Consider the following 72089-nt stretch of genomic DNA (forward strand, 5'->3'; position numbering starts at 1 on the left):
TGTTAGAGTGAGAGTTATATATAGTGTTAGGGTTAGGATTAGGGGTAGGTTTATAGTCAAAGTTAGGGTGAGGGTTAATATTGGGGTTAGGGTTACAAAAAGAGTCAAAGTTAAGAGTTAGGGTTAGAATTAGGGGTAGGGTTAGAATCAGGGATAAAGTTAGAGTTGGATTAGGGTTAGAGTTAGAGTTAGAGTTAGATTTAGGGTAAGAATTAGGGTTAGGATTAGAATTACCATTAGAGTTAGAGCTAGGGTTAGAATTAGGGTTAGGGTAAGATTTAGAGTTAGACTTATAGTTAGGGTTAGAGTTAGGAACAAAGTTATAGTTAGGGTTAGAATTAGGTTAGGGTTAGAGCTAAAATTGGGGTTAGGGTTAGAATTAGGGTTAGAGTTAGGGTTATATTGGTTCAGGTTAATATTAGGGGTAGAATTAGAGTTATAATTAGGGTTAGAGTTAGAATTAGGGTTAGGGTTAGAATTAGGGTTACAAATATAATTAGAGTTATAGATTGAGTTAGAGCTAGAGTTAGGGTAACGGTAATAATTAGGGTTAGGGCTAGAATTAGGGTTACAAATAAAGTTAGGGTTAGATTTAGAGGTAGGATTTGAGCTAGATTTAGAGATAGAATTAGAATTAGAACAAGAGTTGGAGTTAGAGGTAGGGTTAGAATTAGGGCTAGGATTATGAAGAGCATAAGGGTTATGGTTAGAGTTAGGGTTAGCATTGAGGTTAGGGTTATAATTAGTGTTAGTTTTAGTGTTAGTGTTAGTGTTAGTGTTAGTGTTAGTGTTATAATTGGGGCTATAATTGAGGCTAGGGTTAGGGTTAGGGTTAGGGTTAAGGTTAGAATTAGAGTTATAGTTAGGGATCAAGTTAGAGTTAAAGTTGGAGATAGAGTTGGGGTTGGGGTTAGGGTTAGAGTTAGGGATCATCATGGAGAAATAATTTTCATAAAATTGACTCTTATATATTCTTTCACACTTTTAACATCATCTAAATTGTTGTGTTGGGACTTATAACTTCCCTTTCATGAATTAATTTTTTTACTATATGAGTCATTTGTATAACATATATCCCAAATTTGACCATAGTTGTACTCCAACACTACACCTAAATCTCATACTTCCCTTAACCCTGTGCCTTATTTTAGTGTAACATTTAACCACTTATTAACCCTAACCATAACACTGAGTGTCATATAAATGAAATTGTAAACCTTGGATCCTAACTATAACTCTTACTCTATATATGATTGTACTAATCATTTAGTGAATTATATACCTTAGCCTAACCCTATATGTACAAGTATCTAGAAATAATATTTCTTTTTATAAGTGATAATATGTATATACACACACCCACAGAGAGAGAGAGAGAGAGAGAGAGCATATATGTAGACAAGAAGGAGCTCATATTATGTTTCTTATAGAGGCATGTTTTATGTAGAGAGAGAGAGAGAGAGAGAGTATATGTAGACAAGGAGCTCATATTATGTTTCTTATAGAGGCATGTTTTATGTAGGATTATAAAGGGTTAAGGTTAGGGTTAAGGGGAGAATTAAAGTTAGAGATAGAGATAGAGTTAGAGTTAGGGTTAGGGTTAAACTTATATATATATATATATTAAAATTATTATTATATCTTTCATATTCGCGGCAACTACTACTAGCTTTTATATATATATATATATATAAAATGCCGAGAGTCATCCTTCTCGAGGCACCTATTTTAATTCAAATCGTATCCAACACAAAAAAAATCATTACGATCTAAATTAAAATAGGTGCCTCGAGAAGGATGAATCTCGACATTTTATATATATATATATATATATATATATATATATATATATATATATATATATATATATATATATAAGAGCTAGTTTATAATAGTGTTTTTCATATGTATAATTGATAAGTGTTACCATTTTTAAATTATTATTTTTTATTTAAACAATTTATATATTAATTTAAATACATTTAAAACTTATATATATATATATATAAGCTAGTTTATAATAGTTTTTTTAATATGTATAATTGATAAGTGTTACCATTTTTAAATTATTATTTATTATTATTATTATTTATTTAAACAATTTATATATTAATTTAAATACATTTAAAACTTATATATATATATATATATATATATATATATATATATATATATATATATATATATATATATATATATATAAAATTAATAATTATATTTTATATCAAAAAACATACTAAAGAAATAACCACAAAATGGAAGTAATTCGATTCTAAAAGATATATAAATTATTATTAAGTTTTTATAAACTATGTATTAAAATTAAATAGTTATATTTAATTTTTTATTTATTAGATCATATTTATTCATCAACATCAAATTTATATGTATTACATCTATTTATAATTTACAAATGTACATATTAAATTATATAGATATTATTTCATAATTAAAAATTACTTAATTTTATGAAAATTTTGGAAATACAAAACATTAAATATTAAACCTTCTCTAATTGTGTAAATTTAAACAATTAGTTTTACTTATAAAATATTTTTATATTTCAATATATTTCATTTTTTCTTACAGAAATGTGAATTTTAATATAAAAATTAAATTCTTAATTTCATTAATTAAAATATAATATATTTTAATTCTTTATTATAACCATGATTTTATTTTGATTATTTATATTATTAAAAAAAAAAAATTATATTTAATATTCTCTCTCACACACACAACTTATGTTGGTATCACTCTATCTTACTATTTTATCTCTCTTCCTCTTCCTCCTCTATATTATCTTTTTTCCCTCTACATATATGTTTATGTTGTTATTTTTGTATACTGTTATTTATCTCTATCTATATCTCTATCCCAATTTTTGTCCAGTGCTAATGATTAAAAATAGTGAGTTCAATTTGATAATCAAGATGAGAATAATACATAGTTGGAGGAGTTATGCCAACTACTTATGGTTGTTTAGTAGCATGCATGGTATGCTTAAACATATAATGTCATACTCCAAATGCTTCATCACTTCTTCAAATTCTATAATTCAAATATTGGTATGGATATCTTTCCTCATTGCACATAATTTAAGTTGTCAATGTAAAAGGTGCAAATTTGTCTAAAACATATATATTGATCGTAATATGACATTAAGTACTTAGTGCCATATTGGGGACTTTGGCCTCTTATTCTTGCGCTTAAATGCCCAAAGATATAATAATATAGCACGAGAACTTAACAACAAAATATGAACCATCCTATCATATCACAAGCACATTTCTAAGACGAAAATTTAACAACAAAATATGAGCAATCCTATCAGATCACAAATACATTTCTAGGCAAAAATTAATGCATTTATAATGTTAAGTTAGATTCTCACTCATCTACACCTCTACAACCATTATGTGTTAGTCAGAAACTATGGCACATTGCGTCTCTTGTTCATCTTGATTTTTTTTTGTTCTTCCTAGGATTCTTGGTTTTATTAAAAAAATCTACTGCATCTTTCTTATACTCTCAATTTAATTGTTTTGCTTGAAAAAGTGTTCAATCCATTTATGTTGTTTGCGTTTATTTTGATTATTAGTATCAAATGTGCGTACCCTCGAAGGTTTTATACATCCTACGATTTATTTAAAAAATGCTTGGAGAGTGAAGAACGTCTTCAATATAAAATAGGGATACAAATAACATATACTACATAAACATCCAGGGAAAATGAAAAATCAGTACACAAGTTCACACCATTGAAGGTTACAGGCATTCTAAACCAACGAAGCCTGTACAAACATATCATGTACAAAGAGGCTATACTAACATTTAAGCTCCCACCATTCGAGATTTTATGCATTATATAAAGTAGCTCAGAACCGCAAACGGTAATGATGAATGAGCAACTCAATTTCTCTCGCACAGAATCAATGAACATCTAGATAAAGCAGATACATCCATCTCGTCAACGAATCCTTCCCTTGTAAATTCGTGCTTCGTTGTCCTACCAATGCATGTACCATAAACTACGGCATTCAAAGAAGAGAAACCTACAGATTGACCCCGCAATTAAAGAAAATGCATAATCAATATACAAGTTCCCAACGCTGTTGTTGGCCGTTGAAACAATCCATTTTCACGGTCTTCATAATCCCATAACCTTTTCTCTCAATTACGGACTATCTAAAGAACTATTTTATTTAAGCCCCACAAAGGAAGCCTGTGACAAAGAGAGCCTCTCGAACTTACCATGTGTTAAACCAAAGCAAACACGCCTCTTACTCCCTCAACGCATCTCCAGTACTGAAGACGTCCTTGGAAATATTCTAACATCAGGGTGCTTTTGGCTGCGATCTCCAAAATATGTCGACCACAAAATGACGTCTCCCACCAGAAAACATAGAACAAAACATGGTAGATGTAAAAAAGGAATGCATATAAATAAAATAAGACAGTAGCGAAGGGAAGTCAAAGGTAAATATAAAACACAAAAATCCATGCAATTACATTGATGGGACTGACTGACAGTGTGCACTTTTCTGAATGGACCATTTCCAATTGTATTTACAGTGGTATAATTAATTTCCTGTCATTAAGGGTTTAAAATGAAATTGCATTTAGTATTTTAGCCAACGATGTTGAGTGCACTCACCTATATTACAATGCTTTCTCTGAACCATTTAGACTGGCTATGGTACCAGCGAAATAAGCAAATCTAATTTCAAATTTACCTCAATTTTAAAGTTTACGACTGTTATTGACATGATATTTTCTGAAAATTATTGAATTATATTTTCAAACAAATTGACACCTCCAACCACCCATCTCCTATTTCTAAAAATCACAGTTTCTGGAGTCTGTTTAACCTAGTATTAGTATTAAAAATAAGACAGCTTTTAGCTTCATTGCTGACATCAGTTTTCTGGAGATCCCTAATTAGGCGATCTCTGATCTGTAGCTCCATGCATGAACTTCAGCCTTTGATGGAGACGTGTTTTCCTTGCCTAACTAGTCTGAGCATGTTTGGATTTGCCGTATTCAAAAACTACGTTTACAAATGTGTCAAACTTTTAAATTGTTGAGTTTCCAGTCACCCATTTGGTCCGATCACAAGTGCCAAAAAATAGCCCTTCTTATCCTACGAGCAAAACAAGTCTGAGTCACGTCCAGTACCAATGTCACCACATAAACATTACTAAACTTGAAAAATTGAGTTACAATCACTTCTCTTTCTTAAAATTGAACACAGCATTCGGTAATCTGTTTTTCAAGATACCATGGTCAACTTTATGTTACCCAAATACTATAGGTAATTATTTAAATTGCAGTTAATGCATTAAGAATTTTGAGAACAATAACACAAACTGCAAATTAGAAAATGAGAAAGCAATTCAGAAAAATATTTAGACTCATCACTTTTTCTACAACAAAAGGGTCGTCAATCATAGAGAAAAAACAATAAAATTCTTAAATTATTCAGATTTAATATGAAATCCAGATTGACTTGCTCTACAGTATTCACAATGAACTTGCTCTATCCTCTATTTACAGCTAGAAAAGGCAGGAGAGTGACGGGCTTTTTGAGCTCTAGCAACATATTCTGCAATTATACCATCATTGAAAATGATGCAGTATCATATACTTCCCATTCATGAGAAATGCAGATTTCGAAGTGAACAGCATGTCATAAACTAAAATATACAGATAGATGATAACTCAAGCATATTCGAAAAACATGAGCTACAAAAAAAAGTCAGCTATATATATCTGCCATAATTGCCATGGCTAACATTAAAAAATATATATCTATACATATAATAAAGCTCCCAATAATTATTATATCGATATCCTCATGCTAACTACAATTAGCATACTCTTAAAAACACCTCATTTTGTATTCAGACATGCCCGTATCACACATTAGTAACATTACAATGAAATAATTTGAAATTGAAAGAACCTTAAAATAGGAGTCTGCTCGAAAATAGCTAGCCTATCCAACTGGATATCAGATGATTTAGCTTGCCCCATACAATGGCGATCAATCAACTCTTGCCTCAAAGCTCCAAACTGCAGCATGCGCTAACATTCAGGCCCCAGAAAACTTGCTCATCATCTTAGCAATAATTGGTGCAACTTTGGGATTTGCTTGATGCTTTGCCATATTTGCAGGATTCTTCATAACTGCCATAAATTCATGACAAGAATAATCTGTCAAAGAACTTTCACAAAAGTAGTATCCTAGCATTTAGAAAATAAAAACGTATTATTCTGCCCTCTAAATATTATTAAGCACAGACAGTTTATTGATTGCTCTCCAGGGTGCTCAATGACCATCTGTTACAAACTCAAATCTAAACAGAATATGAGAGAAGAAAAATCTTAAATGAAAATACAAGACTAGGTGTTAGCCAATTGTTGCTTTCCAATATCTAAGGATATCAAAACATGTAACTATTCCCAGATCTTAAAGGTAGTAGTGACTGTATTCCCAGATCTTAAAGGTAGTAGTGACTGTAAAACTAAATTAAATTATATAACATGTAATGGCAATGAATAAGCAAAATCAATAAGGTAAAGAAGATATAAAGATGGTTCACCAAACAACTTTTTATAAATTAAAATACACAATTTCAAGTGGTGCTCTTCCCAGTCCGAAAAGTGGCATCCCTGTTTCCCCAGCCAGCCCCATTTTTCCCAAAACTTTAAAAAAAAATCCCAAGAATAGCACAAAACAAGGAAGAATATACAAGATATTTGGCCATCCCAACGATGGTCAATGGACATCTAAGATATTCTACAACTATCTTTCTGTGGTCCTGGCTACCTGAGGGAGAGAGAATTTTGTATGTTTTAAATATATAAATATAGAAACGGTAGGATGGTAGGGGATGTCCCTTAGCCATCACCAATTTCTCCCAAAATTTCAAAACATAAATATAGAAATACAGAAATGGTAGGATGGTAGGGTATGTCCCTCAGCCATCACCTATTTCTCCCAAAATTTCAAAACATACCCAAAATGGCAGAAAACATCAGCAAATGCCTAAAAAATGTTTCAGTCCTAGTGATAGCCAGGGGCATCTAACATGTTTCCTCAACTGTCTCGATGAGCATTCCAGGTGGAGAAAGGGGAATTTCGCAACATCCCTAGGACGGTCGAGGGACACCTCAGGCATTCTAGGGATGATACACATTATTTTTCTATTATTAAAATTGCGGGCTTGGAGCTGCTCCCTTTCTATAGATTCAAAACAAAATATTATAGATGACTGCTCAAGCTGAGCCAGACTAATGATATGTTTCAAGTATATTCATTTGTCAGCCTAGTAAACTAATCCAAACAAAATACCCCACTGTCTTAACATCGTCAATTGCTGGGCAGTACAGCATCAAAAATGCCCAAAAAAACCACAGTACATCAACACGTGTAGTGCCTGCCCCTAAGTCGCATTTCAGTTATCATTGTCAAACTCTTTTAGGCCAGTTTTATACTTAATGTTTAGTAGCATTACTTTCAGATTTTCAGATATTGTTTCGGCTTTAGTTGATTATATGATGAGATTACTTGGTACTCTATATTTCATGCATGTATGATGATTATTCAGTGTTTCCAGTTATCGATGATGATTAGTTAGATGGTTTATTATCACGTGTCTTCTTATGAATACTTACCCCATACTGCATGTGTATGGTGCGCGTGTTTGTTTTCTTTATATATGACGTTTCTGATGTGGTTAAAGGAGTCGTATTCACCTGCTAGTCGAGATTTACACGATGCACCACTTTCTGCCATTGCTTGTTTAGCTTAAAATATTGTGTCTGTACATGCGTGGATTTTATGCTGGTTGCAAGTACCGGGTATAGACTTTCCTGAATTGCCAGGATGAGCGTACCCTTTCGCATTATCTCAATAGTAAGAGAGGGGAGATAAATTCTCAAGTCCAAATCTTAAATCTTTAAGCCATTGTCCTAATTAAAAATTAGGACAAGTATCTGAGTCAAGCAACCTTTGAATGCGTCAGATAACGTTAATTCGTGATTATAACCCTTTGTTTAATTTAGTATGTGTTTTGCTATGATGGGTTTTCATATGTTTTATGAGGCTTTGGTGTATTTTCTATTTAATTAAGTCTAATTAAAAGATTAATTAATGATTTAATTTAATAAAAAATTAATATGATATTTTTAATATTTAATTGATTGAAAAATTAACTAAATAAAAAAATTAAATTTAGAGATAAAAGTTTAAGGATAAATTTAAAACGTGATAATATTTATTTAATTTAATAATAATATATTTAGAGTTCATTTTTAAATAAATGCTAAATATTATTATTAATTGAATTAATAAATATTTTATCAATTAAAGTTTCTAAAATAAATTAAAAGTGGAAAAGATATTAAATTATTAAAAGATTCTAATTCGCATGATGTATGCGTGAGGTTAAAATATGAAAAATTAATTAAAAAGATAAAACAAGAGAAAATAATAATGTTATTTTAATTTATAAAGTGCACATGAGATTAAAGTAATAAAGTGATTAAAAATAGAAGTCAAGTGAATATTAAATAAAGTAATTTAATAATTCATTTAATGTGCATGAACAGATAAAAAAAGAAAGATAGATAAAAGTTAATTTGGAGTTTGAGTCTTGTGAACAAGGAGTCCTCTCGGGTGAACACACAATTAGTGCCCCAATTTGAAGAGAAAACTCCTTATCACAACTTTGGGGTTCATTTTTGAAGGACCGTGAATTTTGGAGACAGGAATTTTGGAAGACAACTTTTGGAAGCGAATTTTAGAAGGAGAATTCTAGGAAAGATTTTCAGAAGAAAGTTATTGAAGAGGAGCAAATTCTCTTACAGTTTTTCAAAGATTTCTTATTAGCATCAGGATCAAGTAGGGTCTTGTGTTTTGATCGCTGATTATTTACGCAATTTCCCTATTTCCTGTCTTCTTCGTGTCTGTGGATTGTAGACCTGAATTCTCTATGATGAATGTTTAAACATTTCAATATTGGAATTTACCAAATGCTTGTCAATTAACTTCTGTATACATTGGATTTAAACGGAAAGGGTTGAATCTAAAACTGAAATTCTAAATTTGGATGGTTGACTATATTTTCTCTATTAGAATAAAGAAGGAAACAATTTCAAAAAATATATATATAAATATATTAAAAGAAATAGTTTAAATTTAACATATTTATAAAAAAATTATTAAATAAATAAATTTTATCGTTTTTTTTTTAAAAAAACGTTTAACAAATTTGATTAACAATAAAAATTTATTATAAAAACATTGTATTAAAAATATATATATATATATATATATATATAAACAAATCGATATATATCAAAGTTTATTTAAATAAAATATTTTTTTAAAAAGATGATTTAGGGAGGGGCGGTTAAACCACCCCCTACCACCCCTTGCTGTATATAAGTACAGCAGGCGACTGCGACAGCAGTCCTTGCGCTGCAATAAAAGCTGCAGGCAGCGATTGATTAAATCGCTTTGTAATATATTTTTTTATATAAAAAAACTTTATTACGTGCCCTTTGCTATATGCAAAATTCGATTTTTGTTATAAGTTTTTTTTAATAATATAAATTTGTAATTATTTTATATAAATTATAATTTCATTAATAAATTTTATTATTATTTTAATAATAAGTTTTATAATAATTATTAAAAGGATTAAACTCAAAATTTTAGTTGTTAATTAATTAAGTAATTAACGATATAAGTATGTATATATATATATTGTTTTTAAGGAAATCGTTAGTGATTGTTGATTAATTAATTATTAATTATTAATTTGAAAATATAAATGAATATTGAAACTGATTGGAGCTAATGCTAAATAACCTTTACTAATGTTAAGTATATTTATCATTTAGAAATTCAATTTTTAATGGGTATGGGTTTACTTTTTTTATAATCAATTATTGTTTTTTTTTTAATAATTTAATAAATGATTATTATTACTTTTAAGCTGTGATATGATTAATTATAAGAACGGGTTAATTTGTTGGGGTAAACTATGAAACTTAGTTATTTGAAACATACATTAATCTTGAAACTATTTGAAACATACATTAATCTTGAAACTGAATCCTCTACTTTTAACTCAATAATATACTTTCAAATCCAATCTATGAGACTTTGATGTTTTCTCTGTATTCTCTGTGTTTTGGGGTTTTGGGTTGTTCTAGTGTTGACCAGTTTAGAACGTTTACCAAAGGCTTGGGAGTTATGTGAATGTGATATCGTCATGTTTTAGTCTCGATCTTTTAAAACCCAACCATGGTGATGTGTTGACATGCTCTATGCTGGATGTATTTACTGGTTGTTGTTGCTTTCCAATTTCTTTGTGTGACGCTGAGGAGTTTTAAGTGATTTGTTCTTGCTGATGTCATGTTGTGACATGTCTAACTTGACCATTTTGGAGTCTTCAATCAGTATTGTGATTTATTATTAGGATACTTTCCGGTTGCTCGTTGGAGAACAATTGGATATTGTGATTTATCATGGATGCCTTCAGTTGCTAATAAAGAACTGTTGTGATCATTATGATTATTATTTGATGCTTATCAGTTGCTCGTGGAGAACTGATGTGATTATTGTGGATTCTATTTGTGATGCTTTCAGTCGCTTGTATAGGACTGAGGTGATTTTATTATGATTCTCGATTTGTGATTTCATAAGCCTAGGGTAGGTTATCTATGTATAGTGTTGAGAAGTGGCTTGCAATGGGGGTCGGGGCCCTAAGAGGCTGCCTGGAGAAACCCATTGTAAGTTATTTTAATAAGTGAAAACATCTCACCTAAATATTGACTTAAATGAACTTAATAAAATAACTATATGTTCTCTCCCATGCCTTGAGTGCTAGTACAGACTAGGATGGGGTAGAGAGAACGCTTGGTTGCGACCTTGCATTCCGTAGTATGCCTCGTCAATATGAGAGGATACTAGTGGCCACAGGGTCACAGGGGACTCGGGATTCCTAAGGGATTGCTCGGAAAACTTCCAACGTGACTTTTGCAATGACACTTTCCCACTTGCATAGTAGGTTTCTTACGTATCTTTGTGTGCCTCTGGGTCTAGATGTCAATCTATGTTGGAACCTTTGAGTTAGTGTACTTTTAGGATTTCCCAGACTTAGAGAGTACTTATGTTTTGTGTTTTGATATCTTGTTTGGGACTTCAGACTATCTCCTTAGCGTGGTGGGAGTGGACCATTTAGGTTCCACGCGGTCGGGTGGTAGTGCTTTTTACTCTTACAATTGAGATCCGTCCGTAGTCACCGTGGCTAGAGCTTTCTTGGTTGGCACTTACCTTCATTATGTTCATGGATCGTTATGATGGATGGTTAGATTTTATGATGGATGTTTTATCATTATTGATGTATGGATGTATCATGTATGTTGGATGATTTCATTTATTTTATTCTTCATATCATTATACGAAGAGGATGATGTATTTCTATTTTTACATATGTATATTCTTTTAAGCCTTTCATACCCTGTGACATGTACAGTGGATGAATGAGCATTCCGGATTAATTTGCCAAGAGGCATTCAGAATAAATGTATATTAAATGAACTTTGGACTTTCTAATTATTCTTTCATGTGGATGTGGTAGTTGTTAGACTTAGGATAGATTAAATTTAAATGTGACTCAACGTCTTGGGATTCTTAAAGAATGTAACCTGTTATGTATGTTTGTTGATGATTACATGTTATTGCTTCCACTACTATGTGTTTGATGTATATGTTATACTTTCTTACTTCAAAAAAAAATGTTTAGCAAACTTAGTAAAACTTTAGATTAATTCTTTTGGATCCCTTGGCGGAGCGTTACAACATGTAAACAGTGATTCAAATATATACATATATACCAATGACTAGTCTTTCAGGAACTTGCCACCAAAGTTTTACCAGCCAATCTCCTCCAAGGAATCCTCTAAGAGCATGAAACCCCGTACAATGCCACTGCCATTTTTATCCGAACTGCCTGCTTTAGAAATTTGCAAGCTCTAGCAGCACATTGCCTCCTCCAATGCTCAGCCAATGATAATGAAGGGCTGTCATATCCCCTTGTCATTTCGATCCTAAATTTCAGTAAGTCTTCAAGTGGCAATAAGATCTGACAATTTAAGTCGTGAGCAGTACTGTCTTCAAACATCTGAGCCAAAATTTCTTTATAGTTAACACAAGTGGATGATTGCCTTGTCATCAAATCCAACAAGACACCGATGAAAATAGAAACAACATTGATATAACCTTCAGTGATAAGCTGTGAATAGAAACTGCTCACCAATCAATTGCTAATATTGAAGAGCTTGCTAAGCTGCACCTCAAATACATTGCCCAGAAAAGCCATCTACCTCTACTGCTGATCAACATCACAATGATGTCCATCTTCCATCAGACGAAATGTTCTAGGAAATGCAGAAAGACTGGGTCAAATGTCCAACTGTTTGTAAAATCACCTACATAAAATGGTTTAGACAGAAATTTAAAACTAGCAATGAATTTCCAAAATCTTGCACCCCCTTCACCACATTTTCAGATCATTTGCAATCATGCATGTGATCCAAAGCTGGCTCCTTAAATGACTACAGATGTCAGAATCCCTAACAATTAGACTGTGATGCTCACTGTTGTTGAGTATTTTTGCAATTTGTATCACATAATCGATTCATGCACTAGCATTTACAGTTTTTCAATTTGTCCCCAAAAGATGTCCATCTTTTGGACTTCTCGCTGATTATGCAATTCCCTCAATGCCGACATAGAATAGTTGGCTTAGTAGTAAGCTATTGCACACAGACACACAGAGCTGAATAGATTTGGTGGGCAAAGCTTCCAATAATTGCCAAGAAAGAGAGGGGATATTCAATTTCTAATTTGTTGCATAGAATCTCCTCTGTGTGTGTGTGTACATACATACATACGTACATATATACACACACATGTAAAGCATACTGATCTTCCAAAAACCACCAAGCAAGAACTGGATGTTATTTAGTTTCCAATTTGAAGAATTGCTCTTCACATGGCACTTATGATTATCATAGAATTTGCATTGATTTGGATATTTATTGTACCAGTGAAGGCAAATTTTAATCCAAGAATCAGGCCTTAGTTTCTGTTTCATCATTTGTTCAAACACAAAAACTTTGTTGCTTTGCCATTTGATTTTCCTCAGGGGTATCTAATCAAGCAACCAGCTCCACCTGTTCCTCATTGCTACTCCATTTAACTTGAATTTGCCCATCCTGGAAGACATGGGGTCCAGGATATTCCTAGTTAGGGATTACAACTGGAATTAACTACATAGGCCCCATTAATTTGGGCCACTCCATCTGTTTATCCCAAGAAGTGAAAAGTTCATATTTTAAGTTGCCTCAAAACCTGAAACAAATTATTCTCCTCCATCTGTTTATCCCAAGAAGTGAAGAGTTCATCTTTTGAAGATTGGCTCAAAACCACAAAACAGACTATTCCAAGTATTGGTCTGATAACTTTCGTATTCCTCACTTTCCAGATTTTCCAAATTGATTATGGTGGACAGCAAATTCAAATGCATAGGGTCACTTGGTTATCTATTACTGGCCAGGAGTTAACACAGAAGCTAGAATGCTATCAGCAAAGTACTCTCCTATTTTAAAGAAGCTCAATTCAGTGTATCTTGTTTCTTATTAATGAAGACTTTCTTTCCTCTTGAAAAATTCTTGGGATGAAATAGAAATATGAGGATCTGACATTCCTATTCAATGACACTCTCCATGCCCATTTTGTTCCTCTTTCAATGCATTTGGTGGTTAGATAACCCCTGCAGCTTGTGAGCCACGTGATTTTAAGATGATCTTGGCCTCATTCGCCATCTAACAAAGCAGGGTGACCATTCCAGGAATCCTTCCAAAACATCCTTGAGTTGCCATTTTTTAATCTACCACACAACAGGTTTGTGATAATATGCCTGCAACAAACAGGGAAATTCCATGTACTAGAACCATTTGAAGAGTTTCTTCGATGTAGGACACAAGCAGCATTAGAGGCGTCTAGATATTTGTTTTAGAAAATTCTGGCCCATGAGGGAAAACTTGGAGAATGTTACCCAAATTAACATAGCACCAAAGAGCCTTGATTTGAGCGCCACATTTTTCTAATTCCAACCCCTTCAGCTACTTTTTATTTGTTAATGGAATTTTAGTTTATCAAGGGAGGTAATAAAATAAGGCACGACACAGAAAAAATAGAACGGTAGATACTAAAGCTTTGAGAAGATTTACAACATCCTTTGTGGTGTAATCACAGATGGAGAGAGCTCAAAGATATCTGTCCAAGCATGCAAAAAGAATAAACATAATGGAAACAACAAAGAAGATGAGAAAACAAACGTAGATCAGTCTTTATTCAATTGGATTTCAAGTACATAGATTTGGCAACATGCCAGGCAAAACATGCTTATTACTTAGAAAATCTTTGGACAAAGACCTTAAGTCCTCTGATTCATCATAAACATCATAACATAATGCCTTAAGCAATCAATTAAAATGCTATATAGGCCACACAACACACAGGTTTACTAGGAAATGGATTACATTCCACAAGAATAAGAAACATACTACCACAAGTAGGTCAGATCCTAAATCATATAGAACTCTCTACAGGAAACGTGTGATAATTGGCAATCTCGGATTTAGGTCCTTGCACAAGCCATGGACATGGAAATGTGAGCCACCAACCATCACATATCCGGATTTTCCATCACAAGATCAGAATTATGAAAAGGTCAAGAAACTAACAAGAACAAAGTAACCCAATATGAATCTGACATAACTTGAGAAAAAGTTGACCAAATGAGCTGCAATCCTAGGAAACAATCCACAACTAGGTCCTAAATAAGTACCCAACTGTGCCATAAGTAACTAAAATAACAAATGGGTCATCTGACTAATCACTTTGACTATACAAACTGGCAAACGAAGAACAAAGTGAAAAGAAAAAATGTTTTTGGTTGATGCAAGATTGCTAAAGAACCCAAGACGTTCATGCATCAAACATCTAGGGTTATTCTAAAGTGAATCTCTCACATTGATGCTTGAGAAGAAGTAGAATGAACCAGCTCAACTTGAGAAATCCACAAAGAATCATCAATTGGTTTGTCCTTCTATTTCACCAAATACACCACATATATACCTTTCCTCTAGTACTCCTTCCAACTCTACTATCCAATATCTTTTCTATTCCTTCCATTGGCTTCGTAGGATATTGTTGCTCCACATTTGATCCATCCTCTAAACTCAAACCAAGTTCATCGTACTCGCACAAATCATCAATATTAAATATGGGGGGCATGTTTGTATCTTCTGGTAATTCAAGTCCATAAGCATTCCCTAAATCAAATTGCTTCAAGATCCTACAAAGTCCAAAACTTCCTCATCCTCAAATTGTTATAAGTTCCAATAGGAAATTGTCCTTTCTTAAAAAATGAACCATAACTTCATCTCCTACTTGATAATCCTTACATCTCCTTATCATGTATGTCTACTCCTTATATTTCTAATTCATCTGTTCTATATGATGTTTAACCTCCTCTTATAATGGCTTCATAAGATCTGCAAATTCCTCTTCTTTAACACTCCTCATGATTAAGACCCCCTAATTTTGTAACTCCCTTAAGATTCATGCATATGACAATCTCAAATGGTGTCTTTCTGGTGCTTCTTTTCACTAAATTGTTATATGCAAACTCTACTTGTCCTAAAACCAAATCCTAATTAATAAGTTTATCTCCAACCAAACATCTTAACAAATTAGCTTAACTCTCATTCAAAACCTTTGTTTGTCCATCAGTCTATGGATGAAAAGTAGAATTAAACATCAAATCAGTTTTCATTTTCTTCCAAAGTGGCCTTCAAAAATAACCAATAAACTTACTATCTCTGTTTGAACCTGTACTCCTTGGTAACCCATGTAATCTCATAATCTCCTTGAAAAATAAGTTAGCAATATGCATTGCGCCTAAAGTCTTCTTACAAGATATGAAATGTGGCATTTTAAAAAATCTATCCACTACCACAAATATAGAATCATTACCTCTTTTTTGTTTTGGGCAATCCCAAAACAAAATCCATACAATTGTCTTTCCAAGGTTTGTTAGGCACAAATAAAGGTGTATATGATCCCACATTCTGACTACTACATTTAGCTATTTGACAAACTTTGCAACCTTGAACAATTTTCCAAACATCCTTATAAAATTAAGGCTAGTAATACCTTTCACTTACCAAACTCATTGTCTTATCAATACTGAAGTGTTCAAATAGTCCTCCACTATGCTTTTCCTTGATCAAATTCTCCCTAATTGAACTTCTAGGTATGCACAACTAAATTCCCTTGAACAAGTTATCATATATAAAATAATTCAACCACTTGCTTTGATCAGACACAAGAAGTTCCTTACAAGCTTTCCATGATACTCCAAAATTAGGGTCAGCTTCATCAAACCCAAGAACTTCCACCCTCATCTCCGTCAACAAATTCCTTCTCATACTCAACACATCAGCTATCTTATTTGATTGTCCACTCCCACATTTTAACAGAAAAATACAACTTTGCAAGAATTCCAACCCATTTCTTATGACTTTGGTACAACCTGACTTAACCACTCAAATATTCCAATGCTTTATGATCAATATACAAGACAAATTACTTAGGCAACAAGTAATGTCTTCATTTCTTAAAGCTTGAACTATGGTATAGAATTCTTGATCGTAAGCGAAATATCTTTTCTAGGCATCATTTAACTTCTCACTGAAATAAGCAACGAGTCTTCCTTCACAGCTCCAATTGCATTTCCATTTGCATCACAATTCACTTGAAAGACCTTACCAAACTAGGTAATGGTAACACCAAGTGTTCTATCACTTTTTGCTTCAAACACTAGAAATTTTTTTGGGCTCCATTTGTCCATTTGAATTCTCTTTCATCTCCTCTCATGGTTTCAGTCATTGGGCAGCAAACTGACCTGAAATTCCTCATAAATTTTCTGTAAAAACTAGCTAATCCATGATATGATCTAACTTCCCCAATACTTACTGGTGTAGGCCAATCAACAATTGCTTTGACCTTTTTAAGATCGTCTTCAAAACATCAACTAAAATCACAAATCCAAGGTACACTATCTCTTCCTTCACGAAAGTACATTTCTTGATATTAATCAAATTTTCTTCCTTTAATTTCTAAAATACTTTGCCTTAGGTACAACAAATGATCTTCTTTTACCTTATTGAAAATCAAAATATCGACTAGATAAACAATCACAAACTTACCTAAGAATTTCTTCACTACCTTCATTCATTAGCCTCGTGAAAGTACTAGGTGCATTAGTTAGACCAAAACGCATAACTAATCACTCATACAATCTACAATCTTGTATTTGTCTTGAATGTTGTCATTCATTCATCACTTTCTCTTATTCTAATTTGATGATCACCGCTCTTCAAATCAATCTTGGTAAGGTACTTATATCCACTTAAACAATCCATCATGTCATCTATCCTCAGTAAAGGAAATCTATACCTTATTGCAATCTTGTTAATTGCTCTAGAATTAGTATAGATTCTCCATTCTCTTTAGGTGCTACTACTAGAAGTACTACACATCGACTCAAACTTTCTTCGATCAAACCTTTCCTTTACAATTATTGTACTTGTCTATTTAGTTCTTTGTCCTCTGCAAGTGTCATTCAGTGAGATGCTTTGTTAGGTAAAACTTGCTCTGGGAATCAGGTTCATGCATTGACTAATGCTCCTAACATGTTGCAATCCATCAGGCACATTATCTATAATGACGTCTTCACATTTTGTCAGTAACTCTTAAATCTCCTTAGGTTGTCCTTCAACTATGTCCAATTCAGGTTTCCTAGAAATCTAAGTATAACACATACTTTTTCTTCTTCAAAACATCCAATCATTTTCTACCTTCAACCAAGCAAATTCTAATTGTAGTGCAACTCTTATTCTTAAGGTTCTCTACTAAAGATAGCAACACTTGTCTCATCCCATTAGCCACTATGGTATACCTAGGTCTTCTACCATCATGCAAAGCTTGTCTCTCATACTACCATGGTCTACCCAACAAGATATGACAAACATCCATAAGCATTGTATCACAAAGAACATCATGATAAGATCCAATCTTCAATTTCAAAAGAGACTGTTCACTTACTAGAACCTTATGATCATCCTTGATCTATGCAATCTGGTAGGCTTTTGGATGCTTCAACTTTGGCAGCTGCAACTTGGTAACTAACTCCTCTAATGCTATATTATATGAATCTCCATCACCAATGATGACCTTGCAACATTTACCTTAAACTGTGCACCTTGTCTTGAAAAAACTTCTCCTCATCATCGATTCTTTGTCTAGTTATTCACACATAGGGCTCTTTCAACCATTAGAGTTTCTCCGTCCTCAAGTTGGTTCATAGATCCAATTTGTTCTTCCTCCAAAAATGCATTCTTGCAACTGTTACTAGTTCTCTTTCCTTGGGTGCACTCAAAAGCCCAATGTCCTCCTTCCTCGCATTTGAGACCAAGTTCCTTTAAACAATCTTTCGTCCTCTCTCTAATAGCTACCTGATCCACTACCTTTGGAGGAACTTCTTCCACTTACTCTAAATGAACTTTCTTCTTTCCATTCTGACTTGCCTTCATCGGGGTAAGATCAACCTCCAACAAATGACCTACCTCTTTTGGATTTTCCACCTCTTCCTCTTTGTTTATGCTCATGCCTTTTATTTAACGCTTCTTTAGCCTTTAGGGAAAAATGATAGGCTTCCTCATGCATTTCATTTTGACCTAACTAATCTCATCCTGAATCAACATCCTTAAATCATTCAAATATTGTGCAACCACTGCAACCTCAGCATTAGTATAACCAGATTTGATATCCAACTTGTTGAACTCCTCGGCATATTCCTTTACACTAGATTCCCTTTGCCTTGGGTTCTGTAATTTCCTCATCAAATTAAGTTGGTAGTCTCCAGGTGAGAACTTCGCTTTCAACTTATTCACCATCTTATTCCATAACTTGATCTTCTCCTTTCCTCTCTTTTGAATATCCAAATACAGTGTTCACACCATTATGATTCATGTACTTTCAACTTGGTACCAACATAGTTCATCTTCTTGTCTACATTGGTGCTTTCATATTTGAAATATCTCTCATCTTAGTGATCCAATCAAGCAATTTATCGAAATCTAATGTGTCATCATAATAGGGGGATTAAAATGAGTTTTGGCACTCACTCTTGTTAAGGCTCTAAGAAATCTCTCATCTCCTTTCTCAAGTACAACTTCTTCACCTTCAATTGCAACTTCTTCAACTTCATCATTTAGACTTGGTATATTGGCGTTGGCATTGACTGTCATTGATGTCAAAACATCCATGCAAGCACTTTGTTCGTATCAATTATTGTGTGACATGTTTGTCACCTGGTTGAGTGACAATGTTGTAGAGAGTTTGACAAAAGCATTATTGAGAAAGAAGACATCTTACATATTTTGTTCAGTTGGTATATGTGTATTTGCTTTCCTGTAACGGTTCACTTGGGCACATTCCTAATACAACATTTTCGGTCATCAATACGGGTTTTTTTGATAGAGAACATCTTTCATTTCATGTTGTTGATGAACATGTATACTCAATTATTTTGTTTTTGCCTATCGACACATGTTATTTCTTGGATGGTTAATCAGACTCTCATGTTTGGAATTGGTGTTGATCACTAGCTTTATCTTGATGCTTGACCAGAATTGTTCCTAGTTACCAACTTCACCAGTGTAATACCTGAGATCATGTGTTCATCCAATGATCATAGGTTTCCATTTTTTGGAATTGCTTGTGGCATTCTTGTGGTGTTAACAGTTGTGCCAAAACCCCAAATCTAACTATACCTTATGTATGACCTATTTTGTAATAACATGATGTGGTGTTGTTTTTCCCAGATTAAGGTTTGATGCTTGTAATTAAATGTAACAATTGATATTGGGTATTAGCAATATCACGCATCTTGTAATTTCAATTGACAAATGTAATCAAGGTGTAGCAAAAAGAAACAAATGTGTGAGACGATGTGCAGAGTAAGTACACATTTAGATGCATAGCAGTGTGCAGTATATATTCATGTAATCATATTAGTGATCCTTTTGCGTAATGAAGGTGTGAACAACTCAAATAGTTGATCAGGGAGGTGAAGTCACTTCTTAACTAAAATTGCAAAAGCCTAACACTATACTATGTGATATTGCTATCGAGATTCAATAGTGTAGTTTTTAGATCAGACTCATACACCCACGTTTCATGAGTAGTGGTTTACACATGGTCTTCTCATTTTACTGGCAATGTGCCTTTTTGTATTTGGGGCGTAGTTAGCCTACCACCAATACCTGTAGTGCAAGCAGTTACCCATGTTGTATTAAATCACCTAATCAGTGTCACCTTAATTGGTGTTATTATTTTACAAGAATTAGTTTCTCCATGGTTTTTTCCAAGTTAGGTTTTCCGCGTAAAATCTAGTGTTCATTGTGTCGATACACCTGTCTTTTAATGCTTATCATTTGATGGTGTATTACTAGGCTTTTATCGAAATATCTTAAGTAACAGTAGACGTATGTTAAGTGTTTACTGATAGTTGGAATAGTTTTTATGAGTGCAAAATAACTAATTCATCCCCCCCTTCTCAATAATTCGACATGTTCAACAATTGGTATCAAGGCCTTCCCTTGCTTGTTGAGCTTAACTGCTTATGGGAAATATTGGATGTTTGAACAAATGGAAGAGGCATATGAATAACTAATTCATCCCCCCCTTCTCAGTAATTCAGCATGTTCAACAATTGGTATCAAAGCCTTCCTTTGCTTGTTGAGCTTAACTGCTTATGGGAAATATTGGATGTTTGAACAAATGGAAGAGGCATATTTGTCGTATGGTAGTTGGAAGGTCATGATGAGTGACATTGAAAATGCTAAATTGGAAAATGAATGACTCAAAGACAATCTGAGTGAAGCTAACAAATGCATTTCTAAACTCATAGATCAAATCAAGAAGTTCATAGCTAGACACAAGGAAGTAAATCAAGAATTGGAGACATCTGGAGAGAGGGTCGCTAAAGATGAAATACGAAGATTGAAGAATTTGGAAAAAGTGTTAAAGAGTCTTATCCAAAAACAAAGGAGACATTAATGCAAAGGAATATCCAAAGAATGTGATTGATGACATAGTTAAAATAAAGAACATCCGATTAATGACTAGTTAGCATGTACAGATCTTGAAAGAGCCATGCAGAAATGGAAGCTAACTGAAGACAAATTCAAGAAGATGATTCAGAAGATGTTAGCATGAATGTTGATGGTATTCCTAGGGAGTATGTTAGCATTGTTGGAGAAATGATTGAGCACTTATGTGTTGCGTTCATGATTGTGTTTGTCATTGATGTCAACATATACACCATATTGTGAAGATTACTAAAATTGCAAAGGAAGAAATGTTTGGCGCAGTGATGTGTACATATGCTACAATTATTTGCGCAGAAAGATATGTGAAGACATGTCAAAGTTATGCGATGTTTTTTGGAGGTAGCTTTTAGAGAGAGTTTTTGGACAGCAAGTACTGGTAAATTGGTTATATCTTTTAGCAGAGATGGAATTTTGTTCAGCACAATTAGAGTATGGTCAAAGACATGTTCAAGATGGCAAAATTAGATGTTCATTCTGTGAGGTTTGGTGAAGACTACCCAATGTATATTTCTCACGAAGCCAACTATTGATAAAAATATTTTGGGAAGTATTAATTGTAATATAACGTGTATTCTAATAACTCATTGCAGTCCTATATTATCATTGTAAATTGGGAAAGCCTCGAGGCCGACTCAATAATTGTTTTAGGACTTGACATAAAGGAAAGGTCGTTTCCTTGGTTGTAAGTGTGACATTGGATTAGTGCGAGCATTTTGTTTTGTATTACGAACTCAAAGGCGAATTTGGCTAAGATCATAGCAGGGATTGATGTTGAGGAAGGATTGTGAGTTTCAAAGGAACCATATTGGCAAAAAAGTTGTTGTTTAATCAGTTCGGAACTTGGATATGTTATCCTAAAGATTGTTTAGTGAATACAGTTTGAGGCTATTTGAACAGTGGCTTCAATTGTCCTCCTTTCAACTCTAACAGGGTTGGCATTGCTCCTAACAGGGTTGGAATCTCCTGACAAGAATTCCAAATTCTCCTAATGAGGACTCATATGTACTAATTGTATTTCATTGGCTCCTAACAGTCCATCCTTTTACAAGGAACTCTTATATTAGTAAATCATCTTGTGGGCATCATTCCCACTAAGGTTTTCCCTCTGATCAAGGGTGTTATTGTGTTATTGTACATTATTATCATTCTATGGTTGTTGCATCTATCATTTACATATTTCAAATTAATAAAGATATTGAGTTGTTTTAAATACATAACTGATCCGCCCCCTCCCCCGCCCCCCCACTTGTCTTGGTAGACTTTACTTTCTAACAAAAGGTCTTGGAACAAAATGAAAATTTTGAAAAAGACTTTAGAAAGTGAAGACGAGTGAAATGCAATTCTAGATCAGTTGCTTATCCAGCTTAAGAATTCTTCAGATTGTATCAGTGAATGTTCAGATCAGAGTATGAAGGATAAAGAAAAAGTGAGTCACAGAAACATTGTGATTAATGTTCCAAAGGAGATACAAAAACAAGCTACACCTATCAAGAAGCTCCCAATAGGGCAACCGAATGCTCATAACTGTTTTACTTTTAACAGTTGTTATATTTGTAAGAATTTTGATCATTAAGTTGTTGATTGTAAAATGAGTGAAGTCACGAAGAAGGTTTGATGATTCAATTGTCAAAGTTTTGGTCATAAAACAAAAGAATGTCAAAATCAAAAGGCAGATCCACAAGATTGCAATATGATCAAAATATTTCAAGGAACCTACCACGTATATCAAAATTTCGAACGTATGGCTAGTCTATAAAAGAAGAGATCTGGAAGGAAGAATGTAAAATGTTACAAATGTGGACAAGTTAATCATTGTACTATAGCTTATAGATCAGAAGTTGTGTTGATTGAGAATGTTGAGAATGCAAACATTATCGAGAATCAAAAGAAGGAATGGAGGAAAAAGATTGGCAATGATTACAATCCAATAGTGGCGAATTTGGGCACTAGCTGGCAACTGAGGTCAGTGCTTTGGCTCAAGGGGAGCATAGAGAAAAATCGAACTTCCCAAAGGTGGTACGGATTGCATATCAAGGTGCTATCGATGATGAAAGGTGGTGTATTAATTGTGATTTGACGATGGCACAATATTTTGTGTGGACAATGGTTACATCAGCGGTAATTAATTGAAGTGGGATCATGAAATGATGGAAAGTTATGACTTATAATAGGAAATTTTTGAATCATTTGACATCATTGTTTTGAGAACTGTTTTTCATTGTAACACCAACATTGGGGTACGATGGGACGTCAGGACAAGTTTCCAAGACAAGGGAAAATGGGCTTCGTTTTCGGGACAGCAGGGGGATGACGACAAGGGGAGGACAGGGCAGGGAGGAGTGTTGTATAGTATACATATAGAACTTGGAATGCTTGTTGTGAAATGATATTTCAATAGAACATACCAAATTAAAATACTTGAACATAGCAAAATTGCACCATGAAGTAGAACAATTGAACATTCAACGAAGTAACATATTACAAACCCAATAGTAACATTGAAAAATCTAAATTCAACTAGAAATCCAAGTCTTGATTCCAGTGACAGCATGGTTGCAGAATGGCAGAGGTGGGGGAACCGGGGGACGCATGCAACTGATGCAGAAACATCTTGGGGACGGGTACTCTAAGGTTTGGGAGGGGGGCGCGAGAACCCGTGTAACACTGCTATTTTTTGAAGCACCTTAAGCAATAGAGACTTTTTGCGAAATTGTCATGACCCCAAATTTAAGGATATATGAATATTTGAATAACATATTATACAATGATAATAATTATGAATAATAAAGAATAAATAATAATATATTATTGATATAATAATAATATGTTACTAAGGTAATAAAGTAATATAAAAGGTCAAATGATTATTAATAAGTGAAATAATAATGTTATTATACACTACGATATTATATTATAATTATAATATGATAATAGTATTAAAATATAATAAATTAAAGATTAATAATATTAGTAAAGTAATCAAGATTTGTGAATACAACACACACAAATATATATATATATATATATATATATATATATATATATATATATATATATATATATATATATATATATATATATATATATTATTATTTATTCTTTATTATTCATAATTATTATCATTGTATAATATGTTATTCAAATATTCATATATCCTTAAATTTGGGGTCATGACAGAAATTCAGTAATGACACCTAACTCTACTACTCGTTGGGGATGTTTGAAGAAAGGAAGAACGAAGAGTGTTGAATCAAAAGAACTTTATCACTGGAAGATCAAAGACTTCGAATTTGGCTTTGCAAAAGACAAGATAGCAAAGGTCCAGTTATTAGGGATTGACAATTGGGGTGAATCAACTTAGTGGACTGATATGCAATTCATCTCATTTTTGTTAAGGAGATTCAATGAGACATTATTGTTAGTCAAACATGTGTGGTGACAAAGGAAATAATTAGAGCAATTATAGGCTTGTATGATGAAGGAGATATTCTGAGAAAGAAGCCAGTAAGCCATGAATAGGTGCAAACTCTAACAAAAATTGGAAGGGATTTATATGCTTTCACTATCTATTCCAATTAGGATCCCATCATAAGGTATGTTTCTTCCAACATATCTTATAAAGTACAATTTTAGAATCATGAATGTTCAACCTCGGTTATAACTATCTAAATGGCACATACAATGATTGATAAGGATGTGAAGATGGTTGTGTCCAAAATGCTTTTGAACAATCTATTGTTGAATGTTAAAATGACGAAGGAAGATAGTTAGGGATTTCATTTCGATTCACTAGTTATGTGTTTGGTTTTTTACTTCATGAATTCTTTGCCTAGCAAAGAAAATATAGTTTGACAAACCGACAATCTTGTTGAGAGACAGATATACAAAAATCTAGAAGAGTTGGATAACAAAGAGTATGCCTAAAAGGCATAATTTCTATCTTTTTAAGATATGCTCAGTTCTAGGTCTTTATCTAGCAATGTCTCACCATTAACACAAACTGTTGTTGATTCCACATCAGAACAAGATACATTAAAAGTAGAATTTGGCATATTACAGTCTAAGCCCACGAAGTTGAGGATGAGTGACAAAGGAAAAGAAGCAGTGATGATTTTTGTTGGCTATTTTTGCCCCCCATTCAGCCCATCACCAATATCCGATCAGAGAGACCTTTAATGGGTTGTTTTCCTTGCAATGGGTCATCACGCTAAGTTGGCGGCTAACATTTCATGATAGCTCGTCTTGTTCTTGGTCAGGTGACTTTAGTTGCGAGATCCGACGGCTCTCATGTTTTCGCGAGCTATCTGCCCATCTTCCCAAAAGCGCAAGATGCTTCCATGCATCACATTTTCGGCACTTCCTCCTACCGCAATGCCTCCGCAAGACCCAGAAGCCTGAAATCGTATAGGATGCTGGCACGTGTCTTCATCCCAGTATTTCTTCATACCGCGGAGTCTTCGCAAGGTTTCGAGGTCTAGAATTGTGCCACGTGGTGGAGGGTCCCATCTCCGACTTAAGTCCGCCCAATATACATATGCACAGATTGACGATGGAGATTCCACAAAAGATTAAAAGATCGTCGTCTAATCTATTAAACAACAAATGTGCGAGATATTGCCAGGTGTCGCCATTTTGGCATTTCTTCATGTAGCGAATACTCTGAGAGGCTCCAAAGCCCAAAATTGCACGACAGTCATTTGGATCCAGCACATCTTGGGGTCTCTTCAATGCATCTCAGCCCTCCACTGGGAATAAAGTAGATCTACATTGACGGCTGTGTTTTAATATCTCATTGGGGAGATTTCCCACGGCATCTGGACCGTCCGTTTCAAAGAGGAGACCTTCATCAACAATCAATGTTCAAATTTGGGAAAATCAAATTTATTCCCCACGGTCAATGTTGCATGTTGCGGGCAAATAACACGTCTTGTTATCCCTCCCCGCATTTTTTGGCCATTTCACACCATCAGCTCCAATTCTTCAATGCCTAGCTACTTCTTGGGCCTTGATTGACACGGCAAAAATGCACTCCATGCCTCTTTAATGCATATAATGATCAAATTTCAGTGATTTGATCTCTTGTGGCTAGTGCACAGGTTTTGGTCTCTTCTTGTCACTTCCAGCATCGGATTGTACTCCATGATCAAATTTCTTTCTGATTCTTAGTTATTGCTCTTGTCGGCAACTCAATTCCACCTGGTTGGGGTCTGAACTCAATGTCAAATCAAAGTTATGCCTGAAAAGGTAGTTGTAAATATTTGTTAAGGGTTCTTCTCTACTTTTTTTTTGCAACAGCATATGCTCTGCAACCTTGCCTTCCATTAATGAAACTTCTCATTTTATTACTTGTTCTTGCTATTCATTAATCTGTGCATGTTTATTGCCTTGTTTTGAATTTTTCCTTTCCATATTCTCAGATCTATGTGTTGTGTTAAGTCTGTTAGGGGTTTCTATATAGTGAAATTCCTTTCCTTTCAGAACTTCAACCAGTTCCAAACCTGCATGTGGTTTCTTAGACAGTAAAATAGCGTTAAGATTAGCATAGTTGGGTGTTTCGTTGATGTGTAGTGAATCTACAAGCAGAGTTGTAACCAAATTTCTATCTCGGTGCATCACCCCCCTTTCTCTTTCTGCATTTAATTACAGTTCTCCTTCTCCCTTTTCCTCTCAAGCAATAGTTTAGGTGCCCCCTAATATTGAGAAAGTTGGCCTTCTCCAGAGACTCAGCCTCAAAGCGCAAGTCTCATACTTGGAGGTTGTTTCCATGTTACACAAGGTCGCTTCAGAGTCATACCTCAAGCAAGGGTATAGACTTTTGTGTCAATAATTTCAATATTTGAGAGTGATACTAGTGATGGCAATGAAGCCCATATGCCGAAGTTGAGGAAGAGAAAGATGATATTGGTAATTTGTTGAAGGATTAGATGGAGTTGATCCTGATGTTGTAAAGCCTATGATGGATCATGGAGAGAATAATAGCATTGGCAGTTTGTGGGCTGAATGTTCTCCAACCAACAGAGTTTGTCTTTCGATGCAAGCTTGATCGACAATGACATATAGGTTTCTAATATTTCTAGTGTATTACCCAATGAGTTGATTTCTAATGTTGAGAATCAGTTGCTACAACATTGTACTAGTTATTGTGGCAATGAGAAAGAAATATAGAATAAGTGTAACCTTGTGCTACAAGTATTCTCCCTTGTTATCAGTCAAACCAAAGCTACACTAGAAGAGATTAATGTCATCTACCGATATTGTCTATGATGGCTTGCTGCAATTGACAACGTCAAGGAACAGTGTGAGAAGATAGAGAACAAGTTGAATGACATCGATAAAATCATATTGGGTTCTCAAGGATGTGGATGGTGCTTAGAGGAGGGTAGGTGAGCTGCAAGCTAAGTTGCTTTCTCAATAAGACAGAGAAGACATAATCAAGACTTTCTAGCTTGTAAAGAACATGATTGAAGTAAGGATGGAGTATGGTATGGTGTCAGTCTTGTGGCCGAGTGTAACAGTCTAAGTGCTCAATCAAGGGCAATTGTTACTAACTAGAAGAAGAGCCTTCCGATGCTACAAGAAAGGTATTAAAAAGTGTTTACAGTTAAATCTGATATTTTTTGTAAACTTTCTGTTGTTATATTGGTCTGTGAATTATATCAAAAAGGGGGAGAAGTTTGGTTGAGAAACAAGAAGATTTCATCTACTACAGGGATATATGTTTCAGCTTTTGGTATTTCCCTTTTGTGTATAGAGTTTTGCCATCAATACTAAAGGAGCAAATTGTTAAACTCGGCATATTGGTGCTAGCATTGATTGTCACCAATGTCAAAACATCCATACGACACTCTGTCGGCTCAGTTGTTGTGTTTGTGTTTGTCACTTGGTTGAGTGACAATGTTGTGGATAGCTGATAGCTTTGATTGAAGCATTACTCAAAAAGAAGACATCTTACATATTTTGTTCAACAGTATGAGTATCTGGTTTCCTATATTTATTCACTTGGTGCAAATTCCTCAAGCCTTTTCGGTTATCAGTGGGAATGTATTCAATAGAGAACATCCTTCATTTCATGTTGTTAATGAACATGTGTACCCACTTTTTTGGGTTCTACCTATCAGTCCACTTGTTGTTTCTTCAATGGTTGATCAGACTCTCATGCTTGGAATTAATCTTGGTCAGTCTTGTCTTAGTGCTTTGCCACAGTTGTTCCTGGTTCAAGCATTATCAGCATGATACCTAGGATCATCAATTTATCCAATGATCATTGGTTTCCACTATTTGGACCTCGTTGTGGTGCTCCTATGGCATCGACGGTTGTGATAAAACTAGTCATACTTTATTTATGACATTTTGTAATAATAACATAATGTGATGAATTTCCCAGATTTAGGTCTGATGCTTGTAATTAAATATTAAATATAACGATTGATATTGTGCATTTGCAGTATCACATGTTCTATTATTTCAACCAATAGATATAATCTTGCATAACAATATGAATAAAGAAGACCTTTTGTAAAGATGTAGTGAATGTGTAGACAATATACCACCGTGTAGTGTATATTCATGTGATCATGTCAATGATCCTTCTACGTAATGAAAGTGCAAACAACTCAGACAACTCATCAAGGAGGTGCAGTCAATTCTTAACTCACATTGAACTATACTTTGTTTCGGTTACATTTCTCATTTAGTTGGCAGTGTGTCTTATTTGTATTCGAGGCGCGCTACTCAAGTAGTACTTGCAATATCCCTTGTTTAAGCAGTTAACTTTGTTGTATTAAATCACCTAATCGATGTCGCCTTAACTAGTGTTATTATCATTTCATGAGAATTAGCTTCTCCATGGTTTTCACAAGTTGGGTTATCCGCATAAAGGTGTACTTGTGCTTTAATGCTTATCTCTTGGTATGTATTACTATGCTTTAACTGAAAGATCTCAAGTAATAGTGGATGTATGTGAAGTGTTTATCGACAAGTAAAAATGTTTTCATGAGAGGAATAACTGATTCATCCCCCCTATTAGTTATTTGACTTGTTTAACACATCGTCACTAGTATCTTCACTATGCCTACCTCTTCTCTGGGCAGTCTCCACAGCTTCAGGTTTGGCTGCAATTTGTCTCAACATATCCACCACACCTGGATCTACTTCTCTCCTTCTACAAACCATATTTGCAATCCTCAATCACAACTCTTGTACCCCACAACAAACCAACTAGAGCTTCGCAACACAAAGCCATGATTCACCTCCACAAGGAACAAAACCTTATCTCTGATACCACTTGGTGCACTCACAGATGGAGGATCCTCAAAGAGATCTACCCAAGTGTGCAGTAAGAGTAAACACAAAATAAACAAGAAGGGCAATGAGAGAACAAATGCAAATCAGTCTTTATTCAGTTGGATTTAAGTACATCGATTTAGCAACAAGTCTTCGTAGATGCCAGGCAAAACAAGCCTAATTACTTAGAAAATTTTCGGTCCAAGACCTTAAATCCTCTAATTAATCATAATCATCATTACATAGTGCCTTCAGAGATCAAGTACAATGCAAACTATAAGCCACACAACATGCAGGTTGACCACAAAATGAATTGCATTCCCTAAGAACAGGAAACATATTACCACAAGCAGGTCAGGTCCTAACTTATATCGAACTCTTTACAAGAAAAAAAATGTAAGAGTTGGTGATTCAAGATTTAGGTCCTCACAAGAGCCACAGACAGAGAAATATGTGCTACCAACCATCGCATATCAGGATTTTCCATCGCAAGATCAGAATCACAAAAAGGTCTAGAAACTGGCAAGAACAAAGTAACCTGATGAGAATATGACATAACTCGAGAAAGAGTTGACCAAATGAGATGCAATCCTAGAAAACGATCCACAACTATGTCCCTTAACAAGTACCCAATTTTGCAAGATGTAACTCAAATAATTGATGGGTCATCACTTTGACTGTACAAATAGAAAACTAAGAACAAACTGAAACAGAAATGTTTTTGGTCAATGCAAGATTGCTAAAAACCCAAAATGCTCTTGTATATCTTTAGAACCCCCAAACAATATTTACCTAATGAAAGTCCGACATAACTCAAGAAAGAGTTGACCAAATGAGCTGCGATCCTAGAAAAATCCACAACTATGTCCTAAAGTACCCAGTTGCACAAGATGTAACCCAAATGACTGATGGGTTATCTGACTGATCACTTTTGACTATACAAAATGGCAAACTAAGAACAAACTGAAACAGAAATGCTTTTGGTCAATGCAAGATTTCTAAGAACCCAAGATGCTCCTATATCACTTTAGAACCTCCAAACAATATTTACTTGGCACTGAACCAATTTTAAACCCATGTATTGAAGCTATTTCCTTTTGCCTTTGGCCACTTGTGTTAAAAAGGAAAATTAATAACCCTAAAATTGATGCCTTAACCTATCAGGTAGATATGGTAATGTCCCCTACAAGGACTCTAATTGATTTACCCTCAAAAGTCCCAACTAGGGTTAGGATGCTTGGGAATATGAATTTAATATAGTCTCTTTTAAAACCCACAATCAGGTAAGTAATCAAAGATAAACATATAATCAAGTTACAAATCATAATAATCAGATAGCATGAATGGAACTCCTTTGATACTTTATTCATTGACTCATCCATATTATGAAGCTCACAGGAGATCATACAAGGCACCTTGAACCTATCAATCAAGTTCAGGGGCACGAAAGTACACACATCATTCAGCCTCCTAAGAGGCACAAAAATAAATCCACCATATCAGCCTCCTAAGAGACATGAAAATGCATCTGCCATATTCGCCTCAATTGAACATGGAAGTATATCTGCCATATCAGCCTCCTGTTAAATTCAGATGGATCACTCAACTACTTGCTCTCCTTATATGCCCACATCGCCCCTTCATAATGGAATGGTAGATTGGATGAAACTTCTAAGAGATTGTTTCATCAACTCTACTGTGCATTATATCTCATAAAACACTCTGAGAAAGATATCTAGACACAAAGATTAACCCAATTTTCCTCTACCCAAAACAAAAACAAAAATTGGTACACCGATGGTTTCGTCCACTCAATTAAGAGAAACAAAATTACCTCTAAACAAGTAGAGAAGCTAGGTGCAAATCACAGTGGCTTAAAACTTCAAAATCAACAAAAAATTTAACATCAACATACTTTTTTATATCAGCAAAGTCCCTAACACATATACGGACATTGAACCTAAACATGTTAAGACATATTGATGTAAAGATGTAACCATGACCAATTAGCCTTCTTTTGAACAAGCCATAGCATTACCAAGATTAAAAGAGCTGTTTTGATATTCATAGTCTGATGCGTATAGTTGGACTAGCAGTAGTAGTATACATTTTTATGCTGCTGAAGCTTGAGTTTGGAATTTGAACAATAAAATTAGAGACTAGTCTTAATTATGTATTGCTGATATAGTGCAGTTGACCGCAAAGATACAAACTTAGCCATGAATCCGAATTATGGCTGCTCTTAGGGCCTGTCTGGTTGCTGGTATTTGCTATTCCAGATTTGTTATTTCGGATTTGATATTCCGGATTTTATCACATTCTGGATTTGATATTCTAGATTTGTTATTCTGGAACCCATTTGGTTCACCTGGAATTTATTTTATTAATTTTTTCCTGCCTGATTCGAATTTAACACCTGACAAACCAAACTGAACTCCTCGATCTGGTTCCTATATATTTGCTACCCATGACACTAAATCTGATCATAACAGTTCCTCCTGCGGAATCTGGTCTATACCGGTCTGCTACATATATAATTCCAGCAGTACTTAGTATGTGATTAGGCAGGACTTATACATACTTCAATCTGTAAAAAAAATGGATCCTATCATTCCTTTTACGGGTATCATGGGTATCATGTCTCCAAAATGCTAATAGTTATGTATGCAGGTGTGTCCCTTTCATTCTAGTTAATGCAGATATTTATTTCTTGCTGATTGGTCTACAATCATGTAAAGATCAGATAGTCTTTTGAACACAGGTAGCATTCTCTACCTGTTAGCTATGATTGTGTTGGTTAACCGTTTGTCTTCCTTGATATATTGGTTTATACCTTGACTCTTTACTTGCCCAAAGGCTTATAGAAAACACAAAGTGAACAATAGAATGGGTCAATATAGTAATCTATCAAAGACCCTTGAATTGAAAGGTACAGCTCCCTTACAAGTGCAAGATATGCAATGAATTTGTTTTTTGGCTTTTGGGGTATGCTCTTAACAAGAGAGCAAAAGAGGCAAAAACCAAGTTGCTCAACGCTTTAAACAACCTAGGCAAAGAAAGGGGATTATCTCACAAGATGCAAGCTACTCAAGAGTAATAATGCAAAGAAAAGGAAACATGCTGGACTAATTACAACAGCAGGAAGAAAGGAAAGATAGTGAAATAAGTAATTCCCAGATTGCAGAGTCGGCCAATGTTTTGACAATACCCGGATTGTCTATCCTTCAGCTGCTCCACACACCAGTTTCCAGCTTCCTTATGCAAAGAACTAAACTAAACACACAGCCCACGGCCAACAACAGAAGTAATAGAAGACATGCTTATGCTGAAGATAGTAAAGCATACAATCTATTGAACAAAGGAAATATAGCCAAGTTTATTCACATTCATCCAACTTTCAAAATTAATACATTCATTCCATATACTCCACTTAAACTAAATGGACAGCAAAACTTAAAATGAACTCAGAGTCTCACACAATAGTCCCAGCTACAAGGGTTTGCCCAAAGTAAATTTTGTCAATCTTATTTACATCATAAAAGGTTACATTTATAGGCCTTCTCAAAATGGCCCATTAAATTGGATGATTGCTCAGCAAAGCATCTCTACACAGAATAATCTAAAAATAGGACAAGCTCAAATCATTGTTTGTTACAAAGATTAGCAAAATGCCGAGAATGGCTACAAAAAGAAAGAGAAGGGAAGAATGACAGATGTCTGGAAAAGCATCAGAATCATCATGCCTTCTTGGAAGTAACTGATTTAGCCCTATACGTTTTCATAGCTTCGATTACTTTATCCAGCTCTTCGACATCTGGAATAGGTATATTGTCAGCTCAGATCATCCAGTAATCATGCATCTCTGTAAGTTCATCAATTTTGGCCACCCTCGATTGGAACTTCTCCACTTCTCTCTTGATGACTACATCTGTTGCTGACAGTTCCTGGATCTTGGCCACTTGGAAGTTGAGCGGGTCAACGGCTTTGTCAACAAATGCCAAGAACTTGGATTTCATTCTTTCGATGTACACCAAGCTTGCCATTAGTAGACACAAAGGATTATGTGTGCAAGATTTTCAAACATTGAAACATCTTGTCAATGACCTTTTGCACCAAGTCTTGCACATCCTTGAGTTCATTTGCAGATCTCGCAGAGTTTTCTATGACAAACTCCAAGGATTGCTTCCAATGGAATAGTGACTCTTGGCCAGTCTCTAGAATCCAATGAGCAATGGCCACATTGGTCTTCATGTATTATCACTTCCTGTAGAAGGGCCAATTGCTCTATCAGCTTGTTTGCTGCCTTCTGTATGGTTGTTTGATGATCAGAGGCAACCTCTCTACGCTTGTGAGCATCTAGTACCAAGCTTCCCAGATTCTCAACCAATGGGGGACCTTGGACCTTTATCTGATCTACCCATGCTCAGCCTGCTTGCCTGAATTGTCTTTCTTGCTGCAACTTGAGTAGTAAGTTCTTATTCTCTTTTGCATTTGGGTCGAACTAAATGGAAGTATGCCCAAGTGCGAACTTTATGTACTCTACCAGCTCTCTGTTGGAGACCTTCAATATCTCCTCTGCTCTTCGCTCTTCCAACTTGTCCTCAATCTTCTCAATGGTTGACTTCCACATATTCACCATGGAGTCATGAACTGGAATGCCAAGATCCAGTGTTCTGATTTGGAAGTCATCTTTTGAGAGCTCGTAAAATCTTCCTTCCTTTTGAGGTTCTGCAATCTCAACTAGCATATGGCTAGTTGCTGAATTTGTGGCGAGTGCTACAATGGTCTTCTGCTTCTTTGCTTTCTCTGATGGCTGGGAGGAGGTAACATGTGTGATCAAGTACTTTGATGGGGCCGCATCCTCCTATCTCCTCTTCCTATCAATGGTCTCCTCGAGCCAAGACTCTATAGAGAGCACACTAATAGCGGATTGTAATGCAAATGGATCAAATAGCTTCCTCGGAATCAACGGAGTTGGCTTGCTCTGGGAAGCAACAGGGAAGGAAAGCTACCTTGGTTACCAAAAGGGCTAATGTATCCCCTTGCTGAGATGCTTCCTGTTCCTATCCATCCATGGGATTAGTATCGCCATCCAAATTGATGACTTAAACAAGGGACGATGGCTTAGCCACTGATTTCTCTTGTTCCTTCCCCTTTTCCTTGTCATCTTCCTTCTCTCCAATCTTCCCAATGTTCGAAAGAGGGTCGACTCCACAAGTAGGAGTAAGTGGCACATTCTTTTCTAGAGGTTGGTCTCCTCCATTGCCAATGGATTGTGATGGCCCTGCAGATGTTGTTGTAGTGGTTGTTGTGGTCGTAGCTGCAACTGACTAAGCGGCTCCAACTGATACTCCACCTGTAGAACTAGTGCTCCCAATCCTCTTCTTCCTCACTCGGGTCCACTCCACCCATTTGTTTGTTCTCTTGATTATCCCTCGCATGAGGACCTCCATTGTGTCAATGACTGTGTTTGCAGGTGGGGTAGACAGGATAGGTGTGCCTTTGATCTTCTCATAAGATGTGGGGTGCATGTAGGCTCCATCATCTGCAAGGTCAAAAACATCCATAAAATCATTATATAATTTTATTTCCTCAATAGTAAGTCGTGACCAAAATCCCTCTCCAGTATGGTACTTGTCAAGACACCCAAACCAGAAGTCTTCAATGTCGGGGACATGCCTATAGGCATATACTAGCTTCAAATGGTCCCTAACAAAATTCACTAGATCATATTGAGGCCTGAACACCTCATACTCTAACAATTTGATCTTGCCATCAAAACTCCTCACCAAATTTCAGGCATCTAATCTAGAGGCACATGAATACGGACCTACCACTATAGGGAATGGAAATGGAATCCCGGGGATCTTCTTAACATTTGAACACAGGGTCTTCACCTCCAGGATTTGTCAACACAACCCAACTAGAACTACCTTGTCCTTCGAATATCTGGACAAACTCTTGGGAAAACCATTATAGGCTTCTATCCGCAAATAGGAGAAACTCAAAAACTAGATGAATAAGCATCCAAACTGGCTTATAGCCCAGACATCCTTGTAATTCTCTGCACAACCTCATTGTAAAAGAATCATTGATAGCAACGTACTCCTCATAACTTCTTTGCAGTTACAAATGTGGGTAAAAGTCATAGACTTTGGTGCGCTCATCATAATTTGGGATACTAGGAAGTTCAGGCCACAAGTGGTGGTTTGCCAAAGCACAGATTTAAATAAGAGGACATGTAGAACTGCTTGAATCCTTTGGCTGACCATAACCACAAGGCGAGCTCATCACATATAATTTGTACCCAATTGATCTTCATATCCTCAGCACAAATCACTTGCACTAGGAAAAAGTAATGCTCAATGAACTCCAAATCTCCTCTCTTCCTTTCAGTATGAGGAGGAGTGCGAGCATATCCACAAGCTCTTGCTTCAGAGTTGTGCCAAACAAAGTTTTTAGAGCGAGTAGTCTGGAACCAGGTCCTTTGCGTGTCTTCCCATCTGAGGGTCTTCTTTTCATTAAACATGGACGCAAAGGACCCAAACTCAATATCGCAATATTGCTCTTGCGCAGGAATGTCAAATGTTGACTACATCAGCACCTTGTTAACTGATAAGAGAATGGATTGATCTGGAAATAGAATCTACATCGTTTCTATATTGTATCTCTCTATGCACTCTTTCACTAATTCTGGTGCATGAACTGTCATTGGAAACCTTGTTGCTTCTACCAATCCACTCTCTTTGAGTTTCAAAGTGATTGGGTGAATGGGTTGGGGATTTAGCCTCCTAATCATAGAACTTGAAGGATGCATCTGTAAAGTCTTTTAACTCACTCTAAGCCAATTAATCTTTCGTAACCAGCACCTCTAATTGTCATTCGTTATGATTGCACAGGATACAATTCTCGATAAATAGTTGTTAAATAAACTTGTACAAACCAATTGCTTACAAATTCAATGAAATAGCTTTAGAAATTAGAACTTTGGCGCCACACGAACGAAATTAAGTTTGGCCAACAATTATAATGGCCGGATTTACATTTAATTCCATGAGTAACGGCTATTTAAACCTTTCATTTATTTGCACATGACATACTAAGTTCTCGAAAGCACTCTTACTTATAGTAAAGTGACATGACAAATACTTAACTTTGCGAGAAGTGCCTTACTTAGCTTCAGAATCCGGCATGTAGATATTCTTAACAATATTAACATCTGCAAGAGAGAAAGAAACACTTTGCTTTTCTACAAAGTTATTTTCTTTTTATTCGAAATCATAGCACAGGAAGTAATCTTTTACTAGCTTGTGCACTCTGCTCTTCCACTTTCTACCAAAGGCTTTAACACTGCTTTTCCTTCATAACGGGTTCGCATCTCCAACACTAACTTCTCCAAAAGTATCCTTTGAGCATCTCCGAAGCATATGCGATTTTTAGGGTAACTTAACTTTGTATCCTCAAAGCCCCTGAAAAAATAGCCTGTTTTGTTACCTTTGGACGGAAAACTCCTTTCTCAGCAACATTTTCGAGACTGAGGCATAGTAAACAACATTCAACCTTCAATTCCAATCTGATGGTCCTGAAGCCCGATCTCGAGCATGCCTCACTTATTATGATCCTTTAAATAGTTCTTTCAATGCTATGTTGTCATTAATTGATCATTTGTATTGAGACTTGGCTCAAGATCATGCAACCATAGAAACAGAACGAAACAGCTTCATTTCCAAGAATATGCAGCAATAAAACCATAAATCCATATTCCCTAGCAGCATTTGATCTTATCTCCACAAATCTGGATGAGAATCACCCCGGCCTCTATCCATAGCTTCATAAATCCTTGGGCATTGGCAAAATCATATTCACAGCCCTTTTAATCACTTTCCACACCTTTAACCTTCGGATTTGCACTTGGTGTAGTTCGCTTGATGGGAAAATCAACTCAACAGCTCGGAATCCATGAGATATGAAATGTTAGGGCAAGATAGCAGAGAATAATATGCAGAACACTTATTTCTCATTAGGTGGACGCAGTGTCACACCCCAACCATGCCTAAATCACCTAATCCCCATGTGCACCGACAAAATAGGAAACCCGCTTAAAAAGATTAGGTAAATGCATTGCAAAGGGAGACCTGGAAAACAAAGTAAGCAAAGTACTTGGGAAAGATGAGAAGTAAGTGACCTATACAGACCTAGACACCACTCTCTTTCACACACACATTTACTTCTACCAATGACCTCAAGCTTAAAAGGGGAAGACTAAAACTTGGCAACAAATTGTAGGAGACATATTTTTTTTAAGTTGGAGAGATCATATGGTAGCTCGATGGCTGGTCCTGCAGTTGTGAGCTTCTCTCTAGCCAAAACAGTCTATTTATTGGGTGGGAGATCACAATATTTTTTATGTTTCTTTCCTGTGGGAGTTGCCATTCCGCAAACTGTGTTTTGTTTCTTTTGTGATCGGCATAATCCAAATCAAATTGTGATTGTCTGGTAAATTTAATTTTTTAGTACTGGATTTGAAATGTTTATAAAATATAGTTTAGAGGAAATGAGAATTTGGAATTGCCAATTCCAATTCCACCTATTTAGGTGGAATATCAAATTCTTGTTTTGGGTCCAAAATGGGAATACAAATTAAAATTCGCAATTCTGATTTGCCGCACCCAAACTGAGGATTAGAAATTTTAGGAATTTGTTAAATTTCTATTCCAACTCAATTCCCACAAACAAACAGCCCTTACTGTCACAATTTTTTAATGTTTTATTTCTTGCTATCATTGTCTTAGTGATATATAGTGTTGTCATGCTACATATTATTGCTAATTAATTTTGATACAATACTCTCAAATTTTTTATATTTGATAATTATATAGCTGTCAATGTTGTTTACTGCTGTCATGATGTATTTATTGCTGATATTTATTTGTGGTTGCTATATCACTATTCTAAGGTGTCACAGATATATGACTGCATACGGAAGCCAAACATTTATGTGCCTTGGCTCCCATACCCTGCAACGTGTTTCTTGGCCAAATTTTCTCACTCCGTGCCCTATTTTACCTTGTTTTTTATGCTTTTGATTCCTTTATTTTGGATTGTGTGATCTCTTGTTTATTCTTTTGTGATTGCTTGAGTGTGTTGTTTGGGCTTCTCTGTTGGTATTAGGTAAATCTTACCCCGTCATTATTTACCTACCATGGATCACTCGTGAGAGACGGAAGGGCTGCAATAATGAATGATGGAGGAGAGGTATCTGAAGAAATGATGACAGAAGATGAGGATATAAGCAATACTCATGTCCAAGGTAATTCACGGATTCAAGAAAAAGAATTGCACGAGAAACCTTCATATAAGGCAGTTGTGGAGGAACCTACAACATCTTGCCTGTTGTCGGCTTTCTTTTTTGGTAAGATATGCAAAATCACTACAGATGGGAACCAAAATGACAGACCCCCTGCCAATGGAGATTGACTCAGGGATGGAGAAAATACCAAGTCTGGTGTTGATGGAGGAAAGGAGGAAGGTAAGCTCCCGCCCCATGAACTGAGGACCCTTTCTCCATCATTGAACAAGGATATGGTAAGAGCTATTAGAACAGAACAATCTCAGTTAAAAAATATTGCAGTTTTCTTTGCTTGGATAACGGGTTCTTATCTTCCCGAAAGTTTTTTGATGAATGGGTTGTAAATGTTTGGGGTAAGAAACTTGGGATTCATGTTACATTCTGTAGAATGGTCCAAAAAGGGCTCTTTGTTTTATTTGTTAAGACTCATAGTATGCAAGAAAGAATCCTTAACAAGAAATTTTGGAATGTGGGTAATTCTCTATTTCGAGACTTCCCATGGTTGCCGACTGGGAATATAGAAGAAGTATCTACTAGGGCTTCACCGAATTGGGTAGAAATTGAGAATTTGAATGTTGAATTTTGGCCTTTTATTCACAAATTATTGAAGCCTATTGGCTCAATTTTGCAGATAGAACAATCTAAGACTACCCTTCCACATTTAAATGCTAGGGTTTTGGTTGCTCTTAAACCTAGAATTGTATTCCCTGATAATATTTCTCTTACTATTGATTTTGAAGTTTTTTCATGGAAAGTCTCCCAACTTGGTAATCTAGGTGCTTGTTTTCATTGTAAAAGGAATGGACATGCAAGAAAAGATTGTCCCGCTTTATCTAGACCTCAAACAGCTAACTTTGAGATTTCTAAAGATAATGCTAAAAAAGCATCTAGTTCTGGAAAAGAGAAACCCTCGACACCATCCTCGAGTAATTCTAATAGTATTTCAGGGATGGATAAGCCTATGGAGATTGATAAAAATAAAGTTTCTCATTCTTTTTTAGAAAAGGAATTTGACACTATTGCCAACCCTCTTTATGATTTTGAGTTACCTCCTACTAATGATCCCATCCCTAGATCTAAGATCATCCCAAGTGCCGCTAACTGGTTAAAATCCATTATTTGTCAAAAAGATAGTGTTGATCCAATGCCCTTGGTTGAAACCACCACCAAACTTAATGCCTAGCAACTTGCTCTTAATTCTCTAGCTGAAAGGGCAGAGTTGGTTAAGATTGTCAAACACTATCTAAATGATAAGAACATGCAGTTGAATGGATCGAAGTCTTCAAGGATGGAAATTTATCCAGACAAAAACATAACCGAGCCCCCTTTTGTTGAAGTCATCAATAAAGGAGCAAGAAAAGAAAGGGCAATGATAACTAGATCTTAACCAATTCTAATGGTTATAAAAGTACACAAGGCGATATCACTAATTGCTTTAACAGAGTGTATAACAATGGTAAGAACAATTCTAAAAATCATGAACATGATCAACGTCCATCGCTGGAATGTTAAGAGGTTTGGAAATGAATGATAGAAAATACATTATAAGAAGATGGTGCAGTAAGATTATACAAAAGGATTTCATATGTTTACAAGATATTAAAGTAGTAGAATTTCAGGCTCACACTATCCTAAAAATGCTTTGGGATCAGGCCACTGCATTCTACTCCAACCATGAAAGAGGGAGAGGAGCAGTTGCTATTCTTGTGGGACCTAATTGGATTGATTATATTGAAAGTAGAGGAGTCTCTCCTTGTCATGGGACATTGTGGAATCTATTTAGTAAAGATGGTCAGAGTTTTGGGATGTGTAACTTCAATGCACCTAATGATTATAGAGACAGAGTAGCACTAAGGGAATGGGCTACAACTAATTTGCCTAATACTCGGTGGATCTTTATTGGTGACTTTAATATGGTGGAACATAGAAAGGATAAAATAGGAGGTGTTAGTATTAAACCACAGACAGAAATAACAATTACATGCAAATATAACCAATATCAGAAAATAATAGATCACACAGAAAAGAACACAAGACACCAAGATTTAACATGGTTCACCCAAACCCTGGGCTACGTCCGCCAAATAGCAAGTCCAATATTTTTATGATCCAATGATTACAACCTGATTACAATCCGTAATCCTTTACAGCTCAATACCGCCACAAGAACCAATTTTCGCATTACCTTATGAAACAATCCCTAACCCTAAGCGCTTTTATACAAGTATTTTTTCCGCTTTAGGGTTATAATTGATAATTACATGTCGGCCCAAAATCTCGATAAAATAGGGCCCAAAAAAATTTCTCAAAGAATTTATGAAGTATGTACAGTACTTCCCTAATCAGTCACCACAAACTAACAGGAGGCAACTCCTTCAGTTGGAAAGGCAATGAGTTATTCTTCTAGAAAAAACCGAACAGTAAGTTTAATGTTTTAGATCCTTTAGAAAAAAGAAAATCTGAATTACAGGATATTTGGTACACTTGGTGCAATAATCAAAAGGGCTCTCAAAGGGTTTATTGTAGACTTGATAGAATCTATGCAAATTTTGCTCCTCTGTTTTTATTCTGAACCTGGACATCACCTATCTCAGTTACTCCTGCTTCTCTCGTAGACCATTCCCCTATCTCTGCAAGGATTGGTTTGCAAAATGAGATTCCGGATTCTAGGGTGAATACTAACAAGCCCTTTAAACTTAATCTTTCTCTTCTCAAAGACCCGGATACAATTGGTGCACTCCAGCAGGTCACTGTTCTTTATAAGTTGGTTAGTGGTGATATTCAACCAAGAGAAATGTGGGAAGGACTAGTTGAAGTCTGGCAAAAAATCTTTCAGATCATTGGTTTAAAAAAAAAGTCTGGATTTAAATGTAGAAGAAACTAGGGCACAGGCTAATCTTAATCTACTAGAGAAAGACCTTCAGGTCAGACTTCATGATTTGCAGTTAGAAGTTGTTTTGATTAAGACTAAAAACTCCTTTAAGGAAGATTCAAAACTATAAGATCCAAGGTCAGAGAGCTAGATCTAAACTGAATTGGAGTCTAGAAGGAGATAAGGGGTCTAAATATTTCTTAAATATTATCAAGGCAAAGAACAAAAGGGAATTCATTGAACATATTCTCATTAATGGTGCAAATTCATCGGACCCAACTATCATGCAGTCAACCTTCTTTAAGTATTACTCTCAGCTTTTTTCATCTGAGATATCTAATGCTAATTATGAGGCACTTGAAAAGTGTCTTCAACTGATTCCCAGAAAAGTTTCAGAAGAAGATAGTAATAGATTAAATAATCTTATTTCTCTGGAAGAAATTAAATGGGCTATTAATTCCTTAGCCAATGACAAATCACCAGGATGTGATGGTCTTCCTGCTGAGTTCTACAAAACCAATATAGATTGGATATCCAGTGATCTGTTGGCACTTTATGAAGACTTGTTCATTAGAGAATCCTTGGGTTGAAGCATTAATAAAGGCGTGATCAAATTGATCCCAAAGAATGGTGACAAAGCTGAAATCAAGAATTGGAGGCCAATAACATTATTGAATGTCTCTTATAAGATTACTGCAAAGTTGCTAGCTAAAAGAATTGAGAACTTGCTCAATAGATTTATCTCAGTTACACGGGCAGGTTTCATTAAGGGCAGATATATATTGGAAAATTTAATAACAAGTTGGGAAGCAATGCATTGGACTAAGAAGAGCAAGCAGAATGTGGCTATGATCTTACTTGATTTTGAAAAAGCCTATGATCTTACTGGGACATTGAAAGCTTTTGGATTTCCTGAATATTTTTGCAGATGGATAAAGGTGTTGTTTAAAGATTCTTCCACTGTTATAGATGTGAATGGCAATCTTACCAGCCCTGTTCCTCTTGGAAGATCAATTAGACAGGATTGTCCCATTGCCCCCTCCCTCTTTGTGATTGCTACTGATGCTCTATTTTATTTGCTTAGAGCTCCCTCCCTTGGTCCTCGTATTAAAGGTCCTCTCCTTCCTAATAATGATACTTTACTAAATTCTTAGTTTGCTGATGACACTGCATTGTTCTTGGAACTTGAGGAATGAACGTTTGTAGCACCTTGGATAGACTTGATTTTTCCTGTTTAGCCTCAGGTGCCAAAGTTGCTCCTCATAAATCCTCAATTCTAGGTTGGTCTGACTCTCCTCCTAATTGTTACAATTGATGTCTTGGCAATGGAAAGGTCCTAATGAGATTGTCAAGTACCTTGGTTGTCAATCCTTCTACTAAAGTTATGTGGGAGTGGGTTTTTGATAAAATACAAAAGGAACATATTAAATGGAAAACCCACTATCTTTCCTTGGCAGGGAGGGTTCAAGTTGTGCAGAAAGTTTTGTTATCTCATTCACCTCTGCTTCTACTTAGTTGATGACTAATCATCAAATGGATAAAATTGAAAAAAAATTGAGAGAATTTTTATGGTTTGATGGAATGGGGAACAAAAAAAGACGACGTGTAAATTGGCAGTGGTGTTGTAAACCCAAACATTATGGTGGACTGGGTTTGAAGGACTTGAAAAAACATGCTATTGCCCTTGCTTCTAAGTGAATTCTTAAGGCTATATATGGTAATGAACCTTGGAAAGTTCTAATTAGAAATAGCATTCAATGTTCTATCATCTCCAAAGGTAAAAGTTGGATGAACAATCCATTCTATGATATACTATTAGGTGATTTTAAAATCAAGGTTTTTGGTTCTAATGTTTTTGCCCTGTGGAAGGCTTGGACCCATTCAAGGATATTCTTACCAGTTAGAACAGCTGTTGGATCTTCTCCATCTTATGTTGTCTCAGATAGATCAATTTGGTGAAGATTGTATTTAAATGGAAAACCTTTGGCACTTACACAAAGTTGCTCAGCAAAACATTGGAATGTGTTGGGTGTGTCTTTCTCAGTGATTTAATGATTGACAACCGGATGGGTACTTGGGATGAAATTAGAACTAGATATGGTATCACACAAACTCAAAAGAAAACCTATACACTAATTTGCAAGGCACTTGGTACATATAATTTCTCAAAGGTTATTGATTTTGACAATTTTTCAAACAGTTGATGTGGAGTGATGGAACAATGAATAACGAAGTAACAGCAAAACAGTTATATAATATGCTTGTTTCCGATCCAGAAATCTTTCAAAGAGTGATCCAAGGGTGGAGATTGTGTTCCCCTTTTCCTGAATGGTCTTTCTTTTTTCATACTTGTGGCAGTCAAAAGTGGAACCCAAAAAATTATGTTTTAGATGGCTTCTGTTACTTAAAAAACTTGCTTTAGGATCTAATTTGGAGTCTTTAGGTTTCATTCTTGGCCATTGCAAAGTTTGTGATACAGTTGAGTCTTTTGAACATGTTTTTTTCACTGTGATTTTGCTATCATGATCTGGTCACTTTTTTTGGGTAATCCTACTGTATGAAATTCAAAACCAGGTCTTTCCTGGAGTGAAATTTTAGCTGGATATGTTGAAGCTTTTGATTCTACGCTTAATTCTTTTTGGTCTGTTCTTACATGTGAGATCTTATGGTTCCTTTGGAAAGCGAGAAACGAAGACATCTTTTAGCAGAAGGATAGAGGACTTACTGAGTTTACTCGTAAACTGACACATCTTTCCATTATGTCTCAGGTGTCACTTTGTTTGAAAATTTCTATGGTCCAATTTATGATGCTAGTCGGGGATGGCATGCTACTTATTCATAAAGATGAGGTCAAGGCTTTACAATATCTTGATCAGTTCAAAGATATGATGGACCTGAATGATATTAAGCAAATTGAAAGAATGATGGAGGATCTGCACATTTCCACTAGTACCCAGCAGCCTGCTCCAATTGTTACTAATGGTGAAGAGACTAAGCTGAGTAATGATTATGTTTTAGCAGGATGGAATGATGAACTGTTTGATGTAGCTTTCTTACAAGCATTGGATTCTAATGATGGATGGGACCCAACTACAAATGAATAGCATGTTTTGAATTTGATAATCAGCCTTATATAAAAAAATTGATAAGCTTTGTAAATCTTATATCGTTTAGTTACATCTTCATCTGGATTAAATGGGTTGACTACTCTGTAAGTCATGTATAGTGGTAATCCTGTAGACTTAAAGTATATTACTCTGGAAGTTTTTTTCTCTATGCTGAACAGTTCATGATAAACCTATTGTAATCAGTTTGTATACCATTCTAATCGACTATTCTAAGGTGTGGATAGATTGATACACATAGAAATGTAAGTGCACATATTTAGGTAAATCTATATAGAGGTTAACTAGAGATATCTCTATCATATCCATATTTTACAATATCTTAATACTTCATTGGTTGCAATTACTATTGATAAATATTAATCAAGATAACAATTCATAAATTTTAATATCATGCCAATTTTTTAAAATTTTAATCTAACAAAATCAGACTATTAATATATTTGCTAAGCATAAGCAACAATATGTGTGTGCGTGTATTTAAGATTGTTAACTCTGCAATGATTTCATAGTTGTATGCATCTATAAGTCCGCTATAAAAAGAGCTTAAATAAAGAGGTGGATTTCACCTCTTTATTTAAGCTCGTTTTATAGCGGACTTATAGATGCATACAACTATACAAATGAAATCATTGCAGAGCTAAATTTGTTAGCTGTAGTTATAGTTTATGGTTCATGTATTTATGTTGCCTACTATATATTTAAATTTTTAATAGCTTCTTTTTCTCTAATAATATCTATTGGTTCTATTTTAGTTTTTACTTTCGATATCACAACATTACAGTTTTGTCTTGCTGGTAATGTATAACCCCTAATGCTATAATAATGAAGGGGAAAAAAGAATTCTGTAACTTCTCTAGTTGGGTATCCAAGAAACATTCAAATGACATATGATCATATGAGGAAAAAGATACAAGTAAACCATATTGATATACCATCTTGAAGAGCAGCCATTACTTCTGGATCTTTGAAAGCAGCCATCATCTCTGGATCCTGTTTCAGAGGAAAGTGTTACATGTGTCCCTATAATCCTAAATAAAGCAATTACACCATTTTCCCCTATTATTACATGCCCTTTTTCTAAAGGTGGGAAGGACAGGTCTATGATAATAGGAACAGGTGAAGCACAATGTAACAAAAGAAATCAACAATATGCAGCAAGAGCATTGACTCAAATGTGCATAGAACCTAAGCTTTGTATATTGACAAGGCATATATCATCAACTGAGATAAAGACAAATCATCCAAAACAAAAAGCTAGCCAGAACAGCAAGAATTTCAGCAACTTACATTCAAGATCTTGCTCATATCAGGCATTCCACCGGGCATTCCACCTGGCATTCCACCCGGCATTCCACCTGGCATTCCACCCGGCATTCCACCAGAGAAGCCACCAGGCATTCCACCTGGGAAGCCCCCCGGCATTCCACCTGGAAAGCCCCCAGGCATTCCACCTGATTTCCTACCTGTTGAAGATTGTTCTTGTTTCTTGGCTTGTTCATAGGCAGCCTTAAAATGAATTAGGGCCATTATTAGCTATGTGCATTATGAAAGTTACAAATAAGGATAATAGTGCAGACTTTATAGCATATTACCTGAGCTTCAGCTCGACGACGTTGCCTATCACGTTCTTTCTTTCTATCATCCCTTTCCTTGCGTAGTCGCTCATATTTTCTGTGATGTTCTTCAATTTTATGTGCATTTGGTTCAACCTGTGTGTACATATCAAATGATCATCATCCACCATCTCTAAATGTTTGTTCCTATGCATATAGATTGTTCATTACCTTTACTAAAACAATTGCAAATGCTTTGTTACCTTCTTTAAAACAATTGCAATTTCCTCATCATAATCAAGACTTGATGCCAGATGCAGATCCTTGGCAGCTTCTTCCCAGTTACCAAGCATTGCTCTTGCCATTCCTCGCGCTTTATGGCCTTTGGCAGAGTCTGGGTTAATCTATACTTGATAATTCCAAACAATAGTCATTTACAATTTTAAAGTAATTAAAACTAGACTAGTACAAAAAGAAACTGAACCATATATTAAGAATATGGAATATGTAACCTGGACATACCAAAATAGAAAATGTATCATATTCTTATAAACAGAACTCTACTGTTATAAACATTGGATTAGATTGTTTGAAGTAATAGAGCACATTCCCCCAGACTTTGATATGGTTTGCAGGCAAAACCAAGGAATGGTGAAGTGCATTAATGCCTTAACAAAGTGATAGGATAAAAAACAAATTTCACAAGCCTTATCAAAAAAGTTGTACGAACATTAATAGCAGCATTAGCATCCCGAATGGCTGCATTGGGCTTCCTCATCTTAACATATACACCAGCTGTAAAATCATTATGTTGTCTCATATCAGTAACTTGTTCTCGTACGATCTCTCACGCAGTCTAAGAATAATGCCAATATAGTAGACTAAAGAATTGGTAAATTAGCAGCTATGCCTTCACCTCGGTTAGCATATAGGATTGCAGATGTGGGATTGCACATAATGGCTTGTGTAAGATGGTTTATAGCCTCTTCCAAATCACCTGAGAAACTTCAAGATTAGAAGAAATGCAAAAGGCAATCTATGTGATACCTTTCCAGAAATAATATATGACAGCCACTCTAGGGATTCTATTAGCAAAGAGTTTATACCATTTGACATTGCCTCCATTGCTTTACCCTTGGCTACTTGGGCACAATCTCGTTCCTCTTCAGTTACTTCAACAGAGGGATCTCCCATCTGTCAGTAACTACATATGTTAATTAAAGAGTTGATGTTAACAGCATCAATCATGTAGAAGCTCCAAAAGCAATACTAAGTCGGACTCAGAATGTATAATGACATACATATTTTAGTTTTCAATGGAAAATATTATAAATCCAAGCCTTACTTTCTGTGGGAGGTCATCGTCTGGTTCAACAACTCCTTCATTGTCAAGTTCAATATCTGATTCAACAATCTCATCATCACTGACATTTTCTTCTGGCACTTTTGGTGCAGTGCTTGAAGTACCAAACTGTTCATCCAGATCTATATCATCATCACTTTCATCCTCGAAAGTACCTTTCTGGAGCACATTTTACAGAAATTCAGTTAAAAAAAACTACAAACATTTTGGATTCTCATGAACATTGTAATTCAGATCAGTATAGAACTCCATAGAAACTGATAAAATTGATTCAGCACACGCTTGCTTTGTTACAATTCCTACCTAAAACTCCTTGGAATAACAACACTAGTGAGTTCTCAGGTGAGAATAAAGTTAAATATGGGAACCTATTTTTATTTTGAAAACCAACTAATACAGCACAAAATGAACACAAAAGAAAACTTCAAGAGTACAAATACCAACAAAGATGTTTGGGACTCAATTTTGGAGTACAAACATATGATATTATGATATTTTATAAACTGTAATTCTAATATAAACCTGTCTGCTAAACCATAATATGCTATACATGTAAAAGTGATATACTTCTAGGCCCCAACCTTAGATACCAATATTATACTGTAAGCCCTACAACATTGATAAACATATGTTATCCTATTAGATTTTGAAAAAGCATATGATAGGGTGGAGTGCACTTTCTTGATGATGGTTTAGAGGCATTTGGCTTTCCTAAGCAAAGCTGCAGGATGGTTAGTATCTTACTAAAAGATGCTTCTGCTCAAGTGGAAGCTAATGAGGTCTTATTACAGGCTTTCCCCTTGCAAAGACCTATTCGATAAGGCTGACCCCTAGCTCCTGCTCTTTTTGTTACTGCAGCTAATGCTGTACATCATCTCCTTAGGGATGATGTGAGATCTCCTAGAATCAAAAGTATTATGCTACCAAAATACGAAGACCTCCTAAATATCTAGTTTTCCAATGATACAGCCTTGCTTGTGCAGCTAGATGAAGAGAATATTGATAACTTGATTAATAAATTGGACCTCCTCTGTCTTGCCTCTGGTGCTAGAATATCTAACACATAATCTAATATGTTAGGTTGACAAGAAGGTCCCCCCAAGCTGATGCAAAAAGTGTGATTTCTAATGGGTGGGCCTCATAAATAGATGAGATAATTGGAAAAAAAATTTGCAGTTAACCAAAACTAAAACGATATGTGGCTATGGATTAAGAATAATGTGGAGAAAAAAATTGGAAGGCTGGAACAGGCAGTGTCTCTCTCTTATTCAAGTTCATCAAAAGATTTTATCATCCTACAGTCTGTATTATGCATCTGTTTGGCTCTTTGGCAGCAGTCAGGTGAATGATATTCAGAAAAAAATGAGAAATTTCCTTTGGTCTGATGGAAAAGGCAAAAAGAACAGGCAATCTGTGAAGTGGGATTAGTGTTGCATGGATAGAAGATTAGGGTATCTAGGTCTTAAAGACCTAAGAAAGCAAGTAATTGCTTTTTCTGTTAAATGGATTATCAAAGTGCTTGATGGCAGTGAACCTTGGAAAGTGCTGATGAGAAATATCATTGCTCTTGCCATTCCTAAGGGTGCAAAACACTAAAAACTTATCAAAGGTAGGTCATTATCCTATAGATAGTCTTTCAGTGATCTCCTTACCTATAGGTAGGTCGTTACCCTAATTGGGTCCAAGGTCTTCAAAGTTTATGAAAAGCTTAAGAACATATCAAAGATAAGGGGTCATTAATTGCAAATACTTCCAAGACAGGGATAAAGTTTATGGGACAAGATCAATCAAGTGAAACCTAAAGTATAGGGGAAACAACTTTCCCTACTGCAAGGTTGTTCTGCTAAGAAGTGGATCAAGATTGCTATTATCTGCTTTAGGTATTAGACCAACTTATTGATTGGACCTCTATCACCAAAGAAGCCTACCTGATTCTTAATACCCCAGTCACCTGTGTAGGAGGGATTGACATTTATAAATCTCTTTATTACAATTCTCTGTTTTTTTAGCATATTAATCAACGTAGGAATATTGAGGTAGATCATAGTTTGCAGACTTGGACTCGGAGAGTACTCGGCAGGCCCAAAATTTCCAACTCGGCATATACTCCACAAAAACTCGGGGAAAACTCGGCAACTCAAAAAGTCCAAAAATTTAAAATCTCTTAAAGAACCATATTTTTTTTTTGTAGAATACAATTACAAAATGCATTAAATTAGTAATTGACATTTCAATAGAGAAAATGTGTAGTGTGATAGCACTAAAATGATGTGAAAAATGCATCTAATCCAATGTTTTCCCTGCATCAACATTCTTACCTACATTTTTTTACATCTATAAATACGCGAGAGTTAAACTTGAGAGTACTCGCCCAGCAAAAAAACTTGGGAGTACTCCGCAACTCTGAGAGTACTCGGAGAGTACTCGGAGAGTTTGCAAACTATGAGGTAGATAATGCTTTTTTGCATAAGCACTTACAATATGTATTGTCTAACACTTTGGAGCCTAAGAAGGCATATTTCAGATGTTTGCAGATTTTGTAAAGGCTTAGTTATTATAAACATAATACAGATTCTGGTCTATGCTCAATTTGCAGGAAGACAGATTCTATCAGGCATATTTTCTTTGCTTGTTTATTTGTTAAGGAAAAGTGGTACATGTTTTGCAATGGTTTTAACAGTTGGAACACTAATAATGACAATAGCTGGTTAGAAATCTTATTTGGTAATACTGTAATCATGAAGAAGATTTACAAAATATTTTGGCTCTCTTTCTACTGGAAATATTGCAGCAAATATGGAAGGCTACAAATGATGAGCTTTTTAATGGGTGAGGAGAATGCTTACTGAGTCATACAAAAGACTTGTGTACTTTAATGTTGCACAGGTAACTATGACAATGGAAATCTCCTATGTTAAGTTCCTGAAGCTGCTTGGAGATGGAATTGTAAGGGTTACAAGCAGGAGATGAGATATGGCCATACATGATCATACAACAAACAAATGAATCCCACCTTCCATAATCAAACAATGTAATGCCAGAACAATCCAATGAAAAAGAAAAGGAAACAGAGGAAAAATCTAAGGAGGATATAAGAAGAAACATGGAAACAAGATCTTCTTCAACAGAAAAAGGTATTCTGATATTGAGGAAGTACAATCTAATGAGAAGTTGTCAGTTGTTTCCCCTCCTCATGGACATTAGAGTTGGGAGGATTACAATGAAAGCAGAAACTAAGCTTTGATGGATAGTTTCGGACAGTTAGTGATGTTTTATTTTCTTGATTTGCTGTTATAGAAAGTCAGAGATGTTATTTATGTATCGATCATGATGTAATATGTACTAACGTGTTTTGGATTTTTTTGTGAGATATATCAGCTGATCTAGTCTCTTAACTTGATGAGCTTGATATTGTTATGGACTTCATCTATATCTAGTACAAAAAATTAAAAATTAGCATTATTACTCAGATTTCTTCTTACAACTTAGCTAAAATACTGCCTTTAAATAGCATACAGAACTTGTGAGTAAAATATTTCCAGACATTGAGAGATGAGTGGATTGCTTCAAAACCAGATTCATCATTCTCAACACATAAATTACAGATGTCATTCACTTGTAATAGAACCAAATTTAATCCCATAAGTACACTCCATTAGAGGCCATTTCTACAAACTTATAAAACATAGATACTACATTAACAGCTGACAGGGGAGATGTGCACAAAAAAAAGTATTGACTAATAGGAGCAAAGAAAATGATCCTAATTCCCCTGTCGAATGCACAATAATTTGTTTCTCGTGGAATGTCAAAATATACTACAGTTCCAGGCAGCTTCATACATTCCATAACTATTGAGCCTATACATTACACAAGAATATAACCCAAGTAAGCTGGATAACAGATAAATCAACTCAAGTGCAAAAAAATGAATTGATTGGCAAATCTCAGTTTTGAATTGGACTATTTTTTATTCAATTGCATAAACCTTTCTTGAAATGGATTGACAAGTCTTGGTCTAAATGCTATACACATCTTGTAATAAAATATTATGGCACTAGATAGGCACTTCCCAGCTTTGTCATTCAGCCACATTATGCCTTTGTGTTCAATCACTCCATGGAACTTGGCTGAGATACTACTCGGCACCATAGTTAATAATTAAGAGCCATGTCCAAATGGATATGTGATGCTTCCTCGCTTTATAAGTGAATCTAGCGAAATGATTCTATGTTGGAAATGAATGCTAGTACATTAAAGATTTCACCAAGGATAGGAGTGACCCATGTCTAGGAATGCCTATGGGTAAAAGATAGCTAGTGCAAGCTGCAAAGGATTAAAAAATACCATGGAACCAAGGCAATCAAAAAACAGAAAGATAAAGGGTATACATGGAATCACAACTAAATGAAGAGATACACCTTTCTTGCGAACCCCACTCCAACTAATTTCTCAACTGAAATCTAGAAAACAAAGTCCCAATTTCAATGTTATGCATTAAGCATGGAAATGATTGTGATACAAACAGAGATTTAATAAGGTATTTTAACTTTTAGTTTTATCTTTTAAACCTCTTTTTTCCAGAAGTAAGAATTTTATCCAGAAGCAACAGAAACCACTTACCCATCTCTTACTATGTTTACACAAGCTTTTCATTTCCTTTTCCCTTGTTTAGTCATGTTTTCTCTAGTATTTGCGCATGATCACAATACCCTCCTTTGTTATAAACTTTTAGTTACTAATTCATATTATATGATATATTGATGTACATTGTCTGTGATAAAGATGCAGATCAATATGCTTTAACATAATGTATATCAAAGCATGACCATTAAAAACTTTAAACCAAATAAACACAACAAACCTACAGATGAAGAAATAATTATTTTCAGGGAATCAAGGGCAGCTCGAATCTAAATTTAGCCCCAAAGAAGTCATTAAACATATTATCCCCCACTCATAAAAGATCAGACACAAAAAGCAGTCCATTTTGAATTTTTATGTCAAAATCAAATCCTATGGAGCCAAAGATACCTACGAAATTGAACCATATTATCACTTTATATTTTATAAAGATTAATAAATAATGACTCTGCATAAAGTGCATCAAGCTATGACCTAGAAAGAAGGATGATGACTCAAATAAATTAGCAGATTAGGCCCTTCATAGCAGAGACCTGAGTTGAAATCCTACGGAGTATGTTAAGCATTGAGATAATACTTATGGTGTGCCCGAACAAACAAGATTAGGTACAAGTCTACAGTGACATTGAATCCTTACTATGTCGCAGCTAAGCCAAAGGTTTCTCCTGTACTTAAATTCACCCAGTACAACTGTAAGTCACTTGCGGACATTTTACGCCTATGATTGCATGACATCAAATGGCAGATTTTCCAAGAAGGGACACCGAAGAGAATTTACCACTAGAAGATTTTAAATAAAGGGTTGTTGATACAGAATATAAGCCTGGTTCATCATATTTTCTGTGCTTAAGCAGTCATTGTTAATTGACAAATGGAGCACTGCCTAGACAAATTTAGTGGGTTTAAAACACTATGGTTCAACAGTACTTTTTAAGTTATTTGCCACTCAGGACGCAGTATTTGAACATTCCAGATTACAAGGGATCACTGGTATCCAAAGATGAAATTATCACACTTCGGGAGTTGGTGTATGAAAAAACTAAATAGAGACAGAAGATCTTGTTATCAATATACTCTACAAAGGGTGACTAGTATCCATAAAGAAGATAACCACCTTTCAGAAGAAGACAATATAAGCAACAACAGAAAAATAGAGACGGGAGGTTTCAATTTCAATATACGCAAATATATAAGTAATGAGTTCAAGACTGACTGATTTAGTTTGCTTGGGCATAAAAGTAGATGATATAACCTAGTTGATTTATGTTAGGGTTACTATTAATCCGACGATTAAGTTACAGCAAAGTTCTCAGTTAGTAACACTGTTAGGATTAATCTCTGTTACTAACAATATTAGGATTACTATTACTAAGCAGCATAAGATGATCCGAAAGAAATGCCAAGGAAGCGAAGAGAAATAAAGTTTCAGGTTAAAAAAGAATACCGCCTCTGGCTTCTTTGCAGATTCGCCCTTCCCGTATGCAGACGAGGGCAAATTAGCGCCCAGCCTTTACAGACAAATTAATAAAGATGTTACTGCAAGTAAAATAAGGCAGTAAAGTAAACGGCGTAGCCATTGGGCACTTACCTTTCAAGGTAGTCCCTGAAGAACCTTAGAGATGGATCCTTCAGGAGACTGGGATCGGCCTCACACTGCTGGACGAAGAGTTTCAATTGCTTAATTTTTTGGGCGTCCATAGCGTACTCAGGATTCAAACCCGGGCTGATTTAATACCACGATCGAAGAAAAGAAGACTCCACAGGTCTTTCTCGTACTTCTTATAGTTACAGAACGCTCTTTTAATGTTCTAGCACCTTCTATAAAACATGTCCCTTATCCGTTCCATATGCCGCGATTGGAAATGTTTTATAAGGCAGCGACGGTCCTATGAAGCGGGTTTCAGGTCTATTTTATGGAGTGGAAGGTCCTATGATAGAATGAGTGAAAAATTTGTAGAATCTTTTCCTCAAAATTAGTTGTCCCTATTTTTTAAGTACAAATTTGAGCGGGTGGAAAAAATATGAGGTTAAAAACTGCCCCACCAGCTTAGGCTTTTTGTCTGTCACTTGTCAATCATATATATTTTGTAATTGTAATCACTTGGTAAGTAGGAGATAATTTCCACAACAAGTCAAATTGTGATATTGCTATCAGGTTTAACTGTGTGATTTTGAGTCAAACTCATTGACCCATGTTTCATGAGTAGTGATTCAACATGAATCAATCTCTCATGAGAATAAATGGAACACTTAGCACTCGTTGGATCTAGGTGATGCTCACAGGGGTGAAGCATCGAGACTTCCCGGGAGGTCAACCATCCTAGTACTACTCCAGCCTGAGCGCGCTAAAGGCCCCTTAAGCTTTGGGTTTAACCATGTAGGAAACTTCATAGTTAAGTGCACTCAGGCCAAAGTAGTACTGGGATGGGTGACTTGCCGAGAAGTCTCGATGCTTCACCCCTGTGAGCATCACCTAGATCCAATGAGTGCTAAGTGTTCCATTTATTCTCATGAGAGATTGATTCATGTTGAATCACTGCTCATGAAACATGGGTCAATGAGTTTGACTCAAAATCACATAGTTAAATCCTAATAGCATTATCACAATTGTAATCACTATTATTTTTATATTATTTAGTCGTTGACAATGCTAAATAAACTAACTCATTCATGAGACCATGAATTGTGGAGCTTGAACTTTTAAGCATAAACTTACTTCAAAATTCATGGAACCTCCCACTTTAAAATAATCATAAAAAGTCTTAGTAGCACCTGCTGAGTTTTTTTAGGAAGCCCCCTCCATGGGACCGCACCCTAAAGGACCTAGAGGTTAGTATAGTGTTCTTTATAAAGACTAGCACTTCCATCAAAAGGAGGTGTAAGATAAGCTTATAGATTTTTTAATGTGAAAGTATAACTACCATTTGCACCAAAAAGGAGGCGCAACATTCTAGCTATAAAAGACATACAATTGACATTAAGTAAAATTAAATTTGTATTACAAAATAAAAAATTGTCATTTTAAAATAAAATAAAATAAGTCTGAACTTTAATAAAATAAGAGTTTGAATAAAAATTAACTAGCAGTTGCATGTTTTTGTATGTGTAACAATTATCCAATAGGAGTAATGTGTAATGCCTCTCGTGTTTGTAGTTTGTACCTTGTCTATCTTTGGATTCGAGAGATACTTGATACTATTTTCATATGTACCTTGAGATGACCTGAGGGTTGAATGTTATACTTTGATTCAATACCATAGATGCTTTACTGCTATGTTGTTCATTTTATTATATTTGCATGTTGATGTCATTTTGACATGACAGTAGATCTATGATGATATTTGATTATCTGGTATTTCGATACATGTTTTCTGATTATGTCATGTGATGGATTTTATGCTATAGTTATTTACTTCATTCTTGTCTCTTTATGCTTTATGCGAACGTGAGTGATGTAAATGGATTAACTAGGTATTTAATGCATTAGTGCTTCTACTATGATATTATTATGCAATTGCACTTGATCATGTGTCTTAGTGTGCAGGAATTATATCCCTAGTAGTGGCACATGGAGTTAGTGATTCAGTTATTCATATTTTACTAATGTTGTTCCTATCTAGTCAAGTATCCTTATTTTTAATTATTTAAATTTAAACCTTTCGATGATTATTAAATCTGAACTCATCTGCATTATGTGATTAGACCAGTGAGCGTGTCTGTGCATTTAAAGGTTCGCGTTGTCGTGAAAGTTGTTAAGTGATTTTCTATGATTTTGGGTTTTTGGGCTTTAAATATTCTCAAATTTATTTTCTAGCAGCTTTGCCTTGGGTGAATTCTCGTTATGAGGAATAACCTGTTTTCGTTTGGGCTAATTCGAAATCTAGCTAGTCTAACTAGCTATTTGCCCTAATTGACTATTCACTCGAAGAGTGAATAAGTATTGAGAAAGGGATTTTATTATTCACTTCTCACTTTTTGAAAATACAAATTTGAGAGCTTTTCTAAGAATCCTCTTCTAGAGGATCACGTTTATGTCCGTTCTGAGAGCTGTGAGCGTGGGATCTTCATGAGGTGGTCTCATTGGATTTGGCTTGGGTAGACCTTGCTTTGCAATGATTTCTGGTAGTTTTGGCAAGCATTTTATTTTATTGTGCTGGTTTTAGTTTCTGTCCCTTTTGTTGTCAGGTAGGGCTTTCCCGTTTTCTTGTTTCAGTTTCATTTCAAGCTTTGTTTTTGGTAGCAATTTGTTAGGAGGCTAAGAACTAGTGTTCCCTTCCATTTTTATTTGTTGGTTATGCCCAATTGGTTAGGTATGAACATTTTTCCTATTTTTGGGATGGGGGTTTGGGGTTCCACACCGTTATGCTGGTCATTTTTGCATATGGTGTCTGAACTCAAATATTATTGGATTTTTGAGGTTTTTATACCCAAAGGTCAAATAGGTTTTAATTTTGAAAAGTTTTCCAGTTTTTGGGGTTTTTACCTCATTTTATGTGTCGCCCTATTTTCTCGAGTTTCTTGGCATGAGTTTGGTCGTGGACCTAGATTATCCATTTGGATGTCGATCAGACCTTTATTGCACTTTTATGTTGCATTAGGATGTGTGTTACATCCGTCCTCTTAATTTTGTTTTTGGTTGAGTGACTTTCTGCTTTGTGTTCTCATCCAGTCCTTGTGTTATGATCTTTGTGATGGTGGTGCACCACACATGAGTATGTGTGCATACATTTATCAAGTGACTTGTGAGTCTCGATCTTCCATGGTACTTCTGAAAGTTATGATGATTGGGGTTAGGTTGAGAATTTGCATGCCTACGGGCACTCATCATTGGATGAACATGGGTAGGGTAGGGTAGCATAAGGAGGGGGGTTTCTATCTCGCAACCTGGTGATCATTATGCCCAGAAGGTTGGCAAAGGAAGTTTTAATTAAGTGATAATAAAATACTGGGTGGTAATGAAATTTAAGATAATAATAAAAGATGTGGTGTGCTAGAGCCTTCCATTGAGGAGTTGAATCTGCACGGTCCAAGCTTGGGCCTTTGGATGCCAAGCAACTCTCCATGATGTTAGCCCCTATTTAATATTCCATTGATTGTCTGACTAGGACTTGTAGTATATGCATTGTCTTTGTCTTGGTTTCAATCGTCATACTATCTGGTGCATGTGTTAGCCATGGACGTTTGCTTTGTGTATGTTTGTGGTTGGATCATTATCTCCATCAGCATGGTGGGAGTGGGCCTATGGGTTCCATGTGGTTGGGAGGTGTGGCTACCTATATCATTGATAGGGACCGATGTATAGAGACAATCTCTTGTCCTAGTGCGACCGTTGTTAGATGTTTTCACTTGGTGCTTCAGGTTCGGGAGTATGCTTTCTTATGATTTATGCTTTCATTGGGATGCTTGTATATCATGTTTAGATGGTGTTATTTATTGACACACTTTCTTATTACGATGATTAGCATATGATAGATGATGTTATTTGTAATCGTAGGATTATATTATGTTATACTTCTACCATGTTAGATTTTCTTATGCTTATGTTGTAGCATGTTTTAGTAATGACATCCTTATATGATAGTACTGATAATATGATTGGTAGCTTGGGATGTTACATGCAGGGGATGGCTAGGGCCCACGATGGTCTTATAACGCTAATATGGCTTAGAGGAACCGCATACTTAGCTTGGTTGTATTGTTCATTGCGATGTTATTTTTTGTTTATTACGATGTTGTTTTAGTACACTGCGATGTTTCCTTCTATACTTTCCCTTCACTGATTGTTAGATGGTTATATTGTGTTTTTGTCCTTCAGTATTGTGTTCAAGTGTTTACACCTCGAATTATGGATCCAATACTCCCTAGTGTGGAGGTTTTGAACTCTGTATATCTCTCTAGTCTGTCCTTAAGAGTTTTTCTTGTATTCCTAGGCGACCATGTGTCAGCATGGGGCAATAGAATAAAGTGTCGCTAGCCCATTAGAATTTTGTCATGCATTCCCTGATTGTATCACACGCCTCTTAAATAAATGTCATGTGATACTTTTGAGTATCGCACCCCCATTGAAGAAGTGTTGTACAATATTTGTGAAGTATCGCATGCCCTTGAGATAAGTGTCACCCAAACCCTAAAAGTGTCTCACCCCTTATTGAGAAATATCACTGGAAAGTATTTCCCAGTGCTGATTTAAAGTATCACCTGGTATTTGTAAAAACTTGTTCAGGCAGATAGCAGGCACTTTTCAATAAGATGTAAACTTTTCGGGAAGTGTTTTGGGTACCCTCTTAAGTGTTCTTTAATCCTTTGGTGTTGCATTTTGAATTCGGAATGTTTTGATTTGAATTTAGTTCTATGTCTTCTATTGTTAGTTGATTTGGTTAGTAGTGGTGTTTGGAGATCCATTGGTGTCGAGATGTTTGGTTAGTCTTCCGTTGCGATCTTTGTGATCCTCGTATGTTGTATGATGTGTGCATTCATACTTGTTCAAAAAAAAATTTATCTTGGCTTATTTTTATCCTTGTTTTTCAAGGATCTATGGGTGGGTTATTACATAATGTGTCTTGTACTACGAGAAGATATTTCCAAAAAAATGGTATTAAATTTGTCATAGGTATCATAAAAGATAATCCCAAATAACACATATAACATCTAATATCAATCTAAATTGAATTTGCACAATTTGTTGATACAAGAAATACAAGATACATATTGGAATTAATTTTCCTAATTTTTAATTGTGCTTTTGAATATTTTATATTTGAATAACATTGAAATCACTTATGATTGTTTTAGCACCTAGTTTGATCTCATTAAACATAATTGATGAATTCTTCATATCAAAAGTTGGGAGCATAAATGTAACATCATGACACATAACATTGTCTTGTTTTAGAATAACAAATTTAGAAACATACCACAACTCATTATTTATCCACACAATATCTAGTAGTGTACTGAAAACACTAAGTCAATCAATTGACATCAATGACAATCTAAGAATGAATTCATCTCTCATCAAATTTATAGCAATCTTCATCAATGTAATCACTTAGCATCACTACACTAGTTAAACATAACATAAAGTAGCTACTATGAATGTTATTTAATTAAATTTAAATTATAAATATGTTTTGCTTTTGAACAAATTAGATAGTGTTCAAATCCCATAAGTTAGACAGAAAAATTTCTTAGGAATATAAAAAATATCACATTTCTTATAAAAACATTTATATCTATCAATATGATACTATATAATTTTAAAAATATGTTCAAATAATTCAATGATATAATGAAACAAATTAGTAATTAATAAGTAATGATATAAAATAACCACTATGAATTTTAATATAATTTTAAAATTCAAACAATTAGTAGATGTTTAGAGAAAATAGAAATCTTAGTTAATAGTAATTGTATTTAAGAACAAAATTCAGTTATTAAAAAAAATTTAATCTATCATTTATATCACCTTCTATAATTTATTACCAAGAATCATAAATTAAGAAGAACAAAATGTGATAAAGTAAAATTTGTGAAAAATTTAACTATTGCAATCACTGATTATTAATCTTCTATCATAAATGATTATTAAACCCCTGAAAATAAATTCCTAGCTAATATCGAAAAATAACACAACTGCAACTTCACTTATAAAATATGGAAAGAAATGCACAACACAATAAACACAATATTTTCGGACTAATTGTCCCTGGAAAAAACCCTAAGGGAAAATCAATTCTATAGATGAGAAATTATATTAAACTTCAACAAATCAAGAGATACAAAATTCCTTGCCTCTTACTGCCAGAATTCCGACAACCTCCTAATTTATCCCGCTGATATTCCCCACTACTATTCCCATGCTAACATTTCACCCTTGCTAACACTGCAAGACTGTTTGCTAACATTGCAAACTTACAAACTCATTTGCTAGCACTGCAAATGTTTCTCCAAACTTCATGTTCTCCAAATGCCCCCTTGACCTCCTTTTATACTACTCTTGTTGGTAAACCAACGACCGAGATTGATTTACAATCAACGATTGAGATTAAAACAACTTAACAACCCTAACCAAGTCGATTTCTAGTTGTTTCCAAAAGTGGTCAATTAATTAACAAATATTTGTTTCTAATCTAATCAATTAGTTAGCAAAACAATCACTTGCTAAATAATAGCAAATGGATGAACAACTGTCCAAAGCTAACAAAACTAACACTCCCTCTTAGCAAGGAAGCTGTTCTGTAGGACACCTAACTTATCTCTGAAGAAGACAAATTTTGCCTTCCCCAATGCCTTAGTCAGAATGTCTACTACTTGCTCCTCTATAGGTATGTACTGTAGCTGAACAACTCCCCTTTGCACACAATCTCTAATGAAGTGATATCTGATATCTATACTTTTAGACCTATCATGAAACACTAGATTCTCAGACAACTTGATGCAACTTTGATTATCACAATGTATCACAATAGTCTCAACCTTCTGACCAAACAAAGCTACTAACAACTTTCGAAGCCATATAGCTTCACATGTCGCCATGTTAGCTGCTATGTATTTTGCTTCTGCTGAACTCAGAGCCACAGGCTTTTGCTTCCGGCTGAACCAAGAAACAACTCCTGATCTCAAGCTAAAACAACACCTTGAAGTGCTCCTTTTGTCTATTGTACTTCCTGCCCAATCTGCATCAGTATAGCCTATCAACCTAATACCTTCACCTCGAACATATCTGATCCCATACTCGACTGTACCATGTAAGTAACGTAGCACATGCTTAGCCGCTATCCAATGCATTCTCTTTGGTTCAACCATGAACTAACTAAGAGAGTTAACTGCAAATGTTATATCTAGCCTAGTGTTGACCAAATACATAAGCAAACCAATCAACTATCTATATAAAGTGGGATCTACATCCTTCTCCTTAGATGTATCTACCTTCCTCCAATTCGTAATCATGGGTGTAGACATGGCTTTGCAATCCTCCATCCCAAATTTCTTCAAGATTTCAATGCAATATTTTCCTTGACCAAGGAAAATCTCCCCATCTGTCTGCCACACTTCCATGCCTAGAAAGTAGTGCATAAGTCCTAAATCCTTCATCTTGAACTCTTCTGCTAGGTTCCTCTTGCAATCCACTATGAGCCCTAGTGAGCTTTAAGAAAAAGGTCATCCACATAAAGAACAAGAATGAGAATCTCACCCCCAACCACCAAGTAGTAGAGGTTAGCATCTACTTCACTCTTCACAAAGCCCATTTTCTGCAAGTATGTATTAATGCGCTCATACCACGCTCTAGGAGCCTGCTTGAGTTTGTACAATGTTTTCTTCAATTTGCACACGTGGGTCTCTTTGTTGTGTGCTACAAAGCCTTCTGGTTGTTCTATGTATACCTCCTCCTTCAACTCACCATTAAGGAATGTTGTCTTGACATCCATTTGATGGATTTTCCATCCCATCTGTGTTGCAAGTGAGATTATAGCTCGTATAGAAGTATACCTGGCAACTGGAGCAAATGTCTCCTCATAGTCTATTCCCTCCTTCTGATAGAACCCCTTTGCCACAAACCTCGCCTTGTATTTCTCAATGCTACCGTCTGCACTGTGCTTTATCTTATAGATCCAACATGATCCAACTATAGCCCTATTTGTTCGTATAGGTACTACCTCCCACACATCATTCTGCATTATTGAAGAATATTCCTCAACCATAGCATCTCTCCATACCTGATGTTCTACAGCTTCTTGATAGCTAGAAGGCTCACTATCTACCAACTGACTAACTAATGCCACATAGTCATTGAACTCAGCTGGTTGTCTTCGCTATCTAGTACTCTTCCCACAAACTTGTGAGTATCCCTTTGTGTATCTGGAACCTCATGGTTCTCGCTGCCAACTGTAGAGGATGAAATGTCAACCTCTAAGTCCTCTAGATGCATTTCCTGTTGCACTTGTTGCTCCATACTCTATGAATCTTCACTAACTGAGTCTACACTCGTACTGGTAACTGTACTTGAGCTTTGTTGCCCTTAACTTGGTCTTGGAGCTTCTGTTGGCTGCTCACTCTGATCATCTACTAGAAAATCTCTCGATCTCCTAAATGCATTTTCCTCCATGAACTTGACATCATGTTTGACAATTATTCTTTTAGTCCCTAGAATGAAAATCCTATATGCCTTTGAGGTCTCACTGTACCCAACAAAGTACCCCCTCTCTGCAGTCTAATCTAACTTTGTACGTGTATCTCCAGGAATATGACAATATGCCAAACTCCTGAATATCCTGAAGTGACTAACATCTAGCTTCTTCCCTATGAAAGCCTCCTCTGGTGTCATCTTCCCTAACACCTTGTGTGGAACTCTATTCTAGATGTAGCCTATTGTATTACACGCCTCTACCCATAAGTAATGGGGCATTAACTGGTCATGTAGCATAGCTCTTGCTACCTCCGATATAGAATGGTTCTTCCTCTCAGTAACTCCATTATGCTATGGATTGTAAGGAACAACCCATTCTCTCTTGATTCCTTCTCTAGTACAGAACTCCTGGAAGACATTTCCTTTGTACTCGCCTCCATTGTCTGACCGAACAACCTTTATCTTCTTTCCTATCAAATTCTCCACAAGAGCCTTGAACTCTTGGAATCGACTGAAAACCTCATCCTTAGTCTTCAAGAAGTATATCCAGGTCTTTCTAGAGAAATCATCAATAAAAGTAACATAGTACTCATATCCTTTGAGAGATTTTGTTAACATCGGTCCTCAAACATCTGAATGTACTAGATCAAGAACACCCTTAGATCTGGTGTCACTCCTTGGAAAAGATGCTTTCGCAAACTTCCCCAACACACATCCCTTGCATACATCATAATGCTCTGTTCTCACCTCCGGAACACCTGTCACCATCTCACAAAGCAATCTAAGTGCTACATGATGAATATGGCCCATCCTCCTATGCCATAGCTCTCCAAGATCTCTAGGATTATTGTTGCTCATGAGTTCCTTAGGAGTATCAAACTGCAATCTATAAAGGCAACCACTCCTAACTCCAATAGTTATGGGTGATTTTCAATCCTTGTGCTTAATCAACACATTTGTCCCTCTAAAGAGTACATTATACCCCCTATCCTGAAGAACAAATATAGAAATCAAATTCATACCTAAGCCTGGAACATATAACACATCGTGAAGTGGAATTATCTTTCCATTCTCCCTCTGAAACTGAATAGTCCCTTTCCCAACAAGGTTGAGTTTGGACAAGTTTCCCATAGAAATCTGGATGTTGGTGTCCTCCTCCTTGTAACTGGAGAAGTACTCTCTAACTCTTGTCATATTAAATGATGCCCCACTATCTATATACCAAACACACTGTGAGGTTGAGCTAACCATACAAGTTATGAGTACAAACTCATCTTCCATTCTACTAGAGAGTTCTTCCGCACTTGCTGAGGCTGCCACCTACTTCTTACCCTTCGTCCTCTTAGGGCAATCATTGACATAGTGGCCAAACTCGTGACATCCAAAGCACTTGACCTTAGAAAGGTCCTTCTTCTTCTTTTTCATTTTGTGAATTCAATCCTTTGCTAGATCCCTTCTTTGCTTTCCCTTTACCCGCTAGGGCAACGTTCTCTTGTTCCACCTCATTTTTCTGACTCTTGTTGGCCCCATTGACAAGACTTAGTCTAAACTCCTCTTGAGTGAAATCAGTCCATAGTCGATCCCAACTCGGTAAAGTATCTCGTCCACTGACAACTTGAACAAAGACACTCCATTGTTTAGTAAACCCATTTAGGGCTATTCTCACTAGCTTGTCATCACTAGGGCTATCTCCAATAGCCGCTAACTCGTCCTTGACAAGTTTGAGCCTAGTGAGGTAATTTGTGACGTCTTCTCCCTGATTCATTTGGTTATTCTTTAGCTTCTCTTTGAGAGTCAACTTCTTGTTGGTGGTAGCATTCTAGTATAGATTCATAATGGCGTCCCACATCTTCTTCACCGTATCTAGATTTGCAATATGTGGAACAATATGATCCTTGACACCATCAAGGATAATCCTCCTCACTTTGGCATCATCCTTCCTATATGCTGCACGTTGTGTTGCATCCGTTGGTCCAGATACAACGATGGTAGCATAATCCTTGATACCATTCTCTTCCAACAATAAAGAAATTTTGGCCTTCCAGACACCAAAATTTGAGGCACCATCCAATCTATCCTGATCTCTCAAATCAGCTGAAGCCATCTCAAGGGTTTAAAGCAATAATAAATCTAAAGAGATCAAAATTTCTTTCCTAGGGCAAAACTCTTCTACCCTTAACAATGCTCTGATACTGTTGCCTCTTGATTTAATAGTGTTTGAACAACCAAGTATGCAAGGCAAGAATGCATCTATGGGTAGCTATCTCCAATAATGGACACACTTCACCAAGAATCTGGGCCAACTATAAGGCTACACTCCTTTTGCACTTCAGGCTCTACAAAATCTAGGCGGGTATACCTATAGATTCTTTATATGGTACTAGTTATCAAAGCATACATTGAATCTAGTGTAAAGCAGATAAAAACCCCTAAATCTTCTATACTTAATTAGGAATCATAAGCATGAAATAGCTAAGGACACAACTCATGAAACTGGCAAGCTAAGTGCAAGTTAACATTGAATAGCTTTCAACATAAAAGGGAAAATTGATTATAATGTTGATAACAACAAGACCCAAGTATGAGCAATAGAACTTAATGATCCTATCTCTGACCAGTGCCTTATCTATTGGGCAATTAAATGAATTATAACCATACATCTTCTGGAAATCTCAGACATATCTCTACATCAAGATCCCTGATCTATCTTTCACCTTGTGAATAGACATTTGCTTCATATTTGAATCTCATATCCAGACAATCCTTTCATAAAATCTGTAAACCCTATGATAAACAACACGCAATTACATGGCTCTTTGTTCCATAAGCAAGATATTTCAATCACATACATCACTAAATGAGATCCAACCTAATCTATGGTCTTTGATCACAAACTCGAAAAGATTACAGATCCACAAACAGGAGACAAGATTCAAACTGAATTTGAAACCATTGTTGCTCTTTATTTGCTTTCCTTGAAACCAAATACATGAAATGTACAAAAATAAACTCATAAATCACCTAACAGACCAGAACTATCTACATAAAACATAAAATGCTGCTCAATACAACAGAGAAACGCTGGGTGTGTGGCTTGAGCAGAGCTCCAAGAACTGGAAAAATAGAAAATCAACCAACAACCTACAATAGAAGAAAAACAGAAAGACATAGACAAAGATGAATTCCGGGATCTGATATGCAACTGACATCTATCCACTTGAAATTCCCTCTCTTAGCAACTGAACAACCTCTTTCTTCTCTCTTCCGTCTTGATTTGATCTGTTTTTTTATCATCACTGTTGTTGATCTAAGAAATATCTCCGTTTAAATGATGAAACCTTGATGAGTCATCAAAATATCAGATTACTTACTGAAATGCTAGGTAAAATTCGAGCTTTTACTAAATGAATCTGAACAAATTAGACCCTAACTGCATTTCCACTGCCTTTTTAACCATACCCAGGTCATCATCATGCTAGGAATCAATTATGAACTTCCATACCTAAATACAGTTGCAAAAAGGGAACCTGATAGAAAACCTCGTGTAGAATGAATCAGTGGCATTCCATGCAAAAACCAACCCCAGAATCGAAAAATTTAGTTTCTCACAATTTTGGCGGTATGTGATAAGGCATACTTTGCTTTAAAAACGCCCTTGATATGACCTTTTGAAGTTATGAGTCTTGTTCATAGCTCCATGGCATATATTTTGCAAAAAATTAAACCTTTACAAAGTTTAAACTATACAAAAGTTCCAAACATTATTTAAATGACCTTGATATGTAGATTTGAGAAAAATCTCCAAAAAATAACTTTTTAAAAACTGCTTGAAATTTTCCCCATAGGTTTCAATCCAGGTCAAACATGGTTTGACCATCATTGCTACGTGTCGTCTTTTGATTGGCTTGGACCTAGGTAGCATCACGTGTCACATTATGACTGGACATCCTCATCATTGCCATGTGTCATCTTCTCGCTACTTCGCCGTGTTATCTTCCCTGCATCTTTCTTATAGCAAGTTAACGAGAACCCTCAGATCTGCCACGTGGCATGATCTGATGCATCTCTAGACTAGCTCGCCACATCATATTACCTCGAAATCCATGCCACATGGCACCTTATGATTTGTCAAGAACTCCACATCACTACCACTATCTCGCCATGTTAACTCTCATGCATCTTCCGTTTGGTGAGATAGCGAGGGTTGCTCGATTCACCAAGTGTCGCGATCTCGTTCCATCTGAACTCATTTGTCTTCACCGAAATCTTGGATTTTCCCGGTGACTCACTATGTTGCTAGCCAGATTTTTTGAATTTTTCGGCTAGTGGCTAGCCGAATTTTGACTTTTTCGGTCACCTGGATTTTCTAACATCATCAGCTTTTGAATTGTGTGTTTGTTTAAAATTCATGCCTTTTCGTGCATCTAACGTCATGAGTGGGCCCTCCTACGCATGCCTCTACCTTTACAAAAGGCTCCTTTCTTAAGATAGTAGACTTATTCATCGCCTTTGTATTTAAAAAGAAAAGAAGATCCTTATATGAACAATGTGGGATAAACAAGGTTTCATGGTTTTTTGCCCTGTTCTGTGCACACGGGTTTTCTTTTTACCAGCAATTTTCTTCTACTCAAGTGCTCCCCTGTTATGCTACCCTTCCTTACATAGTGGCTTCGTTCATTTAATGTCGGCTTGCTCTAACACTTTGGACCTTAACAACCTCTTCTTTGGTCCGTTGAAAGACAAATCTCGTCTCCTGAAGTGCTTGAAAATGACCACTCATGAACTTTTAGTACAAAAAATCCCTAAGTCTCATTCTCTCTAATTCCATAGCAGAGGTTGCTTCTCTTTGGGAAGGTATCATTAATGCGGAGGATTTAGGATATATCTAAAACAAAATACAAACTTGTTGAAGACAAAGTCGTAATCTACAACCGTCGCCATCATTCTGCCTGCTTGTTGGTTACTTCCATAGGGGTTGTGAATAAACTCTATCTTTTTCCACATAGCAGCGTCCTCCTCATTGTCAATCAGCTCATCCATAAATAAAACATACTATGTCATTGGATCTTGGAGCGTACCTCCTCCTTGTACTGACTTCTATTGCAATAAAATTTCTCATTTCTGCTTATGACTCTGGTGATGTTGATATTTGAGGTAAGTACAATGTTGATATTTTCTCACCAAATCTTATCCATCGAATGGCTGAGCCATTATTTGCTTGACTCACTTTGTGAGTTACTACTTGGATCTTCACTCCTGTGCCATTATGTACAATGTATCCAGAGACTCTATAATGGATGCCCCAAGGCCTCCAAAGTTGTTCACCCCAGAAATTCATTGTGTGCACATGCTAAAATATCTTTTGCAACAACTTCAAATTTGGATAACCAATATTAGAATTTGACTTCAAGGTGTGACTATTTGAATCCTGGATTTCATCACACCTCGTGTAGTTTATCTCTTAAACTATTTTTCCACATTTGACAAAGAATCTTCTTAGTTTTCTTCATTTCCCCATCTTCCCTGCAATATCAACCAATCAAAGTACTGTAAATAGAATTGTTGGTCTAATACCTTGCTTCACCATCTCATAGAATAATAGAAATGCATCAACCAATTCCCCTAACTTGACATATGTAATTCTCATTGTTGAGTAGATATTGGAATTCAGAAATGTATCTCTTGTTTTCATTTCGTTCACATGCTTTGACTCATTATGCCTAATGGAATTAGTCGGGCCCCAACGTGGGTCCAGCTAATTTTTTTTTTACTCCCAGATAGCTAAACTAGCAAATTGATCTATTGATCATTTCAAATTGATTAGAATCAAATTCGATCAATAATTTGTCATTAGAAACCCATTTTATCCTTTTTTGCAACCTGTCACTTTTGCGCCAGGATGTCTGTTCATTGGCCTTAAAAACTGACCCAAACACCTGACTGAGCTCTAAAAACTGGCACATTGATACTTTGTCCCACATACTCTCATCTTGTCGAATCTCATCTTATGAAGAATTCAAGGTCAAAAGATATTCTCTCTCAAAGTTGACCTCTCAAAATTGCCTACAAGAAAACATGTCAAAAAACAATAAATTGGGTTCGGAATTGGCTTCAAGAACTGGGTAAACTAACATGTGGGAAGACAAAAACTGGGGCATTGGTTCTCTATAACAATGAAAATATGAATCTATAATTTGGGCTCATGAAAAATCACGGGGCGCGAATGGTGATAAGTCAAAATGGGCTACTCAAAATTACTGACTAGAAACAATGTTTGAAAAGCGATTTTTGCAAATGGAATTGACCTAGAAAAATGTGCAAATGGTTTCGTCAAGATGTGCAAACTGACACACTTGGAGTACTTTCAGAGGAAAACATAGTGGTACAATCCATTTGATCCCACCTATCACGGACTTCAAGACATAACATCACAAACAGGGGTTCCGACAAATCTACAAATGCTGACACCAGTAACAAATTATAAATTGTGTTTGGAATTGTGTTTGAAAACTGATGAAACAGATTCGTCAAGACTTAAAATTTGAAACATAACAAGTCTTTGATGTCTAAAATGCAACATAAAAAGAATTTCAACATTTGGATCAACTGGTCAAAATTTATAGCACGTCAAACAGGGCTTCCCAGAATTCAGAATTAATTGTAAAAGCATGAAAATAGTAACTGACCAACTTTGAGGGATTCAAAACCTAATCAAATGAACTTGAAATGACTCAAAATCTGAAACATAGGTTCTTAGGTATGGACATTAAATATTCCCAAAGCAATGAGTCACAAAACATTTCTGGGTGCAAGTTATTCAATAACAAACACAACCTCCTGTCACTGTCTGACACTTACGTGAAAATGCAGATTTGGAATTTGCTCAAAATGGGACTTCACAAAATGGCTCAGATGACAATTTAACATCACGAAACACTTAAATGCACTGAATAGAGGGTGTTAGAAATATTGAACACCTTAAGGGGCTCTCAAGTAAAGCCGAGTACATATGCACTTTAAAAAGGTTTAAAGGGCTCAATTTTCTCAATGGTGCTCAAAATTGACCATACAATTTTGAGTGCCAATAGATACCATGTGAAAAGTTTAACTATTGCAATCACTGATTATTAATCTCCTATCATAAATGATTATTAAACTACTAAAAATAAATTCCCAACTAATATCGAAAAATAACACAACTGCAACTTCACTTATAAAATACAGAAAGAAATGCGCAACACAATGAACACAATATTTTCACACAAATTGTCCCTAGAAAAACCCCTAAGGGAAAACTAGTTCTACAGATGAGAAATTATATTAAACTTCAGCAAATCAAGAGATACAAAATTCCTTGCATCTTACTGGCAGAATTTCAACAACCTCCTAATTTATCCCGTTGATATTCACCACTGCTATTCCCACGCTAACACTGCGTCCTTGCTAACACTGCAAGACTATTTGCTAACACTGCAAACTTACAAACTCATTTGCTAGCACTGCAAATGTTTCTCCAAACTTCATGTTCTCCAAATGCCCACCTGACCTCCTTTTATACTACTCATGTTGGTAAACCAACAACCGAGATTCATTTACAATCGACGGTTGAGATTAAAACAACTTAACAACCCTAACCAAGTCGGTTTCTAGTTGTTTCCAAAAGTGGTCAATTAATTAACAAATATTTGTTTCTAATCTAACCAATTAGTTAGCAAAACAATTACTTGCTAAATAATAGCAAATGGACGAACAGTTGCCCAAAGCTAACAAAACTAGCAAAATTTGATTTAAAATATTTTTAAAATTAAAATATAAATAAAGAAAAAACTTTTCAAGAATCATGAATTTTATAAATATAATATTATGCAAATCCTAAAAGTCACATTTTTAATAAAAATTAGAAACTTGCTTCTAGAATTAAAACTGAAAATGCTAAAAGGCAAGAGCCTACAACACAACGGTAAATTGTGAGCCTCTTATCGAAGAGGTCTTGGGTTCAAATCTACCCGTGCTTAATAAAATAATAATTAACACATAATAATTAATCTTGGCTTCGGCCTCTTACTAATAATTTATAATAAAAAAAAAAAAAAAAAACTGAAAAATGCTTTAAAAAATTAAAAATAAAGGAAACTTTTATTATTATTGAGTAAAGTTTTATTATTAAGAATTCCTAAAAAAATAAGATTTAAGTGTATTAAAATTTAATTTGTAAATATTAAAAAATAAAAAATTATAAGTCAATTATTAAATTAAAAATAACAAGAAATTATTAAATACAATTATTATATATATATATATATATATAAAATTCTCTATTATTTTCTTCCTTAAAAAACTAAAGTAGTACAAAATAAAACAATTTTCTTAAAGCTAAATCTCTTGTAGACAAATAATTTATTTAATTTTTAAAATTAAAAAATGGACATCTTTTTTATTAAGGAAAATAGGATTTAACAGGGCCTTGAAACCCTTACAAAAAAAGGAACAGTCATAAAAGATTGCTTAAAGTAGCAATAGTAACTAAAAGCAAACCAAAAAAATACCTCCCTACAAAAAGACAGGAGCCATTGAAAAGCTAGGGAGAAAGGACAAAAAGCCAGGCCACCCAAAAAAAACCAGGGGGCTCAAGAAATCTCTCTTAACATTTCAGTTGCATTAATTTTGAGCTCCGAAAGTCTTCCTACTGCCTCCTTCATTTCTAAATGCTCTTTATCAAGATTTGGAGTATCCTTCTTCCTCATGTTGGATCTTGTGTGTTTCCTAGAGCAATCCTTTGGGTCTTTTCCTTGGTGTTGTAGGAGGTCGAATCCTCATCCTTGTTGGTTCTCTGGTCCTCCATATTGTTGTTAAGGATCTTGAGGTTTTCATTGGCTTCCTTAAGGATATTGTAGTTTTGTTCCATAATGATCCTCATGGAGGTTTCCATAGTATCAACCCTTTTTGTGACTTCCTGCACCTTGTCATCCTTATTCTTTTCTTCTTCAACGATTATGTTCTTCAGGCTGTAGTTTTCTCTTTCAAGGCTGCACATCTTATACTTTAGGTCATAGAGTTCATGGAAGATCCATTTAGTAGTACACAAATTGTTGACCACACTATTCTTGGCATTCTTGATGACGTCCATATCCGGGTGCTCCTTAGCAGTGTCACTGAAAATAATTATGGCCAGATTGATTAATTGCTCCATTAGAATTTTGCCTTCATCATCCTCTTTTACTTGAGATCTAATTAGTTCTCTATTTAACCCCATCTTGGTCAAGGTGGTTTCAAAATTTCTCCATACCACCTTCATGTCTTTGCTAGTAATCGAGCACTTGTATCAGCTGGTGCCAAAATCCTCAAAGCCTTGATTTTGATCATCCCTCTCGCTACCTACCAACACATCCCCCTCAACCCCTTTTTTCTCCTTCTTGGATTCAAGATGTTTCTTTTTTTTGA

General features: G+C 35.5%; 1 protein-coding gene and 1 long non-coding RNA gene across 2 annotated transcripts; both read right to left on the reverse strand.

The window, feature by feature from the left end:
* Window positions 1-5746: 5746 nt before the first annotated feature.
* Window positions 5747-54355, reverse strand: HIP1 (HSP70-interacting protein 1). Its single transcript, XM_089807519.1, has 11 exons — window positions 54108-54355; window positions 53964-54027; window positions 47858-48034; window positions 47619-47706; window positions 47429-47509; window positions 47243-47307; window positions 46776-46916; window positions 46552-46668; window positions 46247-46465; window positions 45892-45949; window positions 5747-6189 (listed from the first exon to the last, which is right to left on the reverse strand). The coding sequence occupies exons 1-11, from the start codon at window positions 54215-54217 to the stop codon at window positions 6095-6097; spliced, it is 1215 nt and encodes a 404-aa protein (XP_089663645.1). The 5' UTR covers window positions 54218-54355; the 3' UTR covers window positions 5747-6094.
* On the reverse strand, window positions 11818-13778 carry LOC149532404 (uncharacterized). The gene is made up of 2 exons (XR_016358085.1): window positions 12333-13778; window positions 11818-12200 (listed from the first exon to the last, which is right to left on the reverse strand). It is a non-coding gene; the product is annotated as an uncharacterized LOC149532404 (long non-coding RNA).
* Window positions 54356-72089: the final 17734 nt, after the last annotated feature.

Source organism: Cupressus sempervirens, chromosome 10 (assembly GCF_028749045.1).
Source record: "Cupressus sempervirens isolate cs-2001-9-10 chromosome 10, ASM2874904v1, whole genome shotgun sequence".
Taxonomy (NCBI): domain Eukaryota; kingdom Viridiplantae; phylum Streptophyta; class Pinopsida; order Cupressales; family Cupressaceae; genus Cupressus; species Cupressus sempervirens.

Bases quoted from the DNA above. Each gene is read 5' to 3' on its own strand.
- HIP1 (XM_089807519.1), bottom strand. From the start codon at position 54,217: ATGGACGCCCAAAAAATTAAGCAATTGAAACTCTTCGTCCAGCAGTGT. The intron at 48,035-53,963 runs GTATTCTTTTTT...AATGTGCTCCAG, and splicing joins CTGCAAAGAAGCCAGAGGCG to AAAGGTACTTTCGAGGATGA. The intron at 46,466-46,551 runs GTAATATGCTAT...ATTCATTTTAAG, and splicing joins GTCGTCGAGCTGAAGCTCAG to GCTGCCTATGAACAAGCCAA.